Source organism: Jaculus jaculus, chromosome 14 (assembly GCF_020740685.1).
Source record: "Jaculus jaculus isolate mJacJac1 chromosome 14, mJacJac1.mat.Y.cur, whole genome shotgun sequence".
Lineage (NCBI taxonomy): Eukaryota > Metazoa > Chordata > Mammalia > Rodentia > Dipodidae > Jaculus > Jaculus jaculus.
Window position 1 is genome coordinate 21,824,793 of NC_059115.1, and position 57,361 is coordinate 21,882,153.

The 57,361-nt window shown below is 50.3% G+C and overlaps 5 protein-coding genes across 6 annotated transcripts; 4 read left to right on the forward strand and 1 right to left on the reverse strand.

Annotated features, from left to right (window-relative positions):
* Positions 1–11,569: 11,569 nt before the first annotated feature.
* On the reverse strand, positions 11,570–13,085 carry Fgf21 (fibroblast growth factor 21). The gene is made up of 3 exons (XM_004672264.2): positions 12,851–13,085; positions 12,511–12,614; positions 11,570–11,860 (listed from the first exon to the last, which is right to left on the reverse strand). The coding sequence occupies exons 1-3, from the start codon at positions 13,083–13,085 to the stop codon at positions 11,570–11,572; spliced, it is 630 nt and encodes a 209-aa protein (XP_004672321.2).
* A 2,692-nt stretch (positions 13,086–15,777) lies between these two features.
* Fut1 (fucosyltransferase 1 (H blood group)) lies at positions 15,778–18,874 on the forward strand. Its single transcript, XM_045133945.1, has 2 exons — positions 15,778–15,948; positions 17,118–18,874. The coding sequence occupies exon 2, from the start codon at positions 17,120–17,122 to the stop codon at positions 18,206–18,208; it is 1,089 nt and encodes a 362-aa protein (XP_044989880.1). The 5' UTR covers positions 15,778–15,948; positions 17,118–17,119; the 3' UTR covers positions 18,209–18,874.
* Positions 18,302–27,494, forward strand: Izumo1 (izumo sperm-egg fusion 1). The gene is made up of 10 exons (XM_012952163.2): positions 18,302–18,311; positions 22,783–23,094; positions 23,762–23,836; positions 24,998–25,084; positions 25,357–25,377; positions 25,655–25,735; positions 25,902–26,002; positions 26,385–26,538; positions 26,843–27,035; positions 27,342–27,494. The coding sequence occupies exons 1-10, from the start codon at positions 18,302–18,304 to the stop codon at positions 27,436–27,438; spliced, it is 1,131 nt and encodes a 376-aa protein (XP_012807617.2). The 3' UTR covers positions 27,439–27,494.
* A 253-nt stretch (positions 27,495–27,747) lies between these two features.
* Positions 27,748–45,252, forward strand: Rasip1 (Ras interacting protein 1). Its single transcript, XM_045134417.1, has 12 exons — positions 27,748–27,866; positions 28,037–28,177; positions 28,727–29,379; positions 31,814–32,169; positions 35,771–36,424; positions 38,932–38,969; positions 39,156–39,307; positions 39,405–39,520; positions 41,075–41,318; positions 41,495–41,667; positions 42,841–42,988; positions 44,847–45,252. The coding sequence occupies exons 2-12, from the start codon at positions 28,041–28,043 to the stop codon at positions 45,044–45,046; spliced, it is 2,871 nt and encodes a 956-aa protein (XP_044990352.1). The 5' UTR covers positions 27,748–27,866; positions 28,037–28,040; the 3' UTR covers positions 45,047–45,252.
* A 2,008-nt stretch (positions 45,253–47,260) lies between these two features.
* Positions 47,261–54,844, forward strand: Mamstr (MEF2 activating motif and SAP domain containing transcriptional regulator). Of its 2 annotated transcripts, XM_004672266.2 has the most exons (9): positions 47,261–47,356; positions 48,682–48,720; positions 49,319–49,458; positions 49,762–49,946; positions 51,735–51,834; positions 52,012–52,200; positions 53,946–54,104; positions 54,182–54,236; positions 54,353–54,844. In XM_004672266.2, exons 1-9 carry the CDS (start codon positions 47,299–47,301, stop codon positions 54,625–54,627), a joined length of 1,200 nt encoding a protein of 399 aa, XP_004672323.1. In that variant the 5' UTR covers positions 47,261–47,298; the 3' UTR covers positions 54,628–54,844. The 2 variants fall into 2 exon arrangements, with proteins under 2 accessions (XP_004672323.1, XP_044989574.1); XM_045133639.1 differs by lacking the exons at positions 47,261–47,356; positions 52,012–52,200 and adding an exon at positions 47,526–47,542 and having other exon boundaries at positions 54,182–54,844.
* Positions 54,845–57,361: the final 2,517 nt, after the last annotated feature.

Genomic DNA, 57,361 nt, shown 5'->3' on the forward strand with positions numbered 1-57,361 from the left:
GGTGTGGTTCCTGTGTTGCCATCTTAACTGAAAGTCCCCCTCCGTGGGTTCCTGGATTCTTGCTCCAGGGTCCAGCCCCAGTACCCCCACCCAAGGCATCCAGGCAACCTGGGGGTGGGTGAGCACGTGATGGCAGAAACACTCCCGGGAGAAAGTTGAACAGCTCCCTCAGTTTATTGTCAGTGAAATGGGTTTATAAGCATCTGAGGGTGGGGGGAAGGGTCCTAAGGGGATTGGATTTACCAGGTTCATTCCTGATGCCTAATTATCATATGGAGACATTCATTCTAGCTCATAGGCAATGGCGGGGGGGGGGGGGCTCAGGTGATGGAGGGTCTTAGGAAGATGGGCTGTGTGAAGGCTGATAAGGAGTTTCCTAGGCAACTGGCCAAAGTTCACAGGGATATGGCAGAGCCTAAATTCAGGTGTGCTGGACTTGGACAGGGAGTGGCTTTCTGTAGCCTGGGGGGTCCTTAGCTGTGCCTAGAAGCTCAGGCCCCTCTCCTGAAGGCTCTAGCCTATGCCTATGTGCCGGAAACACCCCCACACACCCATTTTTTTCAAGGTAGGATCTCACTGTAGCCCAGGTTGGCTTGGGATTCACTATGTAGTCTCAGGGTGGCCTCAAACACAAGGCACTCCTCCTACCTGTGCCTCCCAAGTGCTGGAATTAAATGCATGTGCCACCACACCTAGCTTCAGATGATCTTAAATTTAAATATTTTTAGCTGGGCATGGTGGTGCGTGGATAAAACTGTTTTTCATTCTGGTGGTTTTCATTCTGGCCTCTGACCTTCACTCAGACCGCCTCAGTATTCCATAGCAGGTCCACTTTGTACAAAGACTAGAGCTCAGGGCAATCTTCCTGCCTCAGCCTCCTGAGTGCTGGGTTTACATATGTGGGCCACCACACCTGGCTGAGTCTCACATTAAAAAAAAATATTTTATTTATTCATTTCAGAGAGAGAGAGGAAGAGTCCGAGAGAAAGGGAAACGAACTCCAGACATATTTGCCTCCTTGTGCATCTGGCTTATGTGGGTCCTTGGGAATTGAACCAGGGTCTTTTAGGCTTCACAGGCAAGTGCCTTAATGGCGCTAAGCCATTTCCCCAGCCCTGGATCTCACATTTTTAGAGACAGGTCTCAATCTTTAGCCCAAGCTGGTTGTTAATGAACCTCCTTTCTCAGCCTCCAGAGTGCTTGACTTACAGGCATGAGCCACCACACCCAGTTAATAATTTCATCTTCTCACCTGTTACAAGGCTAAGGCTCTTGAACAGGCTTTTCCTGTTGTAGTATAAAGATAAGACACACTGAGCTGAGCAGGCAATGGTATTGAAATAAGTCAGGACAATTGCATTGAATTACTCAATGGGCAGGAGCATGACAAAACTCTCAGTGTGGCACAGGTGTGTCCTCGATTGGGTGAGTAATCACACACACACACACACATACACAATTTCAATTTAAAATAAAGAGAGGGCTGGAAGGATGGCTTAGCCATTAAGGCATTTGCCTGCAAAGCCAAGGGACCCAGGTTCTACTCCCCAGGACCCACATTAGCCAGATGCACAAGGGGGCACACGCATCTAGAGTTTGTTTGCAGTGGCTGGAAGCCCTGGGGCACCCATTCTCTCTCTCTCTCTCAATCTCCTTCTTTCTCTGTCAAATACATAAATAAAGATATTTTAAAATAGAGAGAGAGAGAGAGAGAGAGAGAGAGAGAGAGAGAGAGACAGAGCGGGACGAGTTGGCGCATGCCTTTAATCCCCGCACTCAGGAAGCAGAGGTAGGAGGATTGCCATGTGTGTGAGGTCACCCTGATACCACCAGATCTTGCTAATTGACAACTTCCATAGATGTCTGTCACTGCCAGGCACAGGCTGGAGCCTTCAGGAGACAGGCCTGAACTGCCAGGCACAGCCAAGGACCCCGGCTACAGGAGGCCACTCCCTCTCCAAGCCTGGCACACCTGAAATTTGGCTTTGCCCATAGCCCTGTGACCTTTGGCCAGTTGCCTAGGAAACTCCTTATCATCCAGCAGTCTTCACACAGTCCATCCCCCTGTGACCCTTTCCCGCCACTATGTAGATCACCTGACTCTCTCCCTACATGCTGGAATGATCGTCCCTAGGCATTGGCTAGCAACCTTTGAACCTACAATCCCCTTAGGACCCTCTTCCCGCTCTCAACTGCTTGTAAACCCACTTCCCTGTTGAATACACGGAACTACTCTCTGAGGTCCTCTCCCGGATGTACATCGTGCACAGCTGTTCAAGACCCTGCTCTCCATGGTTGCCCACAGCTGAGGATCCAGGGACCTACACATAAATATAAACAATATAACATGATCATAATTCCCTGCCAACACCTTTCCAGCCACTGCAACACATACACCACCTTGTGGATCTGGCTTACATGGGTCCTAGAGAATTGAACCTGGGTACTTTGGCTTGGCTGGCAAGTGCCTTAATCACTAAGCCATCCCTCCAGCCCTTATTTACTTTTTAAAAATATATATGTTTAAATTTTTTTTAAATTTATTCATTTGAGAGCAACAGACAGAGAGAGAAAGAGACAGGGAAGGCAGAGAAGGAGAGAGAATGGGCACATCAGGGCCTCTAGCCACTGCAAACAAACTCCAGACAAATGTGCCACCTTGTACATCTGGCTTATGTGGGTACTAGGGAATTAAGCCTTGAACCAGGATCCTTAGGCTTCACAGGCAAGTGCTTAACCACTAAGCTATTCCTCCAGCCCCTTTATTTACATTTGAAAGATTTATTTATGGGGCTGGAGGGATGGCTTAGCAGTTAACATGCTTGCTTGCAAAGCCAAAGGACCTAGGTTCAATTTCCCAGGACCCATGTAAGCCAGATGCACAAGGGGACGCATATGTCTGGAGTTCAATTGCAGCAGCTGGAGGCCCTGGCTCATCCATTCGCTCTCTCTCTCTCCCTCTTTCTCTCTGTCAAATAAATTATATATATATATATTTGGTCTGGATATCCATAACCTCACAGTGCCTGACACTATCTACACAAGACCATCATAACAGGAGGAAAAGATCATGACATCAAAATAAAAGAGAGACTGATTAAGATGGGGAGGGGATATGATGGAGAATGGAGTTTCAAAGGATAAAGTGGGGGAGGGAGGGTATTACCATGGGATATTTTTTATAATCATGGAAGTTGCTAATAAAAATAAATTGAAAAAAAGAAAAAATATATATATTAAAAATAAATATTTAGGGCTGGAGAGATGGCTTAGCGGTTAAGCGCTTGCCTATGAAGCCTAAGGACCCCGGTTCGAGGCTTGGTTCCCCAGGTCCCATGTTAGCCAGATGCACAAGGGGGCGCACGTATCTGGAGTTTGTTTGCAGGAGCTGGAAGCCCTGGCGCGCCCATTCTCTCTCTCTCCCTCTGTCTTTCTCTCTGTGTCTGTCACTCTCAAATAAATAAATAAAAAATGAACAAAAATAAATAAATAAATATTTATTTACTTATTTGAGAGAAAGTGAAAGAAAGAAAGTGGCAGATAGAGAGAAAGAGAATGGGCGCACCAGGGCCTCTAACTATTGTAAACGAACTTCAGATGCATGTACCACCTTGTATATCTGGCTTTATGTGGGTACTGGGGAATTGAACTGGGGTTCTTTGGTTTAGCCAACAAGCACCTTAATTGCTAAACCATCTCTCTAGCCCATTATTATTATTGTTGTTGTTATTATTATTATTATTGGTTTTTTGAAAAATGTATTTATTTAGTTTTTTAAGGTAAGGTCTCACTCTAGCTCAGGCTTTAATCCCAGCATGTGCCACCACAACTGGGCTACCATTATTTTTTATTTATTAATTAGTGTGTGTGTGTGTGTGTGTGTGCGCACGTGGGTGTGTGTGTGCGTGCCATAATCTCTTCCTATTGCAAAGGATGGCCCATCGGGCTCTAAGTGAGCGGCTGGGGAATTGAACCTTGGGAATGCTTTACAAGCAAGCGTATTTAACCACTGAGTCATCTCCCCAGACTCATTATCATAGTTATTCTTTTTTTTAATTAAAAAAAATTTTATTTACTTATCTGAAAGAGAGAGAGAGAGAGAGAGAGAATGGGTACACCAGGGCCTTCAGCCACTGCACACAAACTCCAGATACAGGTGCCACCTTGTGTATCTGGCTTTACGTGGGTACTGGAGAATTGATCCTGGGTCCTTAGGCTTTGCAGGCTAAACCATCTCTTTAACCCTATCAATTATTCTTCTATTCAAGATTTAGCAAACCTTGATGATGCATGCCTGAAGTCGCAGTACTCTGAAGACTAAGGCAGGAGGATCAAGAAATTAAGGTTGGGCTGGAGAGATGGCTTAGCGGTTCAGCGCTTGCCTGTGAAGCCTAAGGACCCCGGTTCGAGGCTCGGTTCCCCAGGTCCCACGTTAGCCAGATGCACAAGGGGGCGCACGCGTCTGGAGTTCGTTTGCAGAGGCTGGAAGCCCTGGCGCGCCCATTCTCTCTCTCTCTCCCTCTATCTGTCTTTCTCTCTGTCTCTGTCGCTCTCAAATAAATAAATAAATAAATAAATAAAAAGAAATTAAGGTTACCAGGTGTGGTGGTGCATGCCTTTAGTCCCAGCATGCAGGAGGCTAAGGTAGGAAGATCCCTGTGAGTTCCAGCTCAATCTGAGACTACATAGTGAATTCTAAGTTAGTGTGGAGTAGAGTCAAATCCTACCTTAAAAAACAAAACAACAACAACAAAAAAACTAACAAAAAAAAGCATGGTGACGCATGCCTTTAATCCCAGCACTTAGGAGGCAGAGGTAGGACGATTGCCATGAGTTCGAGGCCACTCTGAGACTACATAGTGAATTCCAGGTCAGCCTGGGGCAGAGTGAGGCCTTACCTTGAAAAACAAAGACAAAAAATAAAAAGGAAGAAAGACCAAGCTGGATATGGTGGTGGCCCACGCCTTTAATTCCAGCACTCAGGAGGCTGAGATAGGAGGATAACTGTGAGTTAGGCCAGCCTGGGCTTGAGTGAGACCCTACCTTGAAAACAAAACAAAACAAAAAAGGACATTTAGGGGGACTCATAGCAGACTTGTAAAAAGGTCATTGATTAAACTCTCAATCAATATTTAAATGTTGAATAAATAACAAATTGTGAAATTCATGGCTTGCTATTTTTAGGTATGGAAGTTTGGCAGAATGTTTAAAGTACAGTTAATTGTTTCAAGAGTAATTGATCATTAACAAAAAGCAAATAGTTGTGGGTTTTTCCTTTTCCATCTACAAAAGCTTCTCAGGCATTAAAAGTTTTGTCACAGCGTTTTCAACAAATAGTGTTAAGAAAAGCCCAGAGATTCCAGGAAAGAGAGTAAGAAGTTGGTGTAGTCTAGATAGAGCCTCCATTTCCTTTCCTTTCCTTCCCCTCACTCCCAGAGGTGGGGTCTCACTCTAGTCCAGGCTGACCTGGAATTCACTATGTAGTCTCAGGCTGGCCTCAAATTCATGGTAAGCCTCCTACCTCTGCCTCCGGAGTGGTGGGATTAAAGGTGTGCACCACCATATCCTGCATTCTTTCTTTTCTTTTTTTATTTGAATATTTTCATTTATTTATTTGCAAGCAGAGAGAGATGAAGAGAAGAGAGAAACAACATGGGTTCACCAGAGCCTTCAGCTGCTGCAAACAAACTCCAGATGCATGCTCCACCTTATGCATCTGGCTGTACATGAGTACTGGGGAATTGAACTCAGGCCGTCAGTGCCTTAAAAGCTGAGCCATCTTTCCAATCCCTTCCTTTCTTTTCTTCTTTCGTTTATAAACAAATGTAGTTATGGGGCTGGAGAGATGGCGTAGCGGTTAAGCACTTGCCCGTGAAGCCCAAGGACCCCGGTTCAAGGCTCGTTTCCCTAGTACCCACGTAAGCCAGATGCACAAAGTGGCTCCTGTATTTGGAGTTCCTTTGCAGTGGCTGGAGGCCCTAGTGTGCTCATTCTTTCTCTCTGTCTGTTGTTCTCAATTAAATAAATAAATAAAAATTAAATTTATTTTTAAAAAAGTATTTGTGGGCTGGAGAGATGGCTTAATGGTTAAGGCATTTGCCTGTAAAGCCAAAGGCTCCTAGTTCAACTCTCCAGGACCCACGTAAACCAGATGCACAAGGTGGAGCATGCATCTGGAGTTCGTTTGCTGTGGCTGGAGGCCCTGGAGTGCCCATTCTCGCCCTCTTTCTCTCTCTCTCTCCCTCCCTCTCTCTCTCTCTCTTTCCCTCTTTCTTTCTGTGTCTGTCTGTCACTCTCAAATAAATAAAAATAAACAACAACAAAAAATAAATAGATTAAAAAAAGAGCTAGGCATGGTGGTGCACACCTTTAATCCCAGCACTTGGGAGGCAGAAGTAGGAGGATCACTATGAGTTCAAGGCCACCCTAAGACTACATGGTGAATTCCAAGTCAGCCTGGCCTACCTCACGAAAGCCCAAAAAAGGAAAAATAATTATTATTTGAAAAGCCAGGCAAAACATCTTTAGTGGGAGTCAGAAGTAGGAGGATCATCCTGAATTTGAGGCCAGTCTGGGGGATCAGAGTGAATTCAAGGTCAGCTTGGGATAAAGTGAGATCCTACCTAAAAAAAAAAAAAAAAACCACATTTTTTTTGGAACTTGCATGTGTACATATATATAGCCATGCAATGGTCACTTGCCACTGCAAAAGAAGGGACCCTACCTCAGAAAAAATAAAAATAACAGTGGGATGTTTGGCATGGTGGTTCATGCCTTTAATCCCAGTACTGGAGAGGTTTTGCTAAAAGAATTAAGAAAAATTAGAGCCAGTGCAGGTTAGAGGGAGTTGCAGGGCTCTCCTGGGTTACAGTGAGACTGTCTTAAAAACAAACAAATAGGGCTGGAGAGATGGCTTAGTGGTTAAGGTGCTTGCCTGTGAAACCTAGGGCCCCAGAAGGAAGAAAGAAAGAAAGAAATGGCCAGTCTGTTGGGTTTGCTTAGTTGGTAGCCGACCACGCACAAAACTCTAGATACTCTGCACCCCAGAAACTTCGGCCTGGTAGTACATGCCCATAGTCCCAGCATCTGGGAGGTGGAGACACGGAGTAGAAATTCAAGGTCACCCTTGGTTACTCAGCGGGTATAAGGCCAGCTTGGACTACAAAAGGCCCAGTGTCAAAAGCAAAGAAACAGGGCTGGAGAGCTAGCTTAGCAACTTGCACGCAAACCCTAGCAACTGGAGTTCAATTCCCCAGTACCCACGTAGGCCAGATGCGCAAGGTGGCACATGTGTCTGGAGTTTGTTTTCAGTGGCTGGAGGCCTTGGCGGCCCCATTCTCTCTCTGTGTGTCTTTCTCTTTCTGTGTCTCACTCTCTCTCTCTCTCTCTCACTCAAATAAATAAATAAAAATATTTTAAGGGCTGGAGAAATGGCTTACCGGTTAAGCGCTTGCCTGAGAAGCCTAAGGACCCCGGTTCGAGGCTCGGTTCCCCAGGTCCCACGTTAGCCAGATGCACAAGGGGGCGCACGCGTCTGGAGTTCGTTTGCAGAGGCTGGAAGCCCTGGCGCGCCCATTCTCTCTCTCTCCCTCTATCTGTCTTTCTCTCTGTGTCTGTCGCTCTCAAATAAATAAATAAAAAATTTAAAAAAAAAACTATTAAAAAAAAAAGAAAGAAAAGTAGGACTGCCCAACAAAGTGAATTCACTACTGTTCACTTGTGCTCAATATGGTAGATTTTATTTCATGTGTGCTACATCAGAACTTTAAAAATTGTCACCATAATCCTTTATCTTTGGCGTTTTACGATAGAAAGAGCTGGGCAGGCTGAGGACTCTTGTGTCCCAGTGCCTTGGTCTCATTTACCACGTGCCTGACCCGCTCCTATATTTTATGACATTGGTTTATAAGCTCTGTTAAGACTTTTTATTGTGGAGGCGGGCCTGACTGCACCCACTTTGGGATCAAAAATTCGATGCCCAAGGTGCATGTTGATGCACTCTTGTAATCCCAGCACTTGAGAGGCCAAGGTAGGAGGACCACTGAGAGACTGAGGCCAGCCTGGGACTACAGAGTGAGTTACAGGTCAGCTTGGGCTAGAGCGAGACCCTGCCTTGAAAAAGCAAACAACAAACTGAATGCCAGCTTTGGCTGCAGAGTGAGATCAAGGCCAGACTGGGCAATTTGGTGAGACCTTGTCTCAAAATAGAAAGTAAAAATGATCCAGGCATGCTGGTGCACGCCTTTAATGCCAGCACTCAGGAGGCAGAGAGAGGAGGATTGTGGAGAGTTCAAGACCACCCAAAGACTACACAGTGAATTCCAAGTCAGCCTGGGCTACAGTGAGACCCTACCTTGGAAAACCAAAAAAAAAAAAAAAAAAAGAGTAAAAATGATGAGGTCTGAGGATGTAGCTAAGTGGTAGAGCTCCTGCCTAGAATCCAAGTGAGGGGCTGGAGTCGTGGCTCAGCTGCAGAGCTCTTGCCTAGGATTCATAGGGGTGTGGGCTCAGCTATAGAGTGCCTGCCTACAATGTGCAAAGCTCACAGTTCCATACCCAGTACTGAGAACAAAAGAAAAAAAGGTGTTTTATGAGCTGAAAATGTCCTCCGTGTAGACCAGCTGACAGAAAGCTGGAAAAAGCTTGGCTGCATGCAACTCTATGGGAGGCAGAATTGGCATACCAGGGCCTCAGCCATTGCAATTGAACTCCAGAAACTTGTACCTCCTAGTGGGCATGTACAAACCTGTGCTTGCCTCACCTTTGTGTGTCTGGCTTAAGTGGGATCTACAGAGTAGAACATGGGTCCTTAGGCTTCACAGGCAAGCACCTTGACCAGATGCACAAGATGGCACATGCATCTAGAGTTCATTAGCAGTGGCTAGAGGCCCTGGCATACCCATTCTCTCTCTCTTCCTGCCTATTTCTCTCTCTCAAATAAATAAATAAATAACTTTGTTTTTTTAAGAGAGAGAAGGAAAGTGGGCTGAGGAGATGGCTCAGCAGGTACAAGTACTTGCTTGCAAAGTCTGATAGCCCAGGTTTGATTCCCCAGCACTCATGTAAAGCCAGATGCGCAAAGTGGCACATGCATCTGGAGTTCATTCACAATGGCAGGAGACCCTGGCGTGACTACTCTGTCTCTCTCATGCACATGTTCTCTCATAAATAAATAAATCAATTACAAGTGGTTGCAATCAAAATACATTACGTACATGTTTAAAATTATCAATAAATAAAAGAAAAAAGGAGCCAGGGGTGGTAGTGCTTGCCTTTAATCCCAGTACTCACAAGACATATATAGAAGGATCATATGAGTTTGAAGCCAGCCTGGGACAACAGAGTGAGTTCCAGATCAGTCTGGGACACCCTACCTCAGAGGAATTAAAAAAAAAAAAATGGGGAAGCTGGGCGTGGTGGCACATGCTTTAATCCCAGCACTAGAGAGGCAGAGGTAGGAGGATCGCTGTGAGTTCAAGGCCATCCTGAGACTACAGAGTGAATTCCAGATCAGCCTGGGCTAGAGTAAAACCCTGCCTTGAAAAACAAAACAACAACAACAACAACAACAAAGAGTGAAATTGGTACATGTATGCACACGTGCACACCCTCTCGCAGGACCAGCTCTTCCACACAGAGGCAGGCTGAGAGGAGAGTGAAGTATTTACAGGCCCAGGGCTGCCTCAGCTTGCTGGCTGCCTCCAAATGCCCCGAGAGATGAGGAAGAAGCCTTGGGACACCCAGCCAGGCAGACACCTTGATTGTGGGATTCCAGCCTTTAGAAGCAGGAGAGAACAGATCTCTGCTTGCAATTCCCAGGTAGCAGCTTCCAGAAACCAAGACTCCCTGTCTCACCTGCCCTCCTCATCACTGGTCACATTCTGCCTCTGAGTTCACTAACTCCCAGAATTCTGCATCCTGTGGTCTGGGGTCCGCAGCATGTGTGTCTAACATGTTTTCAGGTCGCATGGCTACTGCTGGTGGGGTCACGTTTGGAGAGCAGCCGCCCTGAGCAAGCCAAGGGCAGACCAGCTCTACCAATTTCTGCAGATCCAGTGGTTTCAGCTAGCCAAGCAGAGATAGGGGTCTCCCACACCATAGCTGACCCTGGAGTCTGGACTATCTCTACATTGCAATCTAACATGAATTAAAAAAATATATTTACTTACTTATTTTCAAACAGAGTAATAATAGAAGAGAGAGAGAGAGAGAGAGAGAGAGAGAGAGAGAGAGAGAGAATGGGCACTTGAGGGCCTCTGGCTCCTGCAAATGAACTCCAGATACATACACCACTCTGCATCCAGCTTTATGTGGGTACAGGGGAATCAAACCCTGGTCATCAGGCTTTGCAGGAGAGTGCCTTAAGCATTGAGCCATCTCTCCAGGCCTTACATGAAATTATTAAATTGATTTCAGCCTGGTTCTCTCTTGTGTTATCCCTGGGAGCCCATCCTTTGTAGACTGGTTTCTCAGCACTTGGGAGGCAGAGGCTGGAAGATCACCATGAGTTCAAGGCCACCCTGAGACTACACAGTGAATTCCAGGTTACCCTGGGCTAGAGTAAGACTCACCTCAAAAAACTGAGAGGGGGGAGAGGGAGAGAGAGGGTACAGTTAAAGTGACTGGACCCCTGAAGATAAAAACGGGCAGAAAAGGCTAGAAATCAAAGAGGATCTGACTAGCCAGGCGTGGTGGGGCACGCCTTTAATCCCAGTACTCGGGAGGCAGAGGTAGGAAGATCACTGTGAGTTCAAGGCCACCCTGAGACTCCATAGTGAATTCCAGGTCAGCCTGAGCTAGAGTGAGACCCTACCTCAAAAAAATCAAAAAACAAAAACAAACAAACAAACAAAAAAGACGATCTGACTTATCTCTTGCCTAGTTCCCTAGAGACCTGTTTTTCCACAGTCAGGACGCCCCTGGGAAGGAGGTCTTTCATAGGATTTAAACACTGTGATTGGTCAAGTTCAGTGCCCAGAAGTTGGTGCCAGGGCTAGCTTTTCCTGAGACAGCCCCTACCAACCAGCTATCCCTCTGGTCCACCTAAGGCAGAAGACAGCCTAGATTCCCGCTCATGGAGATTGCTTTGATAAACAGTTCCACAATGCTAACACAGAAGCACCATAAAGATAAATAACAAGTCTTATCAGGGTATGGCACAACTCTTTGTCCCAGCACTTGGGAGGATTATCCTCAATTTGAGGCCAGCCTTGGGGCTACAGAGCGAGTTCCAGGTCAACCTGGGCTAGAATGAGACCCTGCTTTGGAACAACTTAAAAAGAGAAAAAGGCCAGGCGGCATAGTAGCTCACATTTATAATGCCAACATTCAGAAGGCTGAGGTAGGGACCCTGAGGTACCTTGGCACAGCATAAACGTGGGGCATTGTGGAAGGTGGGACCCTAGGACTATGGAGCCAGGTCTCAGCATCAGGAAGATACAAGAAACGCCCATTCTGCTTCTTCTCTCAGATTCTTTATTACCCCTAGTAAGAAAACTAAAAATAAATAAATAAAAATAAATACCCAGAATAAATAAAAGGAAACCCAAAAATTGAACATCCCATGGCTTCAGGAAGAGTAACTGGGGCTTCTGCCATGCAAAGGCCCCACCATGCTCAAAGGGTCCGAGGAAGCCACATCAGGGGGCTCAGGAGCCAGGAACCCCGGCGGTTCCGGGGGAGCTGGAGGCAGGCCAGGCAGAGGCAGGAAGCGTACTGGTCTCCAGGATGCTGGATCCCGGGACGACGGGTCTCGCAGGGGCAGACGCAGGGGGAGACCCAGGGCTTCGGACTGGTAAATGTTATATCCGTCTTCAAGCAGTAGTTCCCGGAAGCTGCAGGCCTGGGCGTTGAAGTGGAGCTGAAGGACAGAGAACAGGGGCTAGAGACCCAAGACTCCTCTCTACTTGCCTTCCTTAGACCCAGGGGTACAGGTCATGATCCTCCTATCTCAAGCCTAAGGGTTTAGTCACAACCTTTCCCTCTGAGATATGGGCTCAAGTCTTATCTTCTGCCTCAGACCTAGGTGCCAGACCTTGTCCCTCCTCTTTCAGACATAAGGGTCCAGGCCCCAGCCTACTCCTTCAGACCCAGGGGTCCAGGTTTGCTCTCCTCCCTCAGTGCTCTTTCTGACCAGGCTGGTAGCCTGACCCCCTTGCAGTCATGGTCAGTAATGGGCCGTTGGTACCCAGAATTCCCACGCTCAAGGTGAACTGAGCCTGTGGGAGCCCATGTAGTCAGGTGCAGGGATTACAATCATGACATTTGGCCTCTCAGACAAATCTGCACTTCATACACATCAAGGTCAATGGTGAGCTGCCTGCGCCTCAGTTTCCACCTTTGGCAAACACTGAAAATAATCATGCCAACTTGCCAGGGTTGGGACAGGGCTGCCAAGGCAGAGCTCACAGGACTACTTTGGCCTGGGTAAAATGTGCAAGATACAGCCTGGATTGTGAGCAAGGGACCTCCAAGAAGGGATTAGTGAAAGAGAGATGACAAGACACTCACCGATCCGTACAGAGTCCCATCAGGCCTTTGACAAAGGAACCTAGACGTCTTGACACCTAAGATTTGAATGATGCCTGGCTTCAAGGCTTTGAGCTCAAGGAGACCTGGGAACAGGTGGATGAAGACATTCGAATTCCATCCCCACCCCTGACCCAGAGTCTAGACCCCTGTCCTCTTCCATCTGATGCAGAAACCCACTTTCAGCTCTCCTCCCTCAGGCTCAGGGATCCAGACCTCAACCTCCTCTTGAAGACCCAGAAGTCCTGATCCCAGCCTCCTCCCTGGCCCCCAGATCTCAGCCCCCTTCCTTCACATTCACATGAGCCCACCCCACGCTCACTTTCCGGGCTGCGGTGCATGGTGCCTGCCACAGTGCCATCAGCTTTGATCTCCAAGTGGGCTTCAGTGTCCTGAACATCGTCTGTGTAGAGGTGTCGCTGTCGGACTTGACCCCCAAATTGGAGGAGGGGGCTGGAGTCTGGGATGGGGTGTGCCTGGCAGGCTCTCAGCACAATGACAGCCATCCAAGGGACCCACAGTCCCAGGAGACCAGCCTTGACCTTCTTCCAGTCCATCAAAGGTTCCATCCTCAGGAGAGATCCTGGAGAGTGTCTGAGTCTAGTCTGGAAGCTGCTTCTCACCCGCTGGTGCACTAGGACAGCTTAAGGGTCATGGGACAAGAATGGGGTGTCCCTTGATGTGTGGATCCCCAGCTGAAAGGACACGAAGACTCTTCCTGTGGATGCAGAAGTCCCAGAATTTATACCCAGACAGACCCGCCCATGTGCCCTTCCCACTCCTGACGCGTGATATTTGACACAGTTGGCAGAGTCCTGAATTCCACCGTGGCCAGGGCAGGTGGACGGATGATGCAATGGGGGTCCTTCCAGCTGGGGTCTCGACTCCCTGGTCTCAGGGAGGAAGCTGGGGTGTGAACTTCTGAGTCTGAGGGAGGAAGATGAGGTGTTGACCCCCTAGGTCTGAGGGAGGAAGCTGGGGCCTGAACTTCTGGGTCTGAGGGAGGAAGATGAAGTCTGGACTTCTGAGTTTGAGGGAGAAGATGTTGACCCCCTGAGATCTGAGGGAGGAGGCTGGGGTCTGGATCACTGTGTCTAAGGGAAGAAAGGGAGGGATTCTGCAAAAATGACCTTCCTAGTGGATGTAGTTGATGTAGATTTTCTTTAAGAAATGTGTTGTGTTAGAATTTCTCTCTCTCGCTCGCTCATCTCTCTTTTTTTGAGACAGGATCTCATTCTATAGTCCAAACTATTCTCAAATTCATAGTGGGATTACAGGTATCAGCCACCATGCCTGGTAACTTTTTTTCTTTCCCCCGCCCCTCCCTCCTTCCTTCCTTCCTCCTTCCCTCCCCTCTTTTTCTGTTTCTTTTTTCTTTCTTGCCACTGAAAATGAATTCCAGATACATGTGCCACCATGTGCATCTGGTTTATGTGGGTTCTGGGGAGTTGAACCTGGGTCCTTAGGCTTTGCAGGCAAGCACTTTAATCACTAAGCCATCTCTCCAGCCCCAAGGTATTTGCATTTTTTTTTTTTTTTTTTGAGCTGGGTTTCACACTAGCCCAGGCTGACCTGGAGCTATGTAGTCTCAGGGTAGCCTCAAACTCATGGTGATTCTCCTACCTCTACCTCTAGAGTGCTGGGATTAAAGGCATGCGCCACCATGCACGGGTTTTTTTCTATCTGGGTGTTGGTACTAGAGATTGCATGAAGGGTCTCAGGCTTGCTGGGGTTGCATTCTTCCACTGATCCACTGATCTAAATTTGAAGGTTTCTGGGGTGTTGGTGGGCCTGAGGGTGTACTTGGTAGGGGCGCTGTATCTGCCCTGTGAAAGAAGAGTCCTTAGTAGCTCTGTTCTGGAAGCCTACCACCTGGCCACAGGCCAAGTTCACTCTCGCCGCTCAGGCTGGGGTGTCCAAGCCTGCGCCACCCATCCAGCTGTCCTCCTGATGCAATCTTGGGGCCTCTTTCACCAGACCCGAGCTGCCTCAGGTGTTCCCAAAATAGTCAGGAAAGGGGCAAACAGTATCCTGCCAGCTGAGCCAGGCTGGGGGAGGAGCAGCAAGCCAAGGAAGATCTGGGTCTGAGCCAGGAAGGATTGGGGCCTGGAGCCCTGGGTCTGAGGGAGGTCGAGCCTTGGCATTCCAGAGCCTGGACAAAGGATTTAATCTTGTTCCAGCCAAGTCAAATTCTTGCATCTTTTGAAGGGTTCGATTTGAATGACAATAGTCTTCACACTCAGGTAGGGGATGGGCAAGGCTGGCGGGTGGACAAGGCACATGGAAAGGTCTCTGTTCTGCAGGAAAGCTGAGACCTTTGTCCCTATACCACGTCCTTTGAGCCCATGCGCCACGAAGTTTAATGGAAGAGGCATTCAAAACAAACCTTGTTTCCACTTTTTTTTTTTTTTTTGGTTTTGGTTTTTCGAGGTAGGGTCTCACTCTGACCCAGGCTGGCCTGAAATTCACTATGTAGTCTCAGGGTGGCCTCGAACTCATTGTGATCCTCCCACCTCTGCCTCCCCAGTGCTGGGATTAAAGGCATGAGCCACCACAGCCGGCATAAACCTGGTTCTTAGTTCTACTTTCTGCCTTGTCATAAAAGGTCATGTCCAGTACTTGTCTTCGGAGTAGCATCTGGACCGCAGACCCGAGTATTCGTAGGAAGGACGGACTGAGGGCGAAGGAATGGGGCACGAGAGTGGGGAGAGGCTGGGATTTGGCAGGCACGGGGGGGGGGGGGGAGCTGCAGACTGGAAGTTTCTCTTCGGGAACCTACTATGGGCTTGCCACAGGCTCATGGGGCTGGCAGGCAAACTGGTTATCCTCTAGGGAAAGAGGCGCGGCAAAGGGGGCGGAGGATATATGTCCCCTCCTACGGGGACCAGGAGTCCGGGTCCAGGCAGGCTAGGGCGTGGCCATCCTGAGCATCCTAGTGCTGGAGGCGAATGCTAAGCCCCGGCACTGGACGGTGGGAGCCCCGGCACTGGACGGTGGGAGCCCCGGCTCTGGAAGGTGGAAAAGGAGCCGGATCGGAGCGCCTGGGTTCAGCCTCGCCAGCTGGATGCTGGTACTTGGGTCCACGCAAGGATGTAGCCATTGCTTGGTGCCAGACAAGCTGTCCCGAGTGGAGCCCGGTGACCCGGGAGGAAGAAGCTGGCTTCAGCGCCCCACCCACCTGGGCGGAGGTGGGCCCAGGTGCTGGCGCCAGGTCCGGGCGGGGCTCGGCTTCCAGTTCCCTGCTAAACTGGGAAGACCGAGGTTGCGCCCTCGAAACAGAGCCTGAGCCCTCCTCTCCACCTCGAGCCCTCTCGGCCGGTCCTGGGAGGCTGCGGGGCCTCCGGGCTTGGTCGGATGAAGGCTGCATTGTGGGGCCGCATGCATCGGGCACTAGAAGACGACTCCCATCCACAAGCTCAGGTGAGTTGGCTCTGGGCATGCGCGATTCCCGATTCCATGGGACCAGAGACCTTGGAGGCCAACCTCAACGTTCTCCATCAGATCTCATGTTGTGTAGTTGTTTCTGACATTTATTTACTTCTTTTCTTATCCATTTTATTATTTGAAGCAGGATCTCACTATAGCCCACGCTGACTGGAACTCACTCTGTAGGCCTAGGCTGGCCTTGAATTCACAGCGATCCTCCTACCTCAGCCCCCCAAATGCTAGGAAAGGCTTGTGCACCACCATGATGAGATAGCTATTTTCTTCCAACTGAAACATTCCCTCCTGGAGAGAGGATGGAGGGCCTTAAGGCACAAGCAGATGTTGCTGGAAAAAAAAACTCTTATGGGGCTGCCTGCAGGGTGTGATACAGGGGTCCAGCGTCTTGAGTTCATTCCCATGCTGGGATGGGCTGTTTGGTGATAGAACTGCCTTTGAGTCACCCATACTCCTACAAGTAATAGAAATAAACTGGTTCACCAAGCCAGACTTGGAAGTATTTCTTTGGTGTGGGTCCTCATCTGGGGTGAACAGACATTTACATCTCCCTAGGAAGTTATACAACATCCAGGCATCAGCTTCTATAGGTACTCAAATGTGGCCTTTTAACCTGGGCCTCCTCCCAGCTATCCCGCTGAGCACCTCACCTACCAGTACACCTTAGAAAAAGGTGAGGGTCCACATACCTTCATTAGGCCTTACGTGTGAGGACATGAGACACTCCCAGTAGCCAGAGCACCTTGCTGCCTGGAGACTACTAATTTGCCTGTCTCCCATCTGCCACCCCTCCCTGGAGATTTTCAGCTTCCTATCTCTTCAGCCCAGGGTGTAGGCTCCCAGCTTCCTCCTATCTCAGACCCAACAGTGTGCAACCTGAGCTTCCAGCCCTGCGGTAGTGGGACACACCTTTAATCCCAGCATTCAGGAGGCTGAGGTAGGAGGATGGGATCCCTGTGAATTCAAGGCCACCCTGAGACTACATAGTGAATTCCAGGTCAGCCTGGGCTAGAGCGAGACCCTACCTGGAAAAAAGCAAACAGAACCCCTTGAGCTTCCTTATTCCTAGGGCCTGTGGAGTCAAAACTGCAGGCCTGGCCCTGGGCTCAAGCTCTGAGCACGGTCTCATTCATCTTTCCTCCCTGCAGCCATGTGGACCCCCAGCCGGCGTCAGCTCTGCCTGGTTTTTCTACTGGTCTGCGGGCTCTCTGTGATCTCTCTGTTTCTCCACCTCCATCAAGACCTCTTTCGAAAAGTTCTACACTTCTCCATCCTTTGTCCAGACCACCACTTGCTGCGGTCCCCCGTGACCATCGTGTGCCTGCCTAGCCCGTTGCCTGCAGCAAATGTCTCCCCTTCCTGTCCCCAACACCTTGCCCAGCCTTCGGGAACATGGACTATCTCCCCAGATGGCAGGTTTGGTAACCAGATGGGGCAGTACGCCACCCTGCTGGCCCTGGCCCAGCTCAACGGCCGCCGAGCCTTCATCCTGCCTTCCATGCACGCCACCCTGGCCCCAGTGTTCCGCATCTCCCTGCCCGTGCTTGCGCATGAGGTGGATGATCACACGCCTTGGCGGCACCTGGAGCTGCATGACTGGATGTCAGAGGAATACTCCCGTCTGAAGGACCCCTTCCTCAAGCTGTCTGGCTTCCCTTGCTCTTGGACCTTTTTCCATCATCTCAGGGAACAGATCCGCAGTGAGTTCACCCTTCATGACCATCTTCGGGAGGAGGCCCAGCACCTACTGAGTCAGCTTCGCCTGGGCCACAGCAGGGGACGACCACGCACCTTTGTGGGTGTCCACGTGCGCCGTGGGGACTATCTACATGTGATGCCCAATCGCTGGAAGGGTGTGGTTGGTGACCGGGCTTACCTGCAGCAAGCCATGGATTGGTTCCGGGCCCGGCATGAAGCCCCCATCTTTGTGGTCACCAGCAATGGCATGAAGTGGTGTTGGGATAACATCGACACGTCTCAAGGTGATGTGGTCTTTGCTGGCAACGGACAGGAGGGCACACCTGGGAAGGACTTTGCACTGCTCACACAGTGCAACCACACCATCATGACCATTGGCACCTTTGGCTTTTGGGCTGCCTACCTGGCTGGTGGAGACACTGTTTACCTGGCCAACTTCACCCTGCCTGATTCCGAGTTCCTGAAGATCTTTAGGCCCAAGGCTGCCTTCCTCCCCGAATGGGTGGGCATCAATGCAGACTTGTCTCCAGTGCAGGACTAGGCCAACTCTTGGGACTCAGTGGAAATTTCTGGAATGATCTGATCCATTTAAAGCCTGCTGCTCATGTCCCCAGAAGCCTGGTAACTTCTGGACATGACAGCAGGTAGGCGCTCATTTCCAGACTTGGAAAGGATGAGGTTCTTTCTGGAAATTTCTGAGCACTCTAGAGCCACCAGAGTATCTGTCCCTGGTGGCTGATCATGTCTGGAGAAGCTCCCGGCAGCTCTGGAAGCCCCAGTCCCAGACCACGTCTGTAGGACTTGTGGGTGGCTGCTTAGAGAAACAAAACTCTCCCTTTTAGATTGCAACATTCCAGTATTACTTCCCCTGGATCGTCCCAACAATGAGGCAATGCCTGCTGTATCCAGAACAAGCTCTCCCCAGCTCGCCTCCCAGGTTTCTGGGAGTGATTCTGGAGGGGATCTGTTCTACAGAAAGCAAAACTTCGGTGTCTCACACTGCCAGAAACATGGAGCCTTGGAAGGCTGCCTCTCAAGAGCCGGCATCCTGTCCTCCTGTGCTCACAGGCTGAGAGAAAAGGCATGGGTAGTTTTGAGTAGAGCTGGCTGCCGTCCAACTGGTTAGGCTTTTTCTGTAGGGAGAGGGGAGTAAGCAGGCTATATCTAATGTGAGATAAAGGAGAGACAGCTACTGCTCAGACCCAGCACTGGCTAGAGCAGAACATTTTTATTTTATTTTACTTTATTTTTTCGGTTTTTCAAGGTAGGGTCTCCCTCTAACCCAGGCTGACCTGGAATTCACTATGTAGTCTCAGGCTGGCCTTGAACTCATAGTGATTCTCTTACCTCTGCCTTCCAAATGCTGGGATTAAGGATGTGTGCCACCACACCGTTTTCCTTTCTTTCTTTTTTTGTTTGTATTTTGAGCTAGTGTCTTGCTCTAGCCCAGGCTGACCTGGAATTCACTATATAGTCTCAGGCTGCCCTCAAACTCACAGCAATCCTCCTACCTCTGCCTCCCGAGTGCTGAGATTAAAGGCGTGTGCCACCACACCTGCCCCCACCCCTTTTTTTTAAGTTCAATATTCAAAGGCAGGAACTGCATGGATTGGTTCTGAGTTTACAATCAAAGAAGTTTCCTCTTAGCTCCCATGTGGGGATGTGGGGCATGTTTTCTGGAAGTGAGCAGATTTGAAGAAAAAGAGGGGTTGCTTGTCAATTGTCCTTGTCAATCACCATGGGCTCTTGAACTCACAAAGCCACAAAGTCTGGCTTTGGGCAGGTCCACTATAAAAGGATCCAAAGGTCTTGTGGGTTCCTGAACCCAACTACAGCACAGGGTCTGAGCAAAGAGGATGGGACAGATGTTTAACTGTCATAAGCCCTTGCTTCTTTATAGAGGGTGAAGGAAGGGTTCTTTAGTGTCAAAACCTAATCTGATGCTGGGCATGGTGGTACACACTTTTAATCCCAGAACTGAAGAGGCAGAGGTTAGGAGGATTGCTGTGAGTTGGAGGCCAGCCTGGGACTACAGAGTGAGTTCCAGGTCAGCCTGGGCTAGAGTGAGACCCTACCTCAGGGGGGGGAAAGGGGGACTGGAGAGATGGCTTAAGTGTTCAGACACTTGCCTGTGAAAGCCAAAAGATCCAAGTTTTCCCCTCCAGATCTCATTTTACCCAGCCACACAAAGGTGAAGCAAGCACAAGGTTTCACATGCCCGCTAGGTGGCGCAAGCGTCTGGATTTCCAGTGCAGTGGCTGAAGGCCTGGGGCGCCAGTTATCTTTCTCTCTCTAAAACAAGTAAAAAAAAAAAAAAAAAAAAGTAAAAACAACTAATCACACCCCCACCCAATAAGCCAAGCTTTAAAGCCTTCTCAGGGAATTTTAGGGTAATGTTCTTAACCCAGCTGTGAATTAAAAGTCCATATCACCAGCCCGTGTCTGAAGCCTTATTTTGTAGTTGTTATGTATGCACATGTCAGTGTGTAACACAGTGAAGGGAAAGGTGGGGGCTCCCATGGCCCTTCATGATTTATGATGCCTTGGGTATGATACCTATTTGAATCTGGCAGCCCTTGCTTGCTGCTGAATTTGTGTGAGTTGTGGTCTATTTTCTTGATATAGTAAAAGAGACTGTCCAGGACCCAAATATCTGAGCTCCCAGTGTTTCCTCTGAGAACTTCAGTATTGGCCCCTAGACTTGATTGAGATAGCTCAGCACTTGTGTCTCTCTTGACTCCGCTTTCCAAGAGGTGGCATTACAGGTGTGAGCCAGTAGGTCTAGGGAGAGAAGGTTTAGGATTCATTAAGCAAAGTATTTCTATTGAACTACAATTCCCACAAGTCAATAGGGTGGTGGTAGAAACTAAGGAACCCCAGGTCTTTCTGGGAGATGTAGTTCCAGATTAAAAACCAGCCGCTTCCCGTATCTTTGTGGCAGGACTAAGGTCCTGCCGGAAGCCTAGTCCTTGGTTCTGGAAACCAAGAGAGCTGGAGGGTGGCTTCCCTTTGGCAGGTGCTGGGAAAGTTCTATGGAAAGGCGACCGTCCTGTGATGTCATGGAGCGATGGGCGGAGCCTCCTTTCTTGAAGTCCAGTCACTAGGTGTTGGGCTTCTGGGCGGTGCCTAAGAAATACCTGTGAGGGAATTGGGGACCCCTGTCGTGGGGAGTGGCTGGAGTACCTTGCGAACTCAAACTCAAGTCTAACAGCTCTGGATTCAACGCTTCCAGTGCTCCCTTGTCATTCGAGAAAAACCCTCATCTTAGTCGTTGGAAAAAGCAGCAAAGAAGGCTTTCTCTTTAAAAGCCCTGAGAACCTGGACTGAGCCCGGTGGAGTCTTAGCGCTTAAGGGCACGAGGTTGGAGAGGTGCTAGTTAGGGTGTCTGGGGCTTGAGAAGGGTGCACCCTGAAAATTAAGGGTCTTATTGTTGGGGAAGGGGAGACAAGTCCCCCCTGGGACTGGAGGATAGCTTAAAACTGAAACTTGTAGGACTTCCAGGTCTAAGGATTTGGAGTATTTTGTTTTGTGTTCGAGGTAGGATCTCACTCTGGTCCAGACTGACTTGGAACTCATCCTAACTTAACCAGTCTGGCTTCGAACTCATGGGTCTCATCCTAGCCCCTGTAACTCAATCTGCAGACCTAAAGTGGCCTCAAACCTCAGTCTCCCAGAAGCTGGGATTAAAGGCGTGCGCCACCGCGCCTCCCCCCTGCCCCCAGGTGGGGTCTCGCTCCAGCCCAAGCTGACCTGGAATTCACTATGTAGTGTCAGGGTGGCCTTGATCTCACAGCGATTCTCCTACCTCTGCCTCCCGAGATTAAAGATTAAAGGCGTGCGCCACCACGCTCGGCATTTTTTTAAAAATTGAGTTATTAGAGAGAGAAAGTATGAGTGTGCCAGAGTCTCCTGACACTGAAAACGAACAAACTCCAGATGCATGTGCCACTTTGTGGGTCTGGCTTTACATGGGCACTGGGGAATCGAACCTGCATTCCCAGGCTTTACGAACAAACACCTTGAACACTGAAGCATCTCTCCTAGCCTCTCCACCTCCCCAGCCAATGACTTTAAGAAAATATTTTAGGGATGGAGAAGTGGCTCAGCAGTTAAGACACTTGCCTGCAAAGCCTGATCACTTTTGATCCCCAGTAGCTATGTAAAGCCAGATGCACGAAGCGCCTTAACAGGCTGAGCCATCTCTCCTGGCGTTTTTTTTTTTTTTTTCTTTCCAAGTAGGGTTTCACTGTAGCTCAGGATGACCTGGAATTCATTATATATTCTCAGGGTCGCCCCATAACTGAGGGCAATCCTCCTATCACTAAGCCAGGCGCTTTTTGTTTTTGTTTTTGTGTTTTTTTAATAATCAGGGTTGATTCTATACTAGGCAGGTTTTTTAAAATTTTGCATATATATATGTATATGTGTGTGTGTGTGTGTGTGTGTGTATAATTTTTTTTTTTGAGACAGTGTCTTGTAGTCCAGGCTGGCCTTAAACTTGTTACATACCCGAGCTATCCTTAAACTCCTGCCCCTCCTGCCTTACCTTCCCAAGTTCTAGGATGACAGATGTGCACCACACACCTGGTTTTGTTTATTTGGTTTGATCCTTGAGTGTTCATCTTGAGGTGCCACAGGTTTGTGGGATCTCGAGCATATAAGTGTTGATCCCCTTGTGTGACTCAGAGTTCCGGATCCCATCAATTTGAGGGAGTTGCAGAGCAAGGCCATGGGTTGAGCATTGGGATCCGAATTTTGGGAATATGGTTTAATATACTGCTGGGATTCAACGAAGACCCTTAACGTGAGTTTCCCTGGATTGGGGATTCAAGTTTCACTCTTTGAGTCTTTGGGGAAATCTCAAAGGCCTCTCCCCCACCCAACCTTCATCGAGGTAGGGTCTCACTCTAGTGCAGGCTGACCTGGAATTCACTCTGCAGTCCCAGGCTGGACTCGAACTCACAGCGATCCTTCTACCTTGGCCTCTCAAGTGTTGGGATTAAAGCCATGAACCAACACGCACGGCTTAAAAACTTATTTTTATTTTATTTTATATTATACTTATTTTTTTTTAACTCAAAGGCTTTTGTTTTGCGCTTTCTCTGTTCTCTTCAGCGTCCCCCTTGCCTTCTGTTTGGGGTGAGCGGACGCCGCCTGGCGGTGCTGGCGAGCTGCGTGCTCTGGCCTCAATGGGGTCCGGTAGTTTTGCTCTTTTGCTGGCGGCTCTGGCCGACTGTCTGCGTTCTGTGGGATGCTGTATTATCTGTGACCCGGCGGTGGTGGCCGCGCTGAAGTCCTTGGAGGACAATTACCTGCCTGACCACTTGGACGCACAGCATCACGCAAACGTGATGAAGAGGGTAAAACAGGCCGTGAAGGACTTCAAGGATCTGCCATTGAAAGAAGATTCCTTTATGGGGGCCGTGGGTGAGGGCAAAGCGCAGGAGCCAAGTAGGCTGGTACAGGGGTGACAGGGTCTGGGTGCAGGCTCTCCTGATTTGGGGAACAGAGAAGTCTGGGGAGCCCTCAAAGCGCCCAAATTCTTTCTCTGTCCCTATCTTGCAAGTTTAGGTAATAAAACTACAACTCCCAGAAGGCAACGTGCGGCTAATCCATTTACTAAACCTCTAATTGCCCATGCCTTATAGGTATTGTAGTTTCTTTTTTAAAACTTTGTTTTGACTTTTTTGTTTGTTTTTCGAGGTAGGGTCTCACTTGGAATTCACTATGTTGTCTCAGGGTGGCCTCGAACTCACGGCGATCTTCCTACCTCTGCCTCCCAAGTGCTGGGATTAAAGGCATGCACCACCACATATGGCTAGATTTATTTATTTTTTTGAGAGAGAGAAAGAGAAAAACTGGGCGCACCAGGGCTTCCAGCCACTGAAAAACAAACAAACAAACAAAAATCTCCAGACGCATGTACCACCTTGTGCATCTTGCTTACGTGGGTCCTGGGGAGTTAAACTGGGGCCCTTTGGCTTTGCAGGCAAGTGCCTTAACCTTTAAGCCATCTCTCCAGCCCAGGTATTGTAGTTTCTATAAGGCGGCAAACCAATGAAGCTGGACTCTGGGGTTCTATATCTTCCCACAGATGAAGACACACTGGACCAGGCGTCCTGGAGTTTTCTGAAGGATCTGAAGCGCATCACGGACAGTGATGTAAAAGGTAAAAATGCGTTGTGTGTGTGTGTGTGCCTGTGTGTGGAGGGGGGGGCACATGTGCCGGGGAAGGAAGACAGAATCTCAGAGTAGAAAAAAAGAAAGTTTGAGGCCACCCTGAGACTACTCTGGGCTAGAGAAAAAAAATAAAAATAAAAAATAAAAGAGAGGTGGCAGGATGATCAGGAGTTCAAAGTCATTCTTGGTTACAAAGCATGTTTAAGGTCATCCTGGACAGCATATCCTCTCTAAATAGAACCAAGTGTGGGCTGGAGGATGGCTTAGTGGTTAAGTCACTTGCCTAAAAGTCTAAGGGCCTAGGTTTGATTCCCCTGTCCCCACGTTAACCAAATACACAAGGGGGTACATGAGTCTGGAGTTCGTTTACAGTGGCTAGAGTTCCTCATTCTCTCTATCTGCCTTTCTTTCTCTCTCAAATCACTAAATATGTGTGTGTGTATATATATATATTTTTTTTTTTTTTAAAGGGCTAGGTGTGATGGCTGAGGTAGGACAATTGTCATGACTTCGAGGCTAGTCTGGGCTAGAGACCCTGCCTAAAAAAAAAAAAAAAAAAAACTGGGTGTGGTGACACAACCTTTAATCCCAACACTGGGGAGGCAGAGGTAGAAGGACCACTGTGTGTTCAAGGCCATTTTGGGAGTACATAATATATTCCAGGTCAGCTTGGGCTAGAGTGAGAGACCCTACCTTAAAAAACTAAAATAATGTAATAATAATAATAATAAAAGAAAAGAAACAACTAATAATATTTTTTTTAAAAAATTAAAAAGAAGGAGGAGCTGGGTGTGGTCATGCATATTTTAAATTCCAGCACTTGGGAGACTGAGGTAGGAGGAGTGTTGTGAGTTCGAGTCCAGCATGGGACTACAGAGTGAATTCTGGGTTGGAGTAAGACCCTCTCTCACAAAACAAAAACAAAACAAACAAAAAGCCCAGCACTTGGGAGGCAGAGGTAGGAGGATTACGGAGAATTCGAGGCCACCCTGAGAATACAGAGTGAATTCCAGGTCAGCTTGAGCTAGAGTGAGACCCTACCTTGGAAAATCAAAACAACAAAAATTAAAAGAAAGAAGAAAAAGGAATGTAGGATACCAGTACCTCACAGGGGAGTGGGGAGTCCATCACAATGCCTGCTTCTTTCCAGGGCAGCTCTTTGTGAAGGAGCTGTTCTGGATGATCAACCTGCAAAAGGACCACTTCACCACCCTTGCAACTCGGTTCCAAAATGAAGGTGAGTAAAATGGCATTCAGGACCCCAGTCCCCAGTGCCTTAGCTCTCTCCTCCCTTCACCCCCTCAGAGGATCTGCCCCCTAGTCCTTGCAGCTTCCTCCCTAAGAGTCCAAACTCAAGCCCTACTCCCAGGCCCTCTCAATGAATTTAGAAATTTATTCTCCTGTAAATGATGGCTCAGGTCTGTGACTCCAGTACTGTGTGAACCCGTTTCAGAAAAAAATAAAATAAAATAAAATAAACCTCTCTTTTTCTCTTTCCTTCGGAGGCAGTTTATTGTCCCAACAAATGTGGTGAGTATAGATAACGGAAGCTACTCCTTTACCCCTCACCCTTGCTCCATGAGCACCCAGCCTCCCCGCCTCCTGTTTTTGAGTGGGATGGCTTCTCCTGCCTGAGAGTTCTTGGGTCTTGATGCTCTTTTCCAACTTGGATTTCTTGGGTAGCGGGTGGTATTCTATTTGCATTCTTAACAGCCGCATGGGGATCTCGACCACCTCCATCTTGCCTCCTCCTTCTTTGGCCTCACCTCCTAGTGGGAGAAGACAACCTTGGCCTTCCCCCCTTCAGGCACGATGCTGCAAACTCTGATCTGGTGCAATAAGTGCGAGAAGCAGGTTCACTCTTGTCGGAAGTCCTATGATTGCGGGGGTGAGAGCTCCCCGGAGCAGGAGGCCTTGGCACAAGAGGGACACAACCAGGGACCAGCTGGAGAGATGGCTCAGCGGTTAAAGAGGGCAGAACTCTAGGGAGAGAGCCGACTGGAGACCAGGAAAGGACAGAAGCGGCCAATCTCACAGCTGCTTCTCTCTCACAGAGCGCCATGTCGAGGTGCACCGGATGGAAGACATGATTCTGAACTGTCGCCTCAGCTGGCACCAGGCTTCCCAAGGACTCACAGATTACAGCTTTTACCGGGTGCGGCCGCGCAGCTTCCTTAACCCTTGAGCCCAACTCTGTTAGGCCAATGGTGACCTCTGCATCCACTGACCGCCAATGATCTATTAGGGGTGTCCTGTTCTAATGCCCAGCTCCCCTTCATTAAAGCCCCACCCACTGTCTGGGTCTCTGGCCCTCTATCAAAAGCCCACCCAAGCCCCTTCCCTCCACCAAAGTCCTACCCACTGCCTAGGCCCACCCTATCCAAGCCCGTTCCCTCCACCTAAGCCCTGCCATGCCGGTTGTCAGGATTAGGCAGCCTCAGACGAGCAATCCTCACGGGTTCCCTACCCCCACACTGACACCCTGTACTAAGCCCTGAGCTCCCCAGGCTTCTGTGACCCCTTGAGTTTGGGTCTAGGTCTGGGGGAACAGTTCTGAGACTTTGATGTACAAGGGGAAGGAACCCCTCTTGACCAAGACACTGGTGGGTCCAGAGGATGCGGGCAGCTACCGCTGCGAGCTGGGCACCGTCAGCTGGGGTCCTGCCACGATCATCCACTTCCGTGTCTCAGGTCAGTGCTGGGATTTAGAAAAGTGAGGCATTTGGCAGCTCTAGGGGTGTGGCCGAGCCACGAGGGGTGGTAATTTATGGGCGTGGCCTGAGCGATAGGCGTGGCCTCTCGGGTGTGGGATGAGGTCTCAGCTTTGGGATTGTGGTCTTCCCTGTTGGGAGTGTAAGTTCCAGTGGAAATGTGGCTTCAGGCCATGGAGGTGTGGGTGGGCTCTCCAGGATGTGTGCCCCTTTGAGGGCTGAGGTCCTCGGGTGGGCCTCCCTTCACCCGGTGCTGGGGCTGAGCTTTGGTCCTCCGCTGTCAGTGTTGCCTCGAAGGGTCAAAGAGGAGCATCCGCCACCAAACGTCGTAACCCAGAATGAGACCTCAGGAAGCCACGAGTCCTCTTCCATACCTGCGACCCTCCCGCTTCCGCAGCCCGCCCGACGTCTACGACACCGCCTCTTAGGACTGCTCCTCGGCGGGGCCCTCTTCGTGACTGCCGGCGTCGCAGGCCTGTGAGCCGCCCACTGGGGGATGGGGCTTGTCTGGGGCGGGGCTCGAACCCGAATGGGCTTTGGGCCGAGCGTATAGACCTTGAATAGGGGCAGGGCTGGGATATAGGGCGGAGTTTCCTACAGCCCAATACTTCTGCAGGCCGAGGGGTCACCGTGTACCTTCCTTTTGGGACTTACCTAGAAGAGAAAGGCTTTTAGGAGGGGCCTAGAAGGTCATGTTTGTGGGTGGGTTGGAAGAAGTGCTCCTCATCAACTCCAACCTAATGTGGATTCTGTTCTTTGACACCCCCCCCCACTACATACCAGGGTACTTTACATGAATAAAAGGAGGGCTAAAGTGAAGCCCTCATCAAAGAAGTTCTCCTCTCCTGATGATGATGATGATGATGGTACTGCTGAGTAGCCAGAGGAAAAGGCCCCAGACGCAGAGAACTAATAAAAAGATTTATCTTGATCGTGTCGGGATCTGACTTACTCTTCGGGGACCCTGAGTTCTGGCTCTCTGAAAGGAAGTCAGCGGTGTGTTTGCTCCTCCTTGAGAGAGGGTGGGATTGGAACCCCAGGACCCCCTTCTCCTTGGTCAAGGGCTCTGAGTCCAGAACCAAGGCATAGGGCAGGGCGAGCCCTAACCAGGTCTCCTCCCCCAGGCCTGGTCTCCTCACAGGACGCCCCCTCCCCGCTCTTCCTGCCGGGTTTCCTCTGGCCTTTTCCTGTCCCCCACCCAGTGCTGGGAGCTTGGGCAGAGGCAAAGACTTCACAAGAACGGAGGGATCGGGACCTAACCGAGGCCAACGGAGCCAGGGCCTCCGGTGCTGCGGGACCCGACGCCGGGTAAGGCCAGAGAGCTAGGACCCTTTGGCAGCCATGTTCCATCTCAACCTAGGTGTCCAGGGCCCATCCTTCTCCTTTCCTCTGGACTAGCCGGTCTGATTCCAGCCCCCTTCATCCCATTCCCATCACCCAGCGCTTTAGGACTTGGGGCCTTATCCACCTTTCTTTAGGGCCATGCTATCTGGTGAACGAAAGGAGGGCGGAAGCCCCCGCTTCGGGAAGCTCCATCTCCCTGTGGGCCTGTGGATCAATTCTCCCAGGAAGCAGTTGGCCAAGCTGGGGCGGCGCTGGCCCAGTGCTGCCTCTGTCAAGTGAGTGACCGGTCTGCATCATACCAGGGACCCTCCAAGGGCTGGCTCTGTTTCCTATTCTGAATAGACAGAAAGCTGGGGGGGGGGGCGGGGAGAAGGGACACTGGGATGCGGTGACATCAGGGTACAGAGGAGGGAAGAGCTGGGCCAGGAGATGGGATCAGGCCGGATGAGCACCGGGATGGGACAGATCAGGCAGGGCACAGGGCCTTGATTCACCTTCCTTCCTTCCCTTAGTGCTCACCTTGGAATTTCCTACCCTGGAACTCACCATTATTAATGAATTATATTCGTTATCTCTTTGTCTCTATTCTGCACCCCTCCTCTATACACCTCGGGTCTCTGTCAACTAACTCCCTTCTCTGTCTCTCTCTGGGCCTCTTACTTCTGGGGTTCTGTCCCCGCCCCTCTCTGGGTCTCCGTCTCTCTTTGGGGTCTCTCTCTGCATCTCTTCTCCACGGGGCTCTCTCTCGCATGTCTCTGGGTCTCCACGTCAGCCCCCCTTGCCCACTTCCCTCCTGATCCTCCCCACTCGTATGTCTCTCCCAGGTCCTCGTCCTCCGACACGGGGAGCCGCAGCAGCGAGCCCTTGGCCCCGCCGGCTCCACACGTGGAGCTGCGGCGCGTGGGCGCGGTGAAGGCGGCGGGGGGCGCGTCGGGCAGCCGGGCCAAGCGCATCTCGCAGCTGTTCCGGGGCGCGGGCGGCGGGGCGGGCGGCGGAGCTGGAGGCCCGGGAACTGCGCAACGCTGGGCCAGCGAGAAGAAGCTGCCGGAGCTGGCGGCGGGCGTGTCCCCGGAGCCCGCGCTGCCCGCGCGCCCCGCCGCGCCCCCGGGCGTGCTCAAGATCTTCGACGCGGGCTTGGCCTCGGGTGCCAACTACAAGAGCGTGCTGGCCACGGCGCGCTCCACGGCGCGCGAGCTGGTGGCCGAGGCGCTGGAACGCTACGGGCTGGCGGGCGCGGGCGGCGACAGCGGCTGCGTGGACGCCTTCGCGCTGTGCGACGCGCTGGGCCGGCCCACGGCCGGGGTGAGCGGCGAGTGGCGCGCCGAGCACCTGCGCGTGCTGGCCGACGCCGAGCGCCCCCTGCTGGTGCAGGAGCTGTGGCGCGCGAGGCCCGGCTGGGCGCGGCGCTTCGAGCTGCGCGGCCGCGAGGAGGCGCGCCGCCTGGAGCAGGAAGCCTTCGGGGCCGCGGACGCCGACGGTGAGCGGGCGCGGGGCGGGGCGGGGCCAGAGGTGGGGCGCGGGAGGGACTCCGGGGCGGAGCCTACGGGAAGGGAGGCGAGACCTGTAGGGGCGAGGGGCGGGGCCGGATGTGGGCGGGGATTGCCGGAGGCAGGCCCAATAGGATGATGGGCGTGCTCTGGGGGCGGGAACTGTGGGGAGGGAGACAGGACCCGTAGGATAACGTGCGGAGACGGCTCGGGCGCTGCGTGGAGTTGTCCTGGGACGGGTTTAGGAAGGCAGAACCAAGGAACATGACAGACAGCCTAGAAGGGTGGAAAGTGGGACTAGTAAGTCAAGAGGCCGAGACTTGGGGATGGGCGTGTCCGGGAGGTGGGCACGGAGGGGGAAAAGGCGGACAGAGCTTTGGTAGGGCAGGACTTGGGGCGGAGCTTGGGTCAAAACAGTGGGCAGGGTGTGTGGAAGTCTATGTGGTCTTTGTAGGGCCAGGTCACGTGGAGGGCATACCTGGGGCAGGGAGAGGGTTTGTCTTCTGGAGCTGGAGGACTAGTCCTGGATTGTCCCTTGAGGGACTTGTAGAGCCTATGGGCGTGGCCTGTGATATGGGGCGGAGTCTGAGAAAAAAGTGGCCCGTTGCTGCTGGTGTTGGAAGAGTTGATGTATGGTGGAACCTGGGGCTTGGGTCTCTATGGCAGAAGACAGGTTTATGAAGTAGGGTGAGCTGTTTTATGCTGTGTTTTTGTTTCTTCGAAGTAGGGTTTCACTCTAGCCCAGGCTGACTCACAGTCATCTTCCTTCCTCTGCCTCCCAAGTGCTGGGATTATAGGTTTGCATCATCTTGCCAGGGCATCACTATCTCATTTGTTTTATGTTTGTTTGTTTTTTTTTTTTTTTTTGGCTTTTCGAGGTAGGGTCTCACTCTGGCTCAGGCTGACCTGGAATTCACTATGTAGTCTCAGGGTGGCCTCGAACTCTCGGCGATCCTCCTACCTCTGCCTCCTGAGTGCTGGGATTAAAGTGTTTTATGTTTTTTATAGTCTGGATTGTGCATGGGGCCTTAAGGTAGGCAAGCACTCTTAGCATTAAGCCCTGTTTTATTTATCATTATATTTTTTATATTTTTAAAATTTATTTTATTTTTATTTATTTGACAGAAAGAGGGAGAGAGAGAGAGAATGGGCATATTAGAGCCTCCAGCCACTGCAAATGAACTGATGTATGCACCCTCTTGTGCATCTGGCTAATGTGGATCCTGGGGAAATGAACCTGGGTCCTTTGGCTTTGCAGGCAAACGCCTTAACCACTAAGCCATCTCTCCAGTCTTTTTTTTTTCTTTTTCTTGAGGTAGGGTTTCTCTCTAACCCAAGCTGGCCCAGAACTCATTCTTTAGTCCCAGGTTGGTCTCAAACTCACCGCAGTCCTCTTACCTCTGACTCCTGAGTTCTGGGACTATAGGTGTGCATCACCATACTCGAATGTTTAATTATCATTTATTTTATATTTTAGAGATGGGGTCCTGCTGTGTATTCCAGGCTGGCCTCAAACTTGCGATCTTCCAGCCTCCGGAGTACTTAGAATTACAAGTGTGCACCACCATGTCTGGCCCTTTCCATTAGTTTCCTGTTACATAGAAAGGGCTTGTCATCAGCCTTGGCATATAATGGGTGCTTAATAAAAAGTAATAGAAGGGCTGGAGAGATGACTCAGCGGTTCAGCTGCTTGCCTGGAAAGCCTAACAGGTTCCATTCCCCAGTACCCATGTAGAGTCAGATGCACAAAGTGGCACATGCATCTGGAGTTCGTTTTTCTCTTTCGCGGGTGTGGTGGCCCAAGTCTTTAATCTCAGCACTTGAGAGGCAGAGGTAGGAGGATCACCGTGGGTTTGAGGCCAGCCTGGGCCAGAGCGAACTCCTACCTGGACAAACAACAACAAAAAGTAGCTATAATCACACCCCCCCCCCTTTAAAACGCCTTTACTAAGCACCTATTGTGAGGCACACGTTGTTTTAGTGACCCGGGAGGAATATGGCAGGGTCATGGACAGGTGAGATCCCTACCTTCTCAGACCTTGCAAGCTTAATGGGAAACACATGTTTATTCATGAAGTTAATGCGTCAGATTCTGTGCTGGGTGCAAAACCAGAGGCTCAGTTGCAACTGGTTACATGTTCCAACTTGGACTGCTAGGGAACGGGTATTCAGGTTTTCTGTATCTCTCTGAGGACAGGGCACTGGGGAATCGAACCTGGGTTGTTAGGCTTTGCAGACTTAACCACTGTGCCATCTCTCCAGCCCTCTTTGAAGATAGTCAGTTTTAACTGTTAGTACCAAGACTGGTCCTGGCACATAGTAGGTGCTCACAAAACGTTTCTCAAAGGCATGAAATTCTAACGAGAAAAATCAAAGGAGTCAGGGAGGGCGGCAAGAGTTTCTCTGTTCCCCATCTGTCTGCAGGCACTGGGGCCCCCTCCTGGCGACCACAGAAGAACCGTTCCCGAGCAGCATCTGGTGGGGCAGCACTGGCCAGTCCTGGACCAGGGTCGGGATCTGGACCCCCTACTGGGTCTGGGGGCAAGGAGCGATCAGAAAACCTGTCCCTGCGCCGCAGCGTGTCGGAGCTGAGCCTGCAGGGGCGGCGCCGGCGGCAGCAAGAACGCCGGCAGCAGGCGCTTAGCATGGCCCCAGGGGCCGCTGACGCCCAGATCGGACCTGCAGACCCCGGGGACTTCGATCAGCTAACTCAGTGCCTCATCCAGGCACCCAGCAATCGGCCCTACTTCCTGCTGCTCCAGGGCTACCAGGACTCCCAGGTATCAGAGCTGCATCTGCTTTGGTTGGCCAAAAAACCACAACTCCCAGAATTCCTCGGGGTGAACAGTAGAGGAGCCAAGATGGCTGCCAAAGATCCCAGTGGATGGAGATAGGAAATGCTTGCTTTATTTCCAAATTGGAAAACAGTGTCTTGGCCAAAGACATTGTGGAAAAAAACATCCCATTATGGAAAAATTCCTTTTCTTTCTTTCTTCTTTCCTTCTTCTTCCCTCATTCTTCCCCTTCCTTCTTTTCCTGCTCTTCTTGTGAGACAGTCTCATGTAGCCCAGGCTGGCTGCTAACTTGCTGTGTAACCAAGGATGACCTTGAACTCCTCATCCTTCTTGACTCCACTTCCAAGGTGCTGGGATTATAAAGTGTGGTCCATCATGCCCAGTTTTTGCAGAGTTGGGGATCGAACCCAGGGCCTCATGCAGCTAGGCAAGCAGTCTACAAATGCAGCCACATTTCCAGCTCCAAATATCCATTTCTTGAGGGAAAGTTCATCTTCTGGGGCAGGAACTTTTTCGTGCCTAGAACCTTGTTCTGGAAACTTCTCAGTTAGGGAAATTAATCCATTTGTAAAGGCAATGGCTCAAACTGGAACAAAACAATTTATTGTTGATGGAGGCTGGAGGCACTGATACCTAAAAGTTTTAAAAATATTTTTGCTCAAGCATGGTGCACACCTTTAATCCCAGAACCTGGGAGGCTGAAGTAAGAGGATCATCGCTGTAAATTCAAGGACAGCCTGAAACTAATTCCAAGTCAGTTTGGGCTAGAGCAAGACCCTACCTCATTTATTTTTATCTTATTTATTTATTTATTTATTTATTTATTTATTTTTGGTGACAGAGAATGAGCAAGGCAGGGTCTCTTGCCACTGCAGATAAGCTCCACACACGTGTCACCTTGTGGATCCAGCTTTATGAGGGTACTGGGGAATCAAACTTGGTCAGGCCAGCTTTACAAGCAAGTACCTTTAACCACTGAACCATTTCCCCAGGCCACATATATGTATTTTAGTTTTTTTGTGTTGTTGGGGATACAACCCAAGTCCTTCACATGTTAAGCAAGCACGCTACCTTTAAGTCACATCCCCATCTCTTCTCCTGATTATTTTTGTTTCAAGGCAGTGTCTCCCTTTGGCCCAGGCTGACCTGGAACTTACTCTGTAGCCTCAGGCTGGCCAAACTCATGGTGATCCTCCTACCTCAGTCTTCCAAATGCGCCACCATGTCAGGCTGGTGTATCCATTTTTGGAGATAGAGATAAGAGTCCACTTTTAGGACTATCTCCTGGGATATGGTGGATGAAATAGGACAGACACTTTATGAGAAAGGACAGCCTTGAAGTATATATAAGTTGCATTGTTGGAACACCACAATCTAGGGTCTCTGTGGAGATGTCCCCTTTAAGATGGGAGTATTGAGAGCTTCTGTTGATGGGCACAGGGGAGGCTTTAGACTCCTCTGCCCTGAGAGAGTGATACAGGGTGAGTCTGTTGTAGAAGTATGTTTCTTTGGGAGTCAGATAACTAGGAAATTGGGATTCCTTTGAAAAGTCTCACTGGAAATTCCACCTCCTCGGGGTGGAGGTGATGGAAGAAACTTTGGTTTAGAGAGGTGTCTCTATGAAGACATCAATCTTTTTTTTTTTAATTTTTTTAAAATTTTTATTTATTTATTTGAGAGCGACAGACACAGAGAGAAAGACAGATAGAGGGAGAGAGAGAGAATGGGCGCGCCAGGGCTTCCAGCCTCTGCAAACGAACTCCAGACGCATGCGCCCCCTTGTGCATCTGGCTAACGTGGGACCTGGGGAACCGAGCCTCGAACCTGGGTCCTTAGGCTTCACAGGCAAGCGCTTAACCGCCAAGCCATCTCTCCAGCCCCAATCTTTTGTTATGAGAGAATATTGACAAAAACTGTTATGGGAAGAGGAAATGCATTTGGAGGGCCCATCATGAGATAGAATGAATGGGTGTGGTCAGAGATACAAGACCGAGAAAGGATTCATGGGAAAGTCTGTTCTTTGAGCACAGAAGCATCTGTTCATTAATTTGTTTATTTTTATTTGTTTGGAAGGGCACACACAGAGGTCAGAGGACATCCTTGGGGAGTCTGTGCTCCATCTTCTGGGAGACAGGGTCATTAACCCAAAAAGAATGCCAGACTATATGGCCTGTGAGCTCCTAGCTCCTATCAGATTCTTCTGGCTTTGTCTCCCGTTGTCTTAAGCACATTGGGATCACAGATACATGCACCCCTTTGCATCTGGCCTTAGGTGGGTGCTGGGGAATTGAACCTGGGCTGTCAGGCTGTACAAACAAGTGCGTTTAACTGCTGAGCCATCTCTCCAAATCCCTCCTCCCGTCCCCCCCTTTTTTATGAGTTAGGGTCTCACTCTGGCCTGGGCTGACCTGGAATTCGCTATGTAGTCTCAGGGTGACCTTTAACTCACAGTGATCCTCATGGTGATCCTTCTACCTCTGCCTCCAGAGTGATGGGATTAAAGGCATGTGCCACCATGCCTGGCTCCCCCTCCCCCTTTTAAATTTATTTTGAGAGAGAGAAAAAGAGGGAGGGAGGGAGAGAAAATAGGCGTGCCAGGGCCTTCAGCAGCTGCAAACAAACTCTAGATGCATGTGCCCCCTTGTGGCACATTGCATGTTTGTGTCACTGTGTGGCTGGCTATGTGAGACCTGGAGATTCTAACATGAGTCCCTAGGCTTCACAAGCAAGCACCTTAACCACTAAGCAATCTCTCCAGCCCCCCTCCCATTTTCAATAGTTTTTTATTTATTTGAGAAAGAGAGAGGCTGTGCCAAGGCCTCCAGCGACCATTTGCATCTGGTTTACATGGGTACTGGAATATTGAACCTGGGTCCTTAAAGCTTCTCAGGCAAGTGCCTTAAGTATCAAACTATCTCTCTAGCACCGTTGTGTGTGTGTGTGTGTATGTGTGTTTTATTGAGATAGGGTCTCACTCTAGTCCAGACTGAATTGGAACTCACTCTGTAGCCCATACTGGCCTTGTAGTAATAGTGATCCTATCATCTCAGACTCCAGAATGCTAGAATTAACAGGCAGAAGCATTTCTGATGTAGTGGAGTCAGAAAGTCCTTTAATCCCAGCACTTGAGAGGTAGGAAGATCTCTGTGAGTTTGAGGCCGGCCTTGAAACTACGTAGTGAATTCCAGGTCAGCCTGGGCTAGAGTGAGACCCTACCTAAAAGTGAGAGACCAAGCACTTGAGAGGAGGGGAGGGATTCTTTCAAACTCCTTTGGAATCCTAGATGGATCTCCTTGGAAGTGTGCATTCATTAAGAGGAGCTATGGGTGTGGAGGGCTGGAGAGATGACTTAGCTGCTAATGTGTTTGTCTGCAAAGCCTAATGATGCGAGTTTGATTTCCCAGTATTCATGTAAAGCCAGATGCACGGTGGCACATGCATCTGTTCATTTGCAGGGGCTACAGGCCCTGGGGCGCCCTTGCAAATAAAATATATATAAAAGAGGAGGTATGGAGGGACATGAGAGAGGCGTTTATGGGAAAGGGTGTGTTTGGAAGCAGTCATTCACAGTGCACCTTCCCTGTAGGACTTCGTGGTGTATGTGATGACCCGGGAGCAGCACGTGTTTGGACGAGGCGGGACCTCATCCTCCCGCGGCGGGTCCCCAGCCCCATATGTAGACACCTTCCTCACCGCCCCGGACATCCTGCCTCGGCACTGCACAGTACGTGCAGGCCCAGAGCCCCCAGCCATGGTGAGGCCTGCGCGGGGCGCCCCGGTAACGCACAATGGATGCCTCCTGCTGCGCGAGGCCGAGTTGCACCCGGGAGACCTGCTGGGGCTGGGCGAGCATTTCCTGTTCATGTACAAGGACCCCCGCGCGGGTGGATCGGGACCGGCCCGGCCGTCCTGGCTGCCCGGGCGCCCCGGGGCCACGCCGCCTGGCCCCGGCTGGGCCTTCTCTTGTCGTCTGTGCGGCCGGGGCCTGCAGGAACGAGGAGAGGCGCTGGCCGCCTACCTGGATGGCCGGGAGCCCGTGCTACGCTTCCGACCCCGCGAAGAGGAGGCGCTGCTGGGTGAGATAGTGCGCGCCGCGGCCTCGGGCACCGGGGACCTGCCTCCGCTCGGGCCCGCCACGCTGTTGGCGCTGTGCGTGCAGCACTCGGCGCGCGAGCTGGAGCTCGGGCACCTGCCACGCCTGCTCGGCCGCCTGGCCCGGCTCATCAAGGAGGCTGTCTGGGTGAGCATCCCCACAAATCTTTTGGTACCCCTCTCATCTTTACAGCCACCTACTCCCCCCCCCCCCCCCGCTTTGCCACAGTATCGCTCACCTTCCTAGCAGCAACCTTCCCACCCCTATCCCTAGGTGAGAATAAATTACTTGGGAGGAGCTGGGGTTCTTAATTAAGAGGCCCTTGCCCTTTGTGGTGGCACACGCCTTTAATCCCAGCACTCAAGAGGCAAGAGGTAGGAGGATGGCTGTGAGTTCCAGGCCAGCCTGAGACCACATAGTAAGTTCCAGGTCAGCCTGGCATACAGCGAGACCGTACCTCAAGACCCACCCCCCCCAAAAAGAGGGCCCTTAGATGTTAGCAATTGTGGATTCACCCGGTGTGCTTGAAGACAAGGCAGTACTACTTTTAGATTTTGGAGCTTGCTAGGCGGGAACTCCAACTCTGTGCTACGCCTCCAGGCCCTCATTGTGGATTTTAGGTAGGCGCTTCATTGATGAGCTATGCACCTAACTCTAGGCAGGTGCTCTACCACTGAGCCACAATCCTAGCCTTCTTTTCAGTTTATTTTTTAAAAATTTTTATTTATTTATGAGAGAGAATGAGAAAGGCAGATAGAGAATGGGTGCACCAGGGCCTCCAGCCACTGCAAATGAACTCCAGACACCTGTGACACCTTGTTCACCTGGCTCACGTGTGTCTTGGGGAATCGAACCTGAGTCCTTTGGCTTTGCAGGAAAGCGCCTTAATTGCTAAACCATCTCTCCAGCGCTCAGTTTAATTTTAAAAATTTGTTTACAAGGAGAGGGAGACACACACACACAGAATAAGAATTGAGGGCCGGGTGTGGTGGCACATGCCTTTAATCCCAGCACTCACTCAGGAGGCAGAGGGAGGATCGCCGGGAGTTTGAGGCCACCCTGTGACTATATAGTGAATTCCAGGTCAGCCTGGGCTAGAGTGAGACCCTACCTCGAAAAACCAAACCAAACCAAAACCACAACAAAAACAGAATTGAGTGTGCCAGGGCATCTTGCCACTACAAAGAAACTCCAGATATATGTTCCACTTTGTGCATCTGTATTTATGTGGGTACTGGGGAATCAAACCTAGGCCAGCAGGATTTCCAAGCAGCACTTTTAAACACTGAGCCATCTCCTTAGCCTTACTTTTACTTTTTTTTTGTTGTTTGTTTGTTTTTGTTTTTTCGAGGCAGGGTCTCCCTCTAGCTCAGGCGGACCTGGAATTCACTATGTAGTCTCAGGATGGCCTCCAACTCTCAGTGTCGTCTTTGTACCTCTGCCTGCCAAGTGCTGGGATTAAAGGCATGTGCCACCATGCCCGGCCTTAGCCTTACTTTTATACCATTTTTGTTTTGTTTTGTTTTCTGAGGTAGGGTCTTGCTGTAACCGAGGGCTAACCTGGAATTCACTATGTAGTGTCTGGGTGGTCTGAACTTACATGATCCTCCTACCTTTGCCTTCCAAGTGCTGGAATTAAAGGCATGTGTCACCACACCAGACTCCTAGCCTTACTTTTTTGTTTTTGTTTGTTTGTTCATATTTTGGAGGTAGGGTCTCACTGTTATGGGGGGCATTCTAGGTTTTGGGGGGAGATTCTAGCAGATGAGAAGAGACCATTGTGAGGAGGGTGGTGAGAAGCCTTTTGTCTTAGTACTTGGAGCAGTGGGAAGTAAGAACATTCTGTGAGGATGGGTCCATCGGACCTCTGTATTGAAGAGTCAAAAAGGAACCATTTGGAGCCAGGCGTGGTGGTGCACACCTTTAATCCCAGCACTCAGCACTTAGGAGGCAGAGGTAGGAGGATCATCATGAGTTCAAGGCCACCCTGAGACTACATAGTGAATTCCAGGTCAGCCTGGGGTAGAGCAAGACCTTAGCTCGCAAAACCAAAAAGACAAACAAAAAAAAGGAACCATTTGTAGTGGAGAGATAAGGTCCCCTCATTGATCAAGGACCTACTTAGACAGGGTTAGGGATTTTCTTGGGGTTAGAAGAAATTTCATTTGATCAGAAAATGATGGTGGGTAAAAGGGTTTAGAAGCCAGACCCTATGGTACAAGCCTTCCATCCCAGCTACTTAGGAGGTTGAGGTATAAGAATTAAAAGTCCAAGACCAGGACTGGAGAAATGGCTTGGTGATTGTAGCACATGCATCTGGAGTTAATTTGTACTGTCTAGAGGCACACCCATTCTTTCCCTCTGTTTCTCTCTGCTTGCAAATAAATAAATACATACATTTTTTTAAAAGTTCAAGACCAGTCTCGGCAACTTAGTGAGCTCCTCTTTCAAAGAAACAATTAGCCAGGCTTTGAAGGTCTACACCTGTAATCCTAGCACTCATGAGGCTGAAGCAGGAAGGTTGTTTCAGGCTTAGAGTGTGCCAGAAAAGTGGGGAAGTGTGTCAGAAAGGTGCTTCTAGAACAACTACTGTACAGTTGTGATCCTTTCAGCCCCAGGCCCCTCACATTGACTCTGATCTTACTCTTCCACAGGAAAAGATTAAAGAAATTGGAGACCGCCAGCCAGAGAAGTAAGAGAAATCTGGGGTGGACATGGCTAGAGGGTCCCAAGGTTGGGACTTGCGTCCAGTTCTCTGTGGGTGCCTCAGTGCAAGTTCTGTGCCTCTTTGGCTGGGTCCCCAACTTCAACTCAGGTCTTGGGGTTAAAAATGTGATGGAGTTTGACAGGGTTTGCAGGATCTCCCGTCTTTCCTCAGCCACCCGGAGGGAGTCCCCGAAGTTCCCTTGACTCCCGAAGCTGTGTCTGTAGAGCTGCGACCTCTCATGCTGTGGATGGCCAACACCACAGAGCTGCTGAGCTTTGTGCAAGAGAAGGTTCTAGAAATGGAGAAGGAGGCTGACCAGGAGGGTAAGCTCTGACCCAGGCCCATCTGATTCTTAACATCCCCTAAACCAGGAGGCCTGTGCTGTGGTGGCCAGCCTATGGTTCTCTCTCCCCACTGCAGGCCTGTCCTCAGACCCGCAGCTGTGTAATGACTTGGAATTGTGTGACGAGGCCTTGGCCCTCCTGGATGAAGTCATCATGTGTACCTTTCAGCAGTCTGTCTACTACCTCACCAAGGTGGGCTCTGCCCCTGCTTCCAGCTTGAAATAACCCTCACTTTCTCTTTATTTATTTATTTTATTTTATTTTATTTATTTATTTATTTATTTTTTTTGAGGTAGTTGGCCTGGAATTCACTATGTAGTCTTAGGGTGGCCTCAAACTCATGGCGATCCTCCTACCTATGCCTCCCAAGTGCTGGGATTAAGGGCGTGTGCCACCATGCCTGGCTCTCTTTAAATATCATATCACCCTGATGTTATTTCCTGTTTGGCTCAAAATTTCCTTATGGGACTCCCCATCTCACACTAGGACTTTGCTGTGACATGGGCTTCTTGTTTGGGCAGACAGCCCTTCTTGTCTTTCTGGCTTCACTTCCTGTCTTTGCAATCATCATGTCTAGAAAAGCTGAGTTCATCACCTGCCTGTACCATCTTTACCTTTTTCTTTTTGTTTGCAAATTCTCATATATATATATCTTTACCTTTTTCTTTTTGTTTGCAAATTCTCATATATATATATCTTTACCTTTTTCTTTTTGTTTGCAAATTCTCATACATACACACACACACACACACACACACACGTATGTGGACAGACATAGATAGATCAAATAATACCAGGCATTTTCTTTTAAAAGACTCCTATTCAGTCAAGTCTCACTTCCTGTATTTGCTGACATCACTTCCTATATCTTTTGAATTTACTCCCTTTTCTGAGCTATAGGCCTTTTTCTTACTGAGTGCCCTTCCTGCAGGGCCTGGTTTTTCCACTGGCCCTTTTCATCTTAGAATTGTTGGTTGATCTGATTTTTAGCTTACAGTGGGCTAAATCTGTAAAATAAAAGGGGCATATACTATCCAAGTTTCCAGAGCAGCCTTGACCGTGAAGCCTTTTCCTCTGAGACTTCTCTTCCTGCACATATTTGCCAAGTATGCTGGGGTTTTTTTCCTCTGACCTCATTTCCTGTCCTTGGCTTGATCACACTTTCCATTGGCTGACTGCCACTGCAGTCCCACTTCCATACTCTCCATTCTGTTTTCTTCAGAAATTCTGGAAAGACTTGACTGAAAAAGACCTTCTTCTCCCTGAGGTGTCTATGTGAGAGCCACAAGTCTCATAATTAATAAGAAGTGCTCTTAAAGCCGGGTGTGATGGTCCACGCCTTTAATCACAGCACTTGGGAGGCAGAGGTAGGAGAATGGCCGTGAGTTTGAGGCCACCCTGAGACTGCAGAGTGAATTCCAGGTCAGCGAGCTAGAGTGAGACCCTACCTCGAAAAACCAAATAAACAACAAAAGAAAAGTGCCCTTAAAATATCACAGCCACTTCCAGAAGACATTTCTCAAGACTTGAGTTCTTCCACAGAAGCCGACTAAGTGCTAGACACACATTTAGGAAATAGGGATCTGATCCTAGAGCCTCTAGGGTGGTGAAGGTTGAACTGACTACAACTCCCAGAAGCCTTTGGTGGAATTCTCTGTTACTGTGCTGTACCATCCTGAAGCTTCCAGGGGATGTAGTTGTCACTAGTTTTTTTTTTTTTTTTCCCTCTTGCCTGTGTCTCCTTAGACTCTTTATTCAACACTGCCTGCCCTCCTGGACAGCAACCCCTTCACAGCTGGGGCAGAACTGCCAGGACCTGGTGCTGAGTTGGAGGCCATGCCTCCGGGGCTAAGACCCACCCTGGGCGTGTTCCAGGCCGCTCTGGAGCTGACCGGCCAGTGTGAGCTGCACCCCGACCTCGTATCCCAGACTTTTGGCTACTTATTCTTCTTCTCCAATGCATCCCTTCTCAACTCACTGATGGAAAGAGGTGAGATTTGGGTTTGAAGCACGTAAAAACCACTCAGACCCACATCCAGACACATCACAGGCTCATGCCTCACCTTTGGGTGCTCTGAGTACTCCAGGTCCTGAACTAAGTACAGGATTGGTTTGGGAACCAGGAGGATACAGGCTACCTGCTGTCCCTCACCCCTTCCTGCGTAGGTCAAGGCCGGCCTTTCTACCAGTGGTCTCGAGCAGTCCAAATCCGAACCAACTTGGACCTTGTCTTAGACTGGCTGCAAGGGGCTGGGCTGGGTGACATCGCCACTGAGTTCTTCCGGAAACTCTCCATTGCTGTGAACCTGCTCTGTGTGCCTCGCACCTCCCTGCTCAAGGTGACTGCCAGTTCATTCTGCCTAACTCTGATTTGAGATTCTTTTTTTTTTTTTTTTCTCTTTTTTTTCAAGGTAGGGTCTCACTCTGGTCCAGGCTGACCTGGAATTAACTCTGTCATCTCAGGGTGGCCTTGAACTCATGGCAATCCTCCTACCTCTGCCTCCCGAGTGCTGGGATTAAAGGCGTGCACCACCACACCCGGCTTCTTCTTTTTTTTTTTTTTTTTAATTTTTGTTTATTTATTTGAGAGAGAGAGAGAGAGGGAGGAGGAAGATACAGAGAATGGGCACACCAGGGCCTCCAGCTGCTGCAAATGAGCTCCAGATGCATGTGCCATCTTGTGCATCTGGCGTACATGGTTCCTGGGGAATCAAACCTGGGTCTTTTGGCTTTGCAGGCAACTTAGCCTTAACAGCTAAGCCATCTTCAACCCTGATTTCTTCAGCACCACTCAGCCATCCTCCGCATTCAGCTCCCTGGACCTACATAATCACCAGCCCTGGGTCAGGGGAACCACTGGCGGCTTGAACGAAGCTAGTGCCAACAATAACCAGACATGACTGAATTGCCATGGAACTTACTAGAAATAGATCCCAGGGTCCTCCCCTGAGATAGGTCAAGTCAGTATGAGCCAGAGTTCAGTCCCCAGTACTGTAAACTATTCATTGACCATAAATTCATTTGCCATGGACTGTGGTAATAAAGCTGACTTCAAAGTAGGTTATTATTATTATTATTTTTTCTTCTCAACGTAGGGTCACACTCTAGCCCAGATCTGACTCATTCTGTAGTTCCAGGCTGGCCTTGAACTCAAAGCATTCCTCCAACCTCTGCCTCTCAAGTGCTGGGATTTAAAGGCTTGTGCCATGATGCCCTGCTCAAACACTGTTTTAAATGAGAAAATTGAGAATCAAGTATAGATGACTAGGTTTTACTTTTTATTTTTATTAATTTTTTGTTTTTAGTTGTAGTGCTGGGGATCAAACCCAGGGCATTGTACATGCTAAGCAAGTACATGAGCTACATCCCCAAACCATCTTTTATCTTGAAACAAGGTTTGGCCATGCTTCTGGCCTTGACCTTTTGACCATTGTACCTCAGCCTCCTAAGCAGGGCTTGCACCACCAGGCTCAGCTATGACCACGGGTTTCTCACCTGGGCCTCCCCCTTAGGCTTCATGGAGCAGCCTACGGACTGACTACCCCACCCTGACCGCTGCTCAGCTCCACCATCTACTCAGCCACTACCAGCTGGGTCCTGGTCGTGGACCTCCATCAGCCTGGGACCCTCCACCTGCAGAGCGGGATGCTGTGGACACAGGTAAGCAGAAATGGGGCAATAAGCACTGGACTCTCTGCTGTCTTTTTTCCTTGTGACCTAGTAGACAAAGCCCCAGTCTTCACCAGAATATGGCTTCAATCAAGGGTTGGGAGTATAGGTTTGCCTACTACAGAGTGCAAGTACTCATTTGCTTTATTTTTGTTTGTTTTGTTTTTTGGTCTTTAAAAAAATTTTTTTTGGCTTATTTTTATTTATTTGAGAGTGACAGATAGAAAGGTAGATAGAGAGGGAGAGAGAGAAGGGACACGCCAGGGCCTCCAGCCACTACAACCGAACTCCAGACGCGTGCGCCCCCTTGTCCATTTGGCTAATGTGGGTCCTGGGGAATCAAGCCTCGAACCTGGGTCCTTAGGCTTCATAGGCAAGCGCTTAACCGCTAAGCCATCTCTCCAGCCCTGTTTTTTGGTCTTTCAAGGCAGGGTCTCATTCTAGTCCAGGCTGACCTGGAATTCATTATGCAGTCTCCGGGTAGCCTCGAACTCACGGTGATACTCCTGCCTCTGCCTCCCAAGTGCTGGGATTAAGGCATGTGCCACCACACCTGCCACTCATTTCCCTTTAATTAATTAATTAATTTCATTTCTTTTTTTGAGGAGGTAGGGTTTCACTATAGCCCAGGCTGACCTGGACCTCACTTGGTAGTCCCAGGCTGGCCTTGAATTCAGTGATCCCCCTACCTCTGCCCCCTGAGTGCTAGGATTAAGGGCCTGCACCATCATGGCTGACTATTTCTTTCTTTTTATTTATTTATTTGAGAGAAAGACAGGGCTTTTAGCCCTGCAAGCAAACTCCAGATGCATATGTCACCTTGTACATCTGGCTTACATGGGTCCTGGGAATCAAACCTGGGTCCTTTGGCTTTCTAGCCAAGCTCCTTAACCACTAAGCATTCTCTCCAGTCCCTTTTTTCCCCCCTCGAGGTAGGGTCCCACTCTATCCCAGGCTGACCTGGAACTCACCACGTAGTCTCTGGGTGGCCTCACACTCACAGTGGTCCTCCTACCTCTGTCTCCAGAGTGCTGAGACTGAAGGTATGCTCCACCACACCTGGCTCCCATTTTTATTTATTTATTTGAGAGGGCTAGAGAGAAAGAAAATGGACGTGCCAGGGTCTCCAGACACTGCAGACTAACTCCAGGTGCATGTGCATCTGGCTTACATGGGTCCTGGGGATTTGAACCTGGGTCTTTTGGCTTCACAGGCCTTAACTGCTAAGCCTTCTTTCCAGCCCCCATTTCCTTTTTAGCTGAGTGTTAGGACCCAGCTTCTTCCCTCCACAGTCCCTCACCCACCTACACAGGTGTCCAATCTTCTTTAGGAAGACCTAAAAGCACCATTTTCCTAGAAATCTAGGAAACCAAGTTTCCCAACGGTGGCTATTCCTAATTTGAACCTCCTAGAACCTAGTTTCAATGCTGCGAATTTAAGTTTTTTTCTTCCTTCGATAGAGAGGCATCCTCACGCCCAAGTTCAGAGTTCTTTAAAATTCATTTGCAAGCCTGGTGTGGTGGCGCACGCCTTTTAATCCCAGCACTCGGGAGGCAGAGATAGGATCACCGAGAGTTCGAGGCCACCCTGAGACTACAAAGTGAATTCCAGGTCAGCATGAGCTAGAGTGAGACCCTACTGAGAAGAGAAAAAAAATGTGCGTGTGTGTGTGTGTGTATAATTATTTACATGAGAGACAGGGAAATGGGCGCCCCAGGGCCTCTAGCCGCTTCAAACGAACTCTAGATGCATGAACCTAGGTGTCAGGCTGTGCAGGCAAGCGCCTTAACCGCTGAGCCATCTCTCCAGCCCCCAAGTTTAGACTTTAATTTGGTCTTTGAACTCACAGGGGACATCTTCGAAAGCTTTTCCTCGCATCCTCCCCTTATCCTGCCCCTGGGCAGCTCGCGCCTGCGCCTCTCTGGCCCGGTGACTGACGACGCCCTGCACCGTGAACTGCGCAGGCTCCGTCGTCTACTTTGGGATCTTGAGCAGCAGGAGTTGCCGGCCAATCACCGCCATGGGCCTCCTGTGGCCACGCCTCCTTGAAAACCAATAACAAACGAGCGCGCGAACCTTGAAACTCCGCCTACTCCTGATCACTGGAGCCCGCCTGAATGCAAAGCTTTATGGGAGTTGTAGTTTTACCTGCGTGAAACGCTGAGAGTTTTCAGGATGGCAGAAGATGGGACTGTGGGAAGATGGGCTTGGGATGTGCGTGCCAAGGAGTAATAAAAGTACTTGTGGTTTTGGCAGCGCCTCGCGTATTGAGACGTGGGGGCCTTGGGGTGACTTTTAAAGCACCAGGGCCTATCCCTGGAACGTTGGGCTCCTGCCGAGACCGGGGAGGTATTTATAGCCTCGTCTTGCCCTCTTGCAAGTAATCCAACCTGGGAGCATTGGGTGCTGCCACACACATCTCGGAACATAGCCCAGGCCGTGATTTACCGAGTACCAAGCCTTGGGCGCTGCCAGAGGGAACCAGCTGTCTCTCCCACCCCTAAAACTCATTCTTCTGACTCTGGAATCAAGGTCCCCAATTCTTCGGGAGCTGTCTGCCTGTATGGTACACCACTGAATCCCAACGCCATTGGCTCAGTCGTCAGCTCCTCTTCTTACACCCTGGGTTCCAGACCCCCGCCCACTTCCCTCAGACCCTCTGCCCTGACCCCGGCGTACGATTATTAAAAGAAGACTTTTAGCCCGGCATGGTGACTCATGTCTTTAATCCCAGTACTCAGAAGGCTGATGTAGGAGGATTCCGATGGGTTTGAGGTCAGCCTGGGCTAGAGAGAGATACTACGTCGACCCCCCCCTCCCCCAAAGAGAAAAAGAATGATTCTTAAATAGAGCTCTTCTGGGGAGAGAGCTTTATGGGGTGTGGGTGGGAAGGCAAGGTTATCCTGAAACCAAGCCTAAAGTTCCAGGGAACAAAGAAAATCCCCTTTTAATAAGCTTCCAGGGAAAGGGAAAAGTTTCACACCACGTGACCTATCCTAAGTGTTAGAAGCCAGGAAGATAATAGATAATTCAAGTGGCCTTGGGGGTCCCTTGTAACAAGGGGGGCTGGTTTTGCCTTCCCTTTTGGCCTTGAGCCCAGGGCAGCAGGACTTAAAATGCATCTGTGCTCTAACACCCAGCCTTCCTCCCTCAGCCCCAGAGGTCTAGATCCCCTTCTTCCCTCAGGCCCAGGGGTCCCTGCCCCCTCTTTATGAGATGCAGGGATCAAGAAAGCCTGAACTTGCCCTCCCCTGAACTTGACTCCTGCTGCTGCGTCAGGGAAAAAGAGAACAGGTGCCACCTGCAGGCAGGGCTGGGACACGACCACCTGCTGCTGCTGCTCACCCGGCCCCTCTCTCTGCACCTGCTCCTGTCTGTCCCTAGTGGTGGCTCCAACAGACCCCACAGCTCAGGACGTGAAAGAGGAGGCAGTAGGGGAGTCCCCATGTGAGCCAGTCCTGAGCCTTCTCAGCCCACAGCTCTGATGACCCGCCCCACACTCTGGGTTCCCCCAGAAAGGAGAGATGAGGGCGGTCCTAGGCACATGGGGTGGAGTCTGAGGTTCCTAACCCAGTCCAACACACTGCACCAACCTCAAACCACAGCTGAGCAGAGCCCATCTGGTGAGAAGCCCCCCAGGGCGGGGGAAAGGGGTTGGCAGGGACCCTCTTTAACCCTTTAGTCACCTCTCTGTTCTCCATACCTTCTCAAAGAGAGTCTGGTTGACCCATTTTCTCAGCAGCCCTTCTGCAGGGACCTGTATTCCCCAGAGAGCTGAAAACCCCTTCCCTTTTCCTCTGACCCCAGGATCTTGGGTTCCAGTTGCTCAGAGCATGGTGTTTCTGTCCTTAAACTCCTCCTTTAGGATTCGGGGATCCAGACCACACATTCCCATTTCAAAGACACAGGGGTCTAGGTCCTAACGCCCTCCTCCCTCAGTCCTGGGGCTTTGGGTCCCAGAGGTTGAGACCACAGAATTCTCCCTTAGATCCTGAGATCCAGCCCTAACCCTCTTACCTCAGATTTCACTGTCCATCCCCCTGCTCTCCTCCCTGAGACGCAGGCATTCTGACCCCAGTCTTCCTTTCTCAGACGCAGAGGTCCAGACCCCCCCCATCCACCCTCACATCCAGATGTACAGCCCTCCATCCCTATCCAGAAGTTATGGCCAACTGTCTAGGTCCTTAATCTCCCGGGCCTTCTCTATTTCCCTGCAGGGGCAGCCTCCCGACCTCCACTGTGACCCTGCCCTGTTGGGGCTCTTACCTTCTCTCATCCAGATCCCCACCCCGGCCTTGGCAATGACCCTAGCAGCTTCCTCCCAACGCTCCCAAATCATCCGCTCCAAATTCCGCTCTGGTGAGAGGATCCTTTCTGCCTGCGCGTGTCAGTGTGTGTGTGTGTGTGTGTGTGTGTGTGTGTGTAGTGCTCCTGGGTCCTGGGACACCCTTGTCTGGGGTGGGAGAGTAGAAGGACCTATGAGACAGATGGACAAGGTCGCTTGTGCACAAAGGAGTCCTCAGCCATGATCTGGAGTTGTTATGGGTGAGTGTACCCATGCTTTCTTGAATTCCGGGGTGGGGGGCACCCAAAGGTGCACATGCAGAAAATCCTGTGCTGAAAACAAACAAGGGTCTACACTAACTTGTATGCAAAACAGAGTAGCAAAGGGGCCTGTGGGGCCTGAGGGGACCATGAGCTTCTGAGCCTCGAAAGTGTCTTTAGTGGTGGCTTTGGTCTTAGGACAAACAGAAAGCGAGCAAATGGATAGACCTGAGGTCAATTCCTGAGCAGGCATGGTATACTCGAGTGTGCAAATTAGTGTAGTACATGAGTGGATGCAGGCTTTCCTACCTGAAGGGTAACAAGTCTGCAAAGAGGTCCACTGATGCAGAGTAGCAGAAATGTACAATAAGATGTCCTAGCTCCAAGCCCGGTGTGGTGTTGCATGCCTTTAATGCCAGCACTCGGGAGGCAGAGGTTGGTGGATTGACATGAGTTTAAGGCCACTCTGAGACTACATAATAAATTCCAAGTCAGCCTGGGCTGGAGAGTGAGACCTTACCTGGAGAAACACCCCCATCCCTCAAAAAAAAAAAAAAAAAAAAAAAATCCTAGCTCTAAAACCAAGGCCAAGTCTTAAGTGTACAGACAGCCTTCATGCCCATGTCAGAACAGAGTCAGGGTGAAGTGCATGCCAAAGGCTACAAAGGCACAAACATGGCACACATATAAAACTAGAGCTCAGAGAGCGTGAATGGTGAATGTCAGGGCTTCCAGCGTGCTGATTGTGGGAAGGGCTAGAGGCATGCAAGGAAAAGGATGCGTGGATAAAAGGAAGTAGAGTGCATATTGGCCAGGTTGCCAGGATGGTCAGGTGGGCACAAATTCCTGAAGCAGCAGGTGGAGCCCAGGACAGGGCTGCCTCCTGCCTGCTTGCTGGTTGACTCCCAGCCCCAGAGCAGCTCTGGCCCAAGAAGCTTCACTGGCAAGAGCAGGAGGGAGGCCCTGGGAAGGGAAAGGGAAGTCGGCTGCCCGCCCACCGGCGTGCATGAGGCTGTATAAGGGGGGGCCTGGGTGTGTGGGTCCCTGCCAACAACTACAGCTCCCACCCGCCTACCAAGCCAGGCTCCTGGACACTCCCTTCCCGCCTTCCTTGTCCCACCTCCCTCCTCCTTCCACAGTCCTCCAGCTTCGGATCCATAGACGGAATCAGGACAGGAGTAAGTGCGGGCCCAGAAAGGGAAGGGATGGTGGCGACGGTCCTGGGGGCACCCTCAAGCACAGCTGTGAGGTTCATCACTGGTTTCTCCAACCCAGTTCCTGTCCCTGCTCCCTGGGCAGTGAGACCTTAGGCTGTCTTATTTCCAGGACACAGGAGTGCATCAAGATACCCCCCCCATCAGATTTTTGCTTTCTGCACCCCAGCCTTCCCCACCAGATACCCCAATCTAGATTCCTTTTCTTTGCTGGAGACAGGCATCCCACACCCAAGAATGTGGGGATGTGGCTGGCTTTCAGCCTCTCCTCCCTCACCCCCCCCCACCGCCCATGAACCAACCAGGAATGCAAGTGCCACCCCCCTTCAAGACCCCAGACATCTGTGACCCTAAGCTAATACATCCTTGGTGACTGAGGATGTCAAAATCTGGGATCCCCTCCTTGACATCTGTTCTCCTACCAAGAAGGCCAGGATCCCAACTGGACCACTCAGATTTTGCTCCCACTCTTGGGCGGGGATCCTCCTTTCCTCCAGCCAGGCTCCACCCTGACTAGCTTGCTGACTGTGGGACTCTTAAGAGCCCTCTATCATCTCTCCAGCCTTCGACCCAGATCCGTGGATCTCAGCTTCTGGCCCAGCTCTGGCCTCTGCCTTGCCCTCGGTGCCTGCCCCTTTCCTCCTCAGCCCTGGGGTGTTGCCTCCTGAACCAGGGCTTTGTCCTTGGAGGTCACCAAAGAAGGTGAGTCTCCATTGGAGCAACTGATGTAAGTCCCCCTGATGATTCAGCTCTGATCCTCCTAGCCACCTCCCCTCTGTCTCTCACCTCACTGGTGTTGCCCTGTTGACCTCACACGTTGCATGGAGTAGGAAGATGGGAACAAAATGAAGTCTCCTACTTGCTCTCACTCCCCTCCCCCCACACTCTTTTTTGGAGGCAAAGTCGTAGCTAAGGCTAGCCTTGAACTCTCTATCCTCCTGACTCGGATTCACGGGCTGGGAGGACAGGTGTGCACCACCATGCCCACGCTACCTGCTCTTTCAGGAGTCTCCCAAGAAGTCCCAACACTGGAGGGAGCCCAAAGCTAAGGGGAACTTGACATACCACCTGTACATGCCCTCAGCACCAAGACAAGGGCCCAGGACAGCCACCAAAGCAGGGGGGTCGGCCCTGGGTCCTCTGGGGCCGCCTCTGTTGGAAGAACCAGACTCACAACAGCCACATCCACTGTAAGTACCTCTTTTCTGTTCTTTGGAAATCCAAGCTTTATACTGCCGCCTCAAACTCACAGTGTAAAGCATGGTGTCCTTCCCTAGAACCACACTGTGGGTATGTGCATCGTTTTCTCTTGAGACTCACAGCCCACACCCACAAACTGTCTTCAACGTTTGCTCTGCTGGAGGCCTGAGATTCTGGGCCCTCCTTTTTCCACCTTCTCCCTGGTTTGGTTTTGTTTTTATTTGATGCAGTGTCTCACTCTGTAGCTTACGCTGGCCTTAAACTCACTGAGATCTCCTACCTCAGTCTCCATAATGCTGGGATTAAAACCACGAGCCAGCTGGGCGTGGTGGCGCATGCCTTTAATCCCAGCACTCGGGAGGCAGAGGTAGGAGGATCACCGAGAGTTCAAGGCCACCCTGAGACTCCATGGCGAATTCCAGGTCAGCCTGAGCCAGAGTGAGACCCTACCTCGAAAAAGAAAACAAACAAAAAAAAAAAAAAAAAAAACATGAGCCAAGGCTGGAGAGATGGCTTAGCAGTTAAAGCACTTGCCTGTGAAGCCTAAGGACCCAGGTTTGATTCCCTGGTACCCATGTAAAGCCAGATGCACAAGGTGGCATATGCGTCTGGAGTTTATTTGCATTGGCTAGGGGCCCTGACATGCTCATTCTCTCTCTCTTAAAATAAATAGCTGAATAAATAATATTAAAATAATTAGCCACCATGCCCAGCCCCCCCCTTTTATTTTTCCAGGTAGGGTCTCTTACTGTATGTAGCCCAGGCTTACCTGGACTTCATTATGCAGTTCCAGGCTGGCCTTAAAATCACAATGATCCTCCTACCTCTTTCTCCAGAGTGCTGGGATTAAAAACATGAAACAGGGCTGGAGGGATGGCTTAGCACTTAAGGCATTTACTTGCCTGCAAAGCCAAAGGACCCAGGTTTGAGTCTTCAGGACCCACCATGTTAGCCAGATTCACAAGGGGGTGCATGCATCTGGAGTTTGTCTGCAGTGGCTGGAGGCCCTGGCATGCCCATTCTGTCTTTCTCTGTCAAATAAACAAATAAATAAAAATTAAACAAAAATATTTTCTCAAAAAAAATTTTTTTTTGAGGTAGGGTCTCACTGTAGCTCAGGCTGTCCTGGAATTCACTCTGTAGTCTCAGGGTGGCCTCGAACTCACAGTGATCCTCCTACCTCTGCCTCCCAAGTGCTGGGATTAAAGGCGTGCACCACCACGCCCATATTTTCTCAATTTTTATTAACATTTTCCATGATAATAAAAACTATCCCATGGTAGTACCCTCCCCCCCCTTTCCCCTTTGAAATTCCATTCTCCATCATATCCCCTCCCCATCTCAATCAGTCTCTCCTTTATTTTGATGAAATATATATATATATATATATTTTTTTAAAGCATGAAACACTCGGGAGGCAGAGGTAGGAGGATCGCTGTGAGTTCGAGGCCACCCTAAGACTACATAGTGAATTCCAAGTCAGCCTGAGCTAGAGTGAGACCCTACCTCGAAAAAATAACAGTAACAAAAAAGGGGTGAAACATCATGAATAGCCAGCCCATCTTACTCCAGATTGCTGGGATTAAAAGCGTGAAACACCATGCATAGCCCATTTTCTTAAAAAATTTTATCTTATTTGTCACTTTGTGCTTCCGTGGGTACTAGGGAATCGAATCTGTGTCCTTAGGCTTTAAAGGCAAACAGCCCATTTTTGAAGATACCCTCAACGCTTTTCTCTCTCTCTGCCCTTCTAACCTTGGTTCCCTCGCGACTGTCAGGATGAAGCCCACTTCGCTCACTCCCTCCGCGCCGGGGGTCTCTAGCCCACCTCCGTCACACAAGCTGGAACTTCAGACCCTCAAACTGGAGGAGCTCACAGTGAGTGCAACATCTTAGGCTGGTGACTGTTTAGGGGGCAGCCCCAGAATTCGAACCCCACAGCTACTGCCCCAGGCAATTAGGTCTGCATCCTTCCCTGTGCCTCCTTTGGGTTTTAAAGTTCCCAGTCCCGCCGGGTCGTGCACCCCGGACATCTCTCCCCGCCCCTCCTCCCAGGTCTCAGAACTCCGGCAGCAGCTACGCCTGCGCGGCCTCCCGGTGTCTGGCACCAAGTCGATGCTCCTGGAGCGCATGCGCGGCGGCACCCCGCCCCGGGAGCGGCCGAAGCCCCGGCGCGAGGACTCCGGGGCCGGCTGGCCTCGCTTTCGGCCCAAGGCGCTGGGATCCAGCCGGCGGTCGGGCTCGGTGAGGGCGGCGCTGTGCGCGTGGACCAAGGAGCAGAAGAGAAAGCAGGACGGGTGGGAGGTGGAAAAAAGTAGGCAGTGATGCCGGGCGTGGTGGCGCGCGCCTTTAATCCCAGCACTCGGGAGGCAGAGGTAGGAGGATCGCCGTTCGAGGCCACCCTGAGACTACCCAGTGAACTCCGGGTCAGCCTCGGCTACAGTGAGACCCTACCTCGAAAACCCAAAAACAACAACGACAAAAAGCAGGCAATAAGGTGTGGGAGCAGCCTGGCCAAGAGCCCCGAGAACGAGAGGATGTGGCTAAAACCAAAGGGGAGCGAAGCCAATGAAGCTTGGGGGCGCAGCCCAGAGAAAGGGCTGATGGTGAGAGGCGAGGTGTAAGGCTGATGGGCGGATCAAGAGAAGCAAGAGGTGTGGGGGCGTGGCCTGGTGAAACCTAGTGAGAGGGCGTGGTTAAAATCAATATGGATTGTCTCACAACTTTAGTCCCAACACTGAGGTAGGCTACAGAGTGAGACTGTTCCTCGAGAAAAGCAATAAAAAAAAAAAAAAAAGAAAGGGTAGAGATGGTTCTGGGGTTAAAGCGCTTGTTTGTACAGCCCGAAGGCTCGGATTGGTACCCAGCACCCACGTAAAGCCAGATGCACAAAGTGACGCATGCGTCTGGAGTTAATTTGCAGTTGCTAGAGCCCCTGACTGGTCCATATCCACTTTCTGTGTGTCTGCTTCTCTCAAGACCAAGGGGAAGGATGGGAGAGTGTGGCCCAGTTAACTAATGCCCTGAGGGTGAAAGGGGGTAGTTTAAATTTATTGGGTGGATCTTAAGGGAAGAGAAGCCAGTGAAGTGTATGAAGGTGTGACTTAGCACTCACACCCTTGGAAGCAATAAGGGTCAGTTCAGAGTAATGAAGAGAGGGCCTGCCAGGGCTTTTTTTTTTTTTTTCTTGGTTTTTCGAGGGTCTCACTCTAGCCCAGGCTGACTTGGAATTCACTCTGTATTATCCGGGTGGCCTCGAACTCACAACGGTCCTCCCACCTGTGCTTCCCGAGTGCTGAGTTTAAAGGTGTGTGCCACCATGCCCGGCTTAATTTTTATTTATTTATTTGAGAGAGAAAGAGAGAGAGTGGGCACACTAGGGCTTCCAGCTCTTTTTTGGTTTTTGAATTTAGTAATCCTCCTACCTCTGACTCCCAAGGGCTGGAATTAAAGAAAGGCATGGGCCACCTCCCAGCCAAGGGCAAATTTTAAAGAGAGAGAATCAGGGCTGGAGAGATGGCTTAGCTTGCTTTCAAAGCCAAAGGACCTGCGTTCGATTTCTCAAGACCCACATAAGCCAGAGGCACAAGGTGGCGCATGCATCTGGAGTTCCTTTGCAGTGGCTGGAAGCCCTGGTACGCCCATTCTCTCTCTCTCTCTGCCTCTTTCCCTCACTTAAATAAATGAGTCAAAATAAGATATTTAAAAAACTACTTTAAAAGAGAGAGAGAAATCAATGAATAAATAGTGGACAACAGGCATGGTGACTCACACCTTTAAACCCTGTAGGAAAATGGGGGTGAGTTCGAGGTCAGCATGGTTACAGTGAATTCTAGGCTAGCCTGGGCTATAGTGAGTGAGACTGCCTCAAAAAAAAATAGGGACCAAAGCCAAAGAAGAGGGTTGGGTGGGACTGGGAGAGGAGAGTCAGTTGGGGAGGATGCTCACCAGGTGGGCAGGACTTATGAAACTACACTTTGGTGTTTTAGAAAAAGGCAAGTGCAGCATCTGCCAAGCTGCAGCTTCCTCAAGCTACAGATCCACTGGTGGCTCCAGCTCCTGTCTTGGCTCCTGCTCCAGCTCCAACTCTATCCTCAGTGGGCCTCACTCTAGAAGAGGAGCTACAAGAAGCAATCCGTAGAGCGCAGGTGAGAGGGGGTGCATTGGTCTGGCCACTTTAGTGGAATCTCAACTGCTGACCTCAACTGCCTCTGCTCCTCAACAGCTGCTTCCGAACCAAGACATTAATGACATCCTGGAGGACCAGATGGAGCCTGATGGTAGGATCCCAGCTTCTGGATTTAGGGGACAAGGGACCCAGTTTGTGGACTGCGGGGTTCCAGGGAGGATTTTTGGGGGAGCAGGACCCCATGCTAAGCTCACACTCCTCCTGCAGACCCACTACCACCCATCCCCCTGGACTTCCCTGGCTCCTTCGATGTGCTGTCCCCCTCCCCGGACTCGGAAGTCTCCTCTGTCTTCTCTTCACTCCCATCCCCCACCAGCTCACCATCCGCCTCTCCGAGAGGTCCCATGGATACCTTGGACTGGCTGGAGGCTCTGAGTGGGGGCCCTCCACTTGGCTCTGGCCCTCCAGCCCCCATCTTCTCTGCAGACTTACCTGACTCCAGTGGTACTTGCCTGTGGGACTTGCTGCCAGGTCCATGGTGACTTGGCCCTGGGGTGGGAGGAAGGTCACCTGAAGAGACTTCTAGAAACCTCTCCAGCTCCTTCTATCACAGACACAGAATGTGAGGCTGCCCCTGACTGGTGGACATGCCAAGTGCCTGGATTTGCCTAACCCCCCTCTATGGCTGTGTGGTTGGGGATCGGGTGTTCATTTTCTGCTGGGTAGCACCAACAAACTGCTTGCTACTTCCTTCAAAGACCCCACGGGTATGTTTCCTCCCTGACCCCAAGCACACACACCCCTGCTGGCTGGAGAATCTGGAAGGTGTTGTTTGATTGCTGGAGGTTAGGGGAGAAGGGCTGGTGAAGAAAGATTCCTTATTTCCCAGTCTACCTGCCAGTCTGAGGTTGTGTTGTGTGTGTGTGTGTGTGTGTGTTGCATATGCGTGTGTTGTATGTGTGTGTACATTATTTGTGTGTGCATGTGTGTATGGAGGCTGAAGGCTGGCAGCAGGTGTCTTCCTCAGTTGCTCTCCACCTTATGTTGGGAGGCAGGGCCTCTCACTGTCCTGAGGCTCACCAATTAGGCCAGCCAGTGAGCCCCAGGGATCCTTTGGTCTCCCCAGCACTGGGATCATAGGCATGCACCACCCTGCTTGGCTTTTTACCTGAGGGCCTGGGACTGGAGCTCTGGTCCTCATGCTTCTGAGGAGAACACTTTATTAAGCTATCTCTTCACTTCCTACGCTGGCATTTTGATGGCTGAGTAGGGTGGTAGACCTGTGACTCTAAGAATGAGACACTGGCAGAGGCACTGCCAGGAAGGTGCATCCTGAAGAGGAAAGGGAGCTTGGCAGGGCTGTTCTGTGTCTGTTTTTCTCTGGAGACTTTGCTCACTATGTAGCGCAGGCTGTCGTCCTCAAACTGGGGCCATTCTCCTGGCTTGGTCTCTAAAATGCTCAGATTAAATGTGTGTTCCATCACACGTTGCCCACAGACTCTACCTCAATCGTGGTTCTGATTACACAATTCTACAAATAACTACAAATCACAGTGGACACCAGTCCTGATTTGCTTGCTTACCAGCATTTTTTTCCCCACTGCTGTGTTGACAAGCAAGTGCTTTTAACAGCTGAGTCATCTCCCTAGCCTCAGAATATTTGTTATTATTAAAAATATAATATATAATAATTACTATTATTTGTCTAAGAGAGAGAGAGTGTGTGTGCCAGGGCCTCTTGTCCTTCCAAATGAATTCCAGACACGTGTCCCATTTTGTACATCTGGCTTTATACAAGGACTAGGGAATCAAACCCAAGGCACCAGGCTTTGCAAGCAAGTGCTTTTAACCAGTGAACCATCTCACCAGCCCATACTTTCAGCATTTTTTTTTTTTTGAGACCGACAGACACAGAGAGAAAGACAGATAGAGGGAGAGAGAGAGAATGGGCGCGCCAGGGCTTCCAGCCACTGCAAACGAACTCCAGACGCGTGCGCCCCCTTGCACATCTGGCTAACGTGGGACCTGGGGAACCGAGCCTCGAACCAGGGTCCTTAGGCTTCACAGGCAAGCGCTTAACCGCTAAGCCATCTCTCCAGCCCTACTTTCAGCATTTTTAATTCACACCCCAAATAATCCACCTATTGACAGGGTACAATGCACTGTATTCCATACCCTCATGGTTGGTCACCAACCTTTTTACCAATTTAATTTTTTGAGTTACTGAGCATAGAACCCAGGGCCTTATGCATACTAGGCAGGAGCTCTGCCTCTGAGCCATGCCCCCAGCCCTCATTGGGGATTCTAGACAGGAGCTCTACCTCTGAGCCATGCCCCCAGCCCTCACTGGGGATTCTAAGCAGGAATTACCTCTGAGCTAGACAGGAGCTGTAGCTCTGAGCCAAGCCACCACCCATCACTGGGGATTCTAGGCAGGAGCTCTATCTCTGAGCCACACCACCAGCCCTCTGTGTGGATTCTAAGCAAGCTTTATTGCTGAGTTCTTATCTTCAGCCCAAGTTTTTGTTTCAACAGGAAGTAACTTCATTTAAGTCAGGGATGGTCTGGAGAGACTCACCTCTCCACACACATCTCTGTCCATGCATTGCAACATGTTTCTTCCCAGAGCCCATTGTGGATGCTTGACTGAAGCCCAGGTCATCTTTTTGCTACTTTCAGCTTTTCCAGTTCTGGTTGGACAGGTGAAGGCCTTCACTTTTTCACACACAATAGTGATGCCACCCATGTTTGTAGGAGGCCTGGAGAGCACATACCTCTGTAGGAAGTTCCCTTTGACCTAGACTTGGGGCAGGGTTTTGTTCACTGCTATGGTGGATTTGGGGGCTCCTCCCAGGTTACTCTGGCTGTGTTCATATTGATTGCTAAATAGCCAGTGTTCTTTGATTATCTGAAAAAGCAAGGGGATCCCCTTGGGTTTACTATAGCATTCCAGTCTCCACGCCCCAGTGTGTGACTGGGATGCACCCCAACTACACGAATATGGCTCTTTTACTGACCAGCACAGAAGGGATCCCCCATGTGGACACAGTCCCAAGCATTTGCAACCTATGGACTCAACCTCCACTTGCCTCCTTGACCACATGACTTTGTGCAATGAAAAAGTGACACTGTAGCTTGGGCCGTACCTGTTCTCTGCCATCTAGTCATTTCCTGTGCCTTCCTTGGTAATTCCGTCCAAGTGCTCTCTGCAAATTGTCAAGCCTGTTGACTTTCCAAGCCTGTCAACTTCCCAGCTGTAGGACTGCAGCTAAGCCA

Bases quoted from the DNA above. Each gene is read 5' to 3' on its own strand.
- Fgf21 (XM_004672264.2), bottom strand. From the start codon at position 13,085: ATGGACTGGAAGAAGGTCAAGGCTGGTCTCCTGGGACTGTGGGTCCCT. The intron at 12,615-12,850 runs GTGAGCGTGGGG...ACCTGTTCCCAG, and splicing joins CATGCACCGCAGCCCGGAAA to GTCTCCTTGAGCTCAAAGCC. The intron at 11,861-12,510 runs GTGAGTGTCTTG...TCTGTCCTTCAG, and splicing joins ATGGGACTCTGTACGGATCG to CTCCACTTCAACGCCCAGGC.
- Fut1 (XM_045133945.1), top strand. From the start codon at position 17,120: ATGTGGACCCCCAGCCGGCGTCAGCTCTGCCTGGTTTTTCTACTGGTC.
- Izumo1 (XM_012952163.2), top strand. The intron at 25,378-25,654 runs GTGAGTATAGAT...TCCCCCCTTCAG, and splicing joins TTATTGTCCCAACAAATGTG to GCACGATGCTGCAAACTCTG. The intron at 26,539-26,842 runs GTCAGTGCTGGG...CTCCGCTGTCAG, and splicing joins CATCCACTTCCGTGTCTCAG to TGTTGCCTCGAAGGGTCAAA.
- Rasip1 (XM_045134417.1), top strand. From the start codon at position 28,041: ATGCTATCTGGTGAACGAAAGGAGGGCGGAAGCCCCCGCTTCGGGAAG. The intron at 28,178-28,726 runs GTGAGTGACCGG...TGTCTCTCCCAG, and splicing joins CCCAGTGCTGCCTCTGTCAA to GTCCTCGTCCTCCGACACGG. The intron at 42,989-44,846 runs GTAAGCAGAAAT...TTGAACTCACAG, and splicing joins GCGGGATGCTGTGGACACAG to GGGACATCTTCGAAAGCTTT.
- Mamstr (XM_004672266.2), top strand. From the start codon at position 47,299: ATGACCCTAGCAGCTTCCTCCCAACGCTCCCAAATCATCCGCTCCAAA. The intron at 48,721-49,318 runs GTAAGTGCGGGC...TCATCTCTCCAG, and splicing joins TAGACGGAATCAGGACAGGA to CCTTCGACCCAGATCCGTGG. The intron at 52,201-53,945 runs GTGAGGGCGGCG...TTGGTGTTTTAG, and splicing joins CCAGCCGGCGGTCGGGCTCG to AAAAAGGCAAGTGCAGCATC.